A 72,089-nucleotide genomic window follows, 5' to 3' on the forward strand; every position below is an offset into this window, starting at 1 on the left:
GATCCACAAATGGCTGAGATGTAAGGAAAAAACCAGGACAACCTAGATTTCTGACCTATATCTGGTTTACTAAGTCATTAATATATACAATATGGATATCTAATGATAGATATTTCAAAGACCTTTGGAACGAGTATATAAGACCATAGTAAGTTGGACCTACAATGGGTCAAAATCGGAAAAAAATATTTTTTAACCGGAACTTTTTTCAACAAAAAATTTTTTGCACTAAATATAAAAAATAAAATTAAAAGTTAAAAAAAAATTTAAATATTAAAAAAAAAAAAATTAAAAATAAAAACTTTAAAAAACAACTGGAAAAACTTTAAATTTTGTTCACCTAAAAATATTTAAAATTTGTATATTAAAGTATAATTTATATACATGTTATATTAATGTTTTGTTTTTGTTTCGAAAACGACCGTAATTCAACCATTTTCCAAAAGATTTTCAAAAATTCTCTTCGGTTTGAAATGTATATGTTTTACAATTTTAAAATCAATTTCAAAACATTTTAGGTACTTATGATTTTTGAAGTTGTAACTTTAAGGGCCATTATTACAACTTGCCGTTATAGTTAAAGTTAACTTTAAGGGTACGTTTTTCTATTGCTTAAAGTTACCTGTAACTATAAATGCAAGTTGTAATAATGGCCCTTAAAGTTGCAACTTCAAAAATCATAAGTACTTAAAATGTTTTGAAATAGATTTTAAAATTGTAAAACACATACATTTCAAACCGAAGAGAATTTGAAAATCTGTTGGAAAATGGTTGAATTACGATCGTTTATGTTTCAATAAACGCACCTTTTCAACAAGTTTAAATTTTCTTCATGCTCTATTTTTTGTTGGGGAGCATCCTGTCTTAAACTACCGTAACTCCTCCATTTCAAAAATAAAAATTGGTAACACATAGATATACTTTTATTTAAAATTTGTTTTATTAATGCGTTGCATTTTATTACAAAGCTACAGCTAGAACTTGTATTTTAGTTTTTTGTAAAGCTAATTCTTATTATGAATAGCGCCTATAAAAGGGATATGAGTATGTAACTTAGAGAGCATGTGTCTGCTAAATAAGGCCGTTTAGAAGGGCCCTTTACTCCTTCTTTTTAACTATGGGTTAATTTAACTACAGTTTATTTTGTGTGTGAATGTGTATGTAAGTCATACACATGATATGTTTGTTTGTGTGTAATTATTCACATCTTTTGGCTGCTGTGGTTCCTCTTATCATACTCGTGCTCACAAAACGGTAATTATGCAGAAGATGGCGCATAATTTTGCAATATTCTAGGAATGTTGCATAAGCTGTCATAAATTTTGTAGTTCGTTTTTTTTGTTTTATAGAAGAAAATAAAACGAAACATTCGTTTCATCGTTACTTGCCATAAGAAAGAAATGAGAAAATATTTTCTTATAAAATTACTATAAGTACATACTTACATTATAACTGTATGTGTACTCTGTACATATACATATACAAAGTTACGTAGGTCTATATATAAATTAATTAATCAAGGAAACCATAGGATTTCACTAGGTTAGGTTACGTCATTTAGAGTGTTCACTCGGTGGCCTTGTTGCGAATTAGAAATTCGTCAGATACACAACTCTGAGAAAGTCCATATCATTAAAGATGTATGCGTATCATATAAGCATTTGTACCGATTTTTTCTTTTCCGCATCTAAAGAACTTCTACAGTAGTTATATTATAGTTTAGGTTAGCCAGATATTGACTTGGCAAAAAAGTACATCAATGAAATAAAAACAATACAATTAATAAAAAATGTACATTTGTGTTTTTATTGAAAACGACCTCAAATTCATTAAATACGTCATAAATATTCGTCAGTAAAGAACAAAAAAAAAAATGAGATCATGCGTTTTTTAAAGTTTACATCTGCATTTCATTTGAGGGGGGTTAAAGTTTCCCAACTCTTGCACATTCTTATTGTTAATCGTCATAAGAAACCATGTGATCTTTACATTTTAATGCACCTAAGGGTTAATTTCCATTTTTGTACTGTTATTGTAAATATTAGACTTCATGTTATATTTTTCTTAAGTTTCATCAAAATCGGACAATAATTATATAACATTTCGCTATCTTTCCATTAGAAATTCCAAATATTGAAAAATTTGACCTTTGACCTTCACGATTTTGAGGTTAACGTTTTCCGATTTTAGGAAAACTTCAGACTATATTGTATTATCTGGTGGAGTTGACCGACCATACTTTCTTACATGTTAGTTTTAAAGAAGTACATTTTAAAATAAAATTTCAATTAATTCTAAATAGCGACACGTATGCATTTGTATGTGTACGTACGATAACTTACGTACATATATAAAAGTGTTTATGTATAGTATATGTATATGACTGGTGGAATATGTGCGTGTTGGGCTTGAACTGTTGGTACCTTCTATAGTCGATTTTATAATGACTTAATTATGTATGTACATCACACCTTCTTGGATCGGTTGAGACACAAATAATGTACCTCTCACGTTGTTCCTAAGTATTTAATTGCTTTGCAAAGTCTTTTATAATACTTTCATTCCAAGCGTGTAATATGGTAGCAGATAGGCCAACGAGAAGATATTTTACTGAAAATATGCAATGAAGCGCTATTAAAGTTGAATTTAGTTGACACTTAAGAGAAAAATCAACAAAGTTTTTTCTTCAACTTATTTTACATTGGTCTGCCATAAAAATAAAGATTGGCTAGAATATGACATGTTTGTACGTCTTAACGTACTAAATGCGGCTGTAGTGGATATTTTATCGCAAGGGGAAAATGTTTTCATATTAGACTTAGGCAAAAAATGTATATAAGATATGCAATATTATCATATTATGTACATTAATATCTGATAGAGAAAACTTAAACAACTGGCTATATAGAATTGAGTAAATATTTCTATAAAAATAATTGTATTTTATCATGACAACTTTGTGTATCTGACAATGAAAATTTCATGTAAAATTGATATGTAATGATTGAAAATTTACATATTCATTATTCAGGTGATCAGGTGATCATACCATATTTGAGGAGCCGTAGAATAAAAGATACTTTTTCGCTCATTTAAAATTTTTGGGAAATTGAGTTTTATTTATTTCGCCCCTTTAAAAAACTGCATGAACCTGGAAATGGTAACAAGTTTCTTACGTATCAATAGATACAGCTAATAGGGGGGTCAGACGGCATGTATTGCTTGTGTATTGGGACATGTATTCGATACATATGGAATTCCATGTGTATGGCAAAATTCACGTTATACATACGATTCATAATTTCCACGTTCAAACGTACATATGTAATTGCATGTGACATAACCTCTATTAGTTTATATGTTTGTTGTTTTTAACAATATATTTATTTAAAACATTTTTAAATCACAATACATATATTTAATGCAATGAAATTTATTTTGTTATGATTTTTCTTTACTATTTTTTGTTTTGTTTTTTTATTTTGCAATCACACCGTGTTGTATTTCAAAATACAACACTGTTATACACACGAAAATAGAACATGCTCTAATTGCAAAAAATGTCACGAGTAATACACATGTATTTTACATACACAAAGTTTCATATGGATCACACGGTATGTACATGTTTACATATGGAAAAATGTCCCAATACATGGCACAAAACAGAAGCAATACATGCCGTCTGACCCCCCTTTAACTGTCATAATGAATACCAATGTAAAATTGATATTTAATGCTTGAAAATTTACATATTCATTATTCAGGTGATTTGGGACTTGGATTAATTACACAGTGCAATAGTGCAAAAAACACACGATCATGACGGTATACGTTCGACTCTACTACCAAAGGGTAGTAAAACCCCATTTTGGTAACAATTTTTTTATGGACCCCCAAAGATTCTGAAAATCAGTGGGCCCTCAAAAAATAGTGTCATCAATCTAGCCGGAAAAAAAGTATTTTGAAAAGCCGTATCAACATAAAACTTTGTACGTTTATATATTTCATCAGTATAAACAATCTGAGAAAAAAAATTAAAACATTTTTTTTTTTGGGCATGAATGTGTGTTTTTGTATGTACATTTTTTCTTTGTGGGTTTGTTTGAAGCCTATAAACGGCGAAACGGCTGGACCGATTTTACTGAAATTTTCACACCGTCTTCTGTATGTGTGGAAGGAATTAAAGGGTACCACTCATTAAAAAATTTGAAGTGGGCGAAATGCCACGCCAACCTTAAAAATAAAAATACAGCTCCTTCCTTGTAATGGACATGTTAAATTCTAAATGAAATAAAAATCGTTAAGGCAAAAAGTGGCAACTAATTTTTTACACATTAAAAAGCTACATATATATAGATGACGACAACATAAAAACTAAAGCTTAACTATGTTAAATTACCATTTGAAATTCTAAAAGAATTTGGACATTGGAAAAATTTCACATTTAAAATACACATGTACATAATTGCATTTTTTTTCTAAACAGAACATATTTTATGAAAAATTTAAACAGCGATTTTTACTCTTACCTTTATTATATTAATTACACCAACAAATTTTTTTTTAAATTTGCATTGTTAAATGTCGCTTGAGATATTAATTTTTTAACAAAGTAGCAATTACTTGTGTTTGCAGCAATGTACCAATGCTAGTGTAGCTATTTAAAGAAAAAAAAATATGCCATTATATACTATGGACACTTGTCAACATATTACCAAACAAAAAATTTGCTTTTGAAACATTTAAAAAAATTACTTTTTTCCGGCTAGATTGAGCATTTGGACCACTGTGCAACAGCTAATTTAGATTTGGTGATACCTCTTAACTTTATATTTCAATAATAAGTTAAAATTTTTCCCCAAAAATAGCTTTTTCGTGCACTTTTTTGAAAAAATATATACTTTTTTTACTTTTTTTAGAATAACTTCCAGGGATAGCTACGGTAAAGCTGAATAACTCTTGTGAACATATCAATGCATGATCGTGTGTTTTTTGCACTGTTGCACTGTGTATATTAATTATATAAAAATATATAAAAATGCACCCTTACTAAATGATTTATTATTCATAAAATTATACATATTTATTAAAACCATTTTAAGATTTAAAGATATTTACATTTTTCCCCTCCCTTCGGTGTCCAGCTATAATCCAGGAATGGAAATATGGAACTGGGAATAAACGATTGAAAAGTTGAAATAAAAATAATTAAGCCATTGTATGACTTACCTACACTTATGAAACAACTTATTAAACAACTTTAATCATTATTAAAGTTTAAAACATGTACATTAGGGATATAACTTTTGACATTTTTTGCATATATGCAAATTGGCATAGCATAGTCGAATATGGCATTAAAAAATATGAAAAACCACTGTATTTTTTTTCGCGGTTGTTAAAAAAGTTCACGCACCAAAAGCAATAAAGGTTTTCATTCAATATTTTCAATTATTTTGAAAAACAATATACATATACATATGTATATATTTTTTAATAATAACTGTGGAAAAAAAATTTGGTTTATTTTAGAAATTGGTGTTGGTGCGTGATGTTTTTGATTCCAAATGACCTAAAAAAATGATTTTCATTATTTATACAACATTGGCCATCACGTGGTGGTATGCCAAAAATTTCGCCAAAATTAGTTATATATGTACTAGGGTATTCAATTAATCGGGTTTCTGGTTTAATCGGTTAATCGAGCAAATAATTAATCGAGGTTTATATTTATTCGGTTAATAATCGGTTAATTTAAAATTATTCGATTAACCGAATAATTTCTATTTTCATTTTAAATTGAAAATACAACAACGAATTTTGTGTACAAAAACATAAAAAACAGCAAATAAGGTATTTGAGATAATTTTTGTAAACATATCTCCTATTTGCTGCAACAACGTCATAACTCAAAATCCGTGTTTTATGAACTGAGTAATACAAAATATAATCTTTCATATAGTTTCATCTGTTTTCAAAAAAGTCAATTATTTTTTTGTGTGAGAGTGTTTTTTTTTGTTGTAAACATCAAAATTAAAATTCATGTTTTCTCGTATATTTGATAAGTAAAAATTTGGGTTAAATACCGATTAGAAAGATATTAACATCTACTACATATTTATATTTCTGAAATCGCATGATTTATTGAAAATTTATTTAAGAAATAGTAAAATGTCATAAAATATTCAAAGACGTTTTCTCGAAACGACTTTTTTTTGAATTATGACGTTGTTGCAGCAAATGAGCGACGTGTGAGTTTTTTAAGGTTTTAGAGAGATCTTCTGAAACAATCTTTTATAAAAAGAATATAACTTAAACGATTTTTTCTTTAGATTTAATAAAACTTTTCTTGGAAAGAAACCTCTCTCGCTGATTGTATATGTTGGAGAAATCAAAAGCATGATAAAGAATATTCCTTTTTGGATTGTTTTAGATTTTGATTAATTTAATAATTTCGTTTAGTTATGACAAAAGACTCATTTCAAAAAAAAATTTCGTCTATACATGTAAATACAAAGTTTCAAATACATCTAAATTAAATATGTCAGTTGTTATACATACTCACTAATCATGTTTATTGTATGTTCAAAAATATCTAATTTTAATTTGAAATTTGTATTTGAATTGAAACGGAAAAATAAATACAATTGAAATGGTTTAAAGTGCAAAAAAAAAAGGAATTTCGGTTAATCGACACAAATTAATCGGTTTATTTGTTATTTGAAAATCGGCAATTTCAAATTATTCGAACAGTTAACCGACCAAAATTAATCGGTTAACCCATTAACGGTTAATCGATTGAATACCCCAATATGTACCTAATGTACATATTTCCTAAATGATTTATGTTGTGTTGACAAATTTAATTTTTCTATTAAACTATCAGAATTTGAAATTGTCTTTTTTTGATTTATTCAAAATATTCACTATCAATAAATAAAAATAATTGAATTAATCAAAAATTTGATTAACAGAAAATTTAAACTTAAATAAAGTTTTAATTGAAAAAAATGCGGGATTACAATATACGGCATATCTTTTGAATGTGGTTCTTGTTTTTAATAACTTATATGTCATTTTGTAGGGTCATTTATTCTCACTTAGTTATTGAATATTTTAAGTTTTTTTTTTTGCATCGACAATGTCGAATTTTGTACCAATAGCGTCACATGCTTTACTTCTTTAATTTGAAAAAAGTGCCGCTGAATCACACCGACTGCTCACCAAAGCTTATAGTGAAAGTGTTCCATTGGCGAGAGATGATTTGTACCTTTCAGAAGTTGTGATTTTGACACGGAAGACAAAGATCGTCCAGGCCATGCAAAAACAGTTTGAAGACATTACTCCATGAAAATTCAACAAGAGCTTGCAAAATCATTGAAAGATATTCAAACAACAATTTCAAAACGTTTGCGATCAGCAGGATTGGGTACCATATGAATTGAAGCTGAAACATCTTGAAATACGATTTTCCGAAATGATGCTTGAACGCTATAAATTACCGAAATATTACATGCGATGAAAAATCAATTGCAATAACCCGAAGAGTAAGAGATCGAATGTGAAGGTCACAGCTAACAATGGCCAATACTTTGAATAAATTTATATTCTACAAATGTTTCAAAATAAAAGTTAACAATTTTAAAAAATTCCGCATTTTTAAGTCATAAACCCAATAGTTGAAAATCTTTCAAGATGAATCAAATCTGAAACATAAAAAGTATATTTTTTTTATTTTTGTTTGACAAAACGGAGTGTCTCGTCTCTATGTATAAGTCTTCGGAAGCAGACGTTTTAAACTCTGGAGTATTTCGAACACCGGATTCGCACAGTTAAAACTTCTCTGGTTATCTTGACTAAATGCAACCCATATACATTTGACAATATGATCGTGGACATTATGACACTTTTTGTTGAAACGACAATTAACATTATCACAAGTTTGAGACAAAGTAAAGTCGTGTTAAATGTTCCAACCCTGCTTCACTCTCAGCACGAGTTCAATTTATGCCATAACATTAACTGTTGGTATAAAAAAAATCTTTACAAACAGATTTTAAAAACTGATAAAATGTCTTTTACACAAATTACAAAATTTTAATGCTTATGAAATTATCCTTAAATACATACTATTTGAAATTCTATTCTATAATTTTGTTACACAAAGTTTCATTATCAATTTACATTTTATTTGAAAATCGACAAACATTAAAATCCACTTTTGAAAATATTACAATATTAAATTAGTTATATGTACCCATTTGTACATAGTACTCGTAATATGTATTTATAATAATTCATTTCCATTATAAATATTGATGTACAAGTAACTATCAACTTCAAATTCGTATGAAAATAAATGCGATTGTTATCAGAAAACCTAAAGCTATTTTTGAGAAATAAACAAAAACAATACGTTTATTGTACAAGTACAATATACACACCCATACAATCATACAACATTCGTACAATGTAAATATACATATTTCCGAACTGAATTCCCCACGGAAACAACGACAATCAAATTGTAAGTGACGAGCTTTTATTTTATTTTTGTTTCTTTCTGGGCCAGAGAATAAAATATATATCCATTCAACAAACGGAACAACCGAAGAACAAACCAACATCTATCCTTGTATGTATTAAGGAATTATGATATAAAAGCATTATAACATTAAAAAGAAAACCCATTTGAATATCAGTTTACCCTTCACAACTGGTTTACTTTTTTACTTCGTTTGACGGCAGGGTGGGTGCTCGTGAAAACCTTTAAAGAATGTATTCCTAAATAAATGTTAAAAAAATTTCAAAATAATATGTAGTTTTCAATATTAAATAAGAAAGAAAATGTTCGTTAGCATTTCCTGAAACTAGCAATAACAAGTAAGAGAGCTATATTCGGCTGTACCCTTCACCAAATTATACTTCAAAATAAAAATTTTAAATATTTTTAGGTAATCAAAATTTTCCTTTTGCAGTTTTTTTTCATTTTTGGAAAAAAAAATTTCGAATTGTTTTTTTTTAAATTTAAAATTTTTTTTTAATATTTAGCGAAAAAAAACTTTTGGTGAAAAAAAAAATCGGGTTACAAAATATTTTTCCGATTGTAGGTCCAAGTTACGTCATTGCAAAGGTCTTTGACATATCTATCATTAGGTATCCATATTGTCTATATTAATGATATAGTAATCCAGATATACATAGGTCAAAAATCGAGGTTGTGCTGGTTTTTTCCTCTTATCTCAGCCATTTGTGGACAGATTTTGTTGATTTTAAATACCAAACTTCTCGAAAGCATGTCTGACAGAATTATTGAAGATTTGGATCCCGAAGATATCTGTACCACAATTCTGTAACTTTTTATACTTTCCTACCGATGTCGTTAAGTAACGAAAACTATCGGTTGATTTAACGAATTTAATATTCACTATTTAAAGTTAACGATATCTCTCGGTAATAAATTTTAACGACGAATATAGTTAAAAATATAAATGTCAATATTTTTAAATTTAAAAAATCATACAAATATTTACTATTTTTTCGTGTTTGCAGATAAATTCGTAATGTGGCATTTATATATAAAAATCAAGCATCAGCTCACCCAAATATGTTCGCGAAACCTACTGAAAACAAAAGAACAAGAGTTTTTTTTCTAAAAATAAAAGTAACCCAGTGTAATACATATGTCTATGCCACCACAAGTGATCATTAATTCAGAATTTAGATATGTGTTGTTATAAGGACAGTCGACAAATTCAGATGAATTTCCTTCTTAGAATACTGTCTTAAAAACGATTTTATAACTTTTATATAAGTTTATAGTCGTATCACATCGTCAAAAATGGAAATTGAATATAGGGATAAACATTATACACTCCAGAAATGTGTTAATTATGGATATTATGCCCCAAATAAAAGTTGCTCTTAAAATTCGAATATTATTTTCTAAAATTAATATAATTGGTCAATTCACAACGTATCTTATCATGTCATATTGTCCTCATATTATAATTGGTCAATTCACAAGGTCTCATAATGTCCTAATATTTCACAGTGGTTTTTATTGCTTTTCAAGCTAAAAAAGTCCTAAAATAATACTACTATGTATGCTATGTTTATTGTGTTATCGTAACCAGCCAGCAGAGACCTGCGCCGAATGGCTAAGAGTCGGTTAAGCCGAGCCGCCGAGACGAGATATGTTAGGATATAATTACAATATGACTGATAAGAGACCTTGTGAATTGACCAAATATATGTCCAAATTTATCTTAAAAAGATAATTAAAGCATGTTAATTTTTATATTAAAAACCCAAATCAGTCCGTATCTAACAAACACAAAAAAGTTGACCAACCGTACTTTCAAAAAACAATTTATTTCGAATATTTATGTTACAAAACTAACTCCTAAACAATTATCGTTATGGCTTAACTAGAACATTTTATTTGTCGTTAATCTACCGAAAAATTTCGTTATCTACCGACTATTTTTAACGAAAATAATCGGTAAAATTTAATTCGGAATATCTCTTAACGATAAATATTGTTAACTAACGAATTTTGATTACTTAACGACAAAATTTTGTTGTTAAAAAGTTACAGAATTGCGTTACTGGGTTCTTCAAAAAATTGATTTCAACATACAGACAGACGGACATGGCTTAATCGACTCCGCTATCTATAAGGATCCAGAATATATATACTTTATAGGGTCGGAAATAAAAAATGTAGAAATTACTAACGGAATGACAAACTTATATATACCCTTCTCACGAAGGTGAATGGTATAAAAACATACTTTAGATATACATTTGTCTATAACCGCTATAAACAACATATTTATAGATACTTAGTTTAAATATGCTTTTACCGATTTTTCAGATTTTTTTCAAAAAATCTTGTTAAGATATTTTTTTTAAATTAGATTCGATCCTCAGCTTTTGGTTATGATTTAATTACACCTTCCATGATTGGAAATCTACCAGATGTAGCAATTATTGTACTCACTGTTATATTCAATGCGATCTTTGTCTCTAGGAGTTTTTCCGGATGATTGGAAAATCGCTCAAATTATGATATAGAAGCCAGGATAGGATTTGACATTGGCATCATCCTACAGACCGATTATGTTATTGCCTTGTTTGTCTAAACTATTTGAGAAAATAATCTAAGGGAAAATTTTAACTTTTCCAGATCATCAAATTCGGATTCCGTAAGCATCACGGAACAATTGAGCAAGTTAACCGCCAAACTGGAGAGATACGAACATCTTTCGAAGAGAGGCTTTTTTACTTATTTATGTAATTAATAAATACTTTGTTAATAAGCTTAGAATATGTAGATATTAAAATATAAAAACAAGCTTAGACATATGTATGTGGGAACCAAAAACCTTATATAAATTAGCCTTGATAAGAACTGATAGATGTCGATTACCGGGAGGTAATTAAAAAATTGTTTCAATCCCGGGAATTCCCGTGAATTTTTTAACACTAAATTAAACCAAAAACCAAACAATTTTTTCCGAATAAATTGACTTATAATTGTACCATTGTTTTAAAAGAAGTATAACAGATAACAATATTTTGTTGTACAATGTTGGTCCAGCCTTTATAAGGGTTTCTAATTTAATAGTGGCATTTTATCGGTATTGCCATAGTCGTAATTTAATCAGTATAAAATCAATAAATTCTTTGTTTGATTAAAAAACTTAAGAATTTTGACTATGTTAAATCATATCTGATTGTAGATAAACAAATTTGAACCACTATTATTTTTATTATTTTCTCTAAATATGAATAAAATTCATTGAATACCCCTAAAAGTTGTAATGTTAGGCATCTTAATTCCTTTAAGAACATAAACTTTAAATTAGATTCATTCTTAATAATTCTGTCTGCTGTGGCTTGAGTTGAGTGAAAAAATTCGGTTATTTCAACCGTAATACTTCTTTGCCAACTGACTATCTGTTGCTAGAGCCGAAAAAATCTATGGATATAATAGAATGATTCAATTAGCAACAAATTTGGCCATCGAAACGTATCTGAATATAGTATATAGAAGAAAACTTATGCAGAAATTCCCGACAAACATTTCCCGAAAATTACCGAAAAAATATTCCCGGGAATACCCGTGAAATTTTTCCCGCGTAGGAACCCTAATGTCGATTCATAATAGATGGTACGTTGTCTGAGGCCTTGTACAGTGTACCATGTACAGTAAGACGCAAAAAAATCACCCAAGTGACAAGGAAAATCGTATTCTAGGGATCAGGAACTATACCTCTAAAATGAATTCTGGTGTTCCTTATTTTGATTCCAAAAATTTGGAGAATTCGACTAAGCATACTTTTCTAAATTTGTTTAGTATGACACGAACGCCACGTTGTGCTTTGTGCTAAAACTAATCGTGTTAATTATTTCGCTCATTGCGATCAAAAGTTATGTTGGTTTAAACTTAAAATTTTAAACTAAATCTTAAAAATAATGCTATGCTAATTATCATGGATGGATGATTAATATTATTTATTAACTACATCACATTTATATTTATCATACGCTCTATAAACAACACATACATCATGTAAAGTGCCAAAAATAGTTTTAGGGGATTCCAGGGGGTGTTCCACTAGCATTGGTGGGTCGGCCTTCCAAAGTTAGTGGGGATCGTCATACATTTAGACTCGATTCGGGTACTTTAAATGGGTCAAAGTGGGATTTATCAAAAGTTGGACTTTGGGTCAAAATAAGGAACATCATATTTCGTTTGGTGTAAGAAATTAAAAGAAAACTTAACGCCTCTCACGATTCGAAAATTTTCGTATATTTCTACATGTACCTCAAAATGACTTCCGTTTTATGTCACGTAAGATATACCCTTATTTCGCTCGATATTTTGGACAACAATGTTTCGTAAGAACTCTTTATTATTTTAAAATATAGTACCATCTGAATGGAACAAAAGACCAAATTATTTTTCAGATACTCTTATTTGTGAAAAATCTACAAATGTCACGTACGATGATATGGAATTGCCCATATAATAGTTTTCAATTTATTTTGTAAAGCTTTATTTTTGTAAAGAGGAAATTCTTTTAAAGTTCTTCTTTTTGATGTAGGTGGGGTTTTTGTGTAAATCTATTTACTTTGTTTAAAGCATATTACGAATTATGGTCTTGTTATTGTTTTCGTTTTTCTTTCTGTAAAATCATAATGGAGACTTAAAAAGTGTCAAAACCGTCAATGTTAGAACCATTAAAAGAAAAAGAGTACGAACAAGAGCAGGAATATAAAAAATAATCGCAATAAAGAACGAATGTACAAACTGTTTTTGACTGAAAAGCTTCAGTTTGTATGAATCAATAAGTAAGTGGTCCGTCCCTTGGTTCGATGGGGATGTAGTCTATGTTATGAACGAATGAATGGATGGATGGATGTATGTATGAATGAAAAGAATAAAGAACAGTAATTGAATTGTGTGATAGCTTTTTGATAAAGAAAAAAAGGTTATCATCATCAACATCATCGTTCTCGTCCTCGTCATCATCATCATCTTCATCACCATCATTGTAATGCAACTAACCCCAATGTTGGGTTAAATGTGCTTTGCGTACGAGTGTTTTCAAAAGGGTTTTTTAAATGTTTACATACATTTTTAAAAAGGGCTCTTTTATTTTATTTTATTTTGTTATTGTTATTGTTTTTATTTTTTGTTATTCTATTTAACATTTATTTTTATTTTTTTAAAGTTTGTGTGAGTGCAAAAGTTCTTTATTTTTCCCCTGGTTGTTTCAGAATGTTTCTTTTTTTCAATATACATAGTACATATGTATGTACATATATTTGCTCCTGATTGTTTGTAAGGACCTCATGTGTATAAGTGTGCAAGTTTGTGTGCTGGTACGTGCTAAAAGTTATCGCTTTTAAATCTTTATTCGAAATTTGTAATTTTAAAACAAACAAAAGTGTTGTTATTCTTAGTTTTGTTTCTTTTATTTATTCCTTGGAATGAAAGTATAAACACTTGTTGAAAAGTTAAAAGGGTTAGTAGAAGGATTTGTTATTGTTGTTGATGTTAATATTGTTGCTATTGTTTTAACCATAAGTTAACCTTCAACAAAATTGGCACTTTGAATCAATCATTAAGTGCACTTATAAATGTTATTTTATGCGATTGTATTAAATAAAGATAATCCGCTCTGTTTAACAAAATGAATGAAGAATGAATGACATTCTATTATATCCCAGTAAGCACCCAAAAAAGTTAAATTCAAGTATTTGACATTTTATTGGAATTCAACTTGAATTTCAGCCCCATTTTCAAGTATTTTTAAAGTTATAATATGTTCAAACATATTTTTAAATTTTTCTTTTCTTGTCAAACAAATACATAATAAAAACGAATAAAATGTGTAAAAACAGAACAACTAATAAGAAAATTTTCACAGTTATTAGCAAAATTAAAGTACATAAGCAAGTCCGTTAGCAAAACATAAGTAAATAAAATCAAAATATGTTATTAAAAGAAAAATATCCACATGATATTGTTTAATTTTTCCGACTTCCCACAGAATTTTTCATCATACATGAAACGCACCTATATTTGGCTTCCTAGAAGATATCGATAATGGTAAAAAATAAATAATGCTGTCTACAAGAATCTTACTTTTAAATGAAAATATATTCAAATTTCAGTATAAATACCTTTAATGTAAATATAGTTTTGCAAAATAAAAATAATCTACATAAATCAAATTTGTTGTTAAAAAATGCTTGAATTCTACTATTTTTCGACTTGTATTGAACTATAATTAAAGGGTTGAATTAAACTATATTTCAAAGCTTAAATTCAAGTATTTTTTCGATTTGTATTTCATTGTAATTCAAGGCTGGAATTCAACTGTATTAAGACTGTAATGTTCGACTTGAATTCAAGTATCCTTTTCACTGGAGAATGCTATTGAAATCAAGTGTAATACAACTGTATTTCAACCCTTGAAGTTTGAATGTATGACTGGAATTCAACTTGTTTTACACTTGAATTCCAGCAAAAATGCTTATTGGGATGTATGTATATATGGAGCATTTCATTTCAAGTGAACAAGCTCATAAACCGATGTCCGATCGGAATTGGATACCAGGGTAAGTCCTATTGGATAGTAATTCAGACACAACAACAGATCGGTCAAGAACTCTCTGAGTTAGAGGATGTCAAATTTTGACATTTTGGCCAACAGATGTTTTTTCTCATACATTACCTATTTTATCACCTATCCCTTTCCGTCCCAAGCAATTTCAAAATTTGCGGATTTCAGTGAACTTTTCGATCACATTTATTGCATTCGTACACAAAATACTAAAGTAAATCCCATAAAAATATATTACAAAATATGTAAGAAATAACACATAATATTGAGACATTTAAAACAGTAAGAAAAAACCGTACAAAATATATAAATGTCTCTACAAAATACTTTAAATTTACCTACACATTTGTGTAGGCGGGGACGGAAAAGGGCTATTTCTTAGCAAAATTTGTACCAAATAATTTGGATAGCTATTTCATAAAAAAGTACATAAACAATTTTTTGATTTTTTTCAAATGGGCCCTTTTTCGGAAAAGAAAGCTTAGGCTTTTCCTCTTTGGTTACTATCAAAATAAATGTTTTGTAACTCAAGACATAAAATGTTTGACTTTTATTACAAAATCAAAAACTTTCTTGACTTTTTTTCAAAATGCACCATTTTTTCTCAAAGAAAACATAAGTCTTTTTTGTCGGTGAGTGGGATGCGAGTGGGATATATATCAAAATAAATGTTTTAACTCAAAAATTGTAAACTTTATTTTGAAAAAAAGTTTTAGATTTTGCAAAAAAAAGTCAAAAATATTATGTCTAATGCATTGGTGCAAAAGTGAAGCAATGACCTTAATTTAAAATTATCTATATATTCTTGTGGGATACGGGTATTCCAAATTTGAATTCAAAAGTTGCATCTGCTACCGGTTGGATTTATAAATGTGAACACAAATTTAATGTAAAAATATAACTAATCATTAGAGGACAGATTTTCATTTTTAGCAAATATTCACCTAAATATGCTTCAAAAAATTCACAATATGTACTTAAAAATATGCATTACTAGCTGAACCCGGTCCACGTTGCTGGCCCTTAGAAAACATCTGTTTTATATTGCATCTCGATCTCGATTTTAATATACTTTGTCGGACATAGTCGGTGATGAACCTTCAATGTTAATACATGTGGTGACATTCCGGCTGGTTCCAATGAATTCAAAAATTCAGTAGGATAATTGACGGCTTGTTCTTCGTTCATTACTGTGTCAATCGATTTGTATTTTATTGTTTCGCCAGGCACTTTCAATTGTATTTGGTCATTGAGCTTGTTAATATCATTATTTTGTTTGGTGCCCGAATTGCACGTTCCCACGGCCATTCCGAATTTTTGTAATTGGTTGTAAGAATTGGGAATACCTTATCGACAACGGCTTGAATATTCATTTGGATTTGGCAGAAGCTCGGGAATTTCATCCAAATCGGTCCCACCATACGGAACATACATACACATATCCATTTTTATATAATACTAGCTGAAACCGGTCCGCGTTGATGGCTTTTAGAAAACATCTGTTTTATATTGCATCTCGATTTTAATATACAGCAGGGATGCCCGGTACTTTTTATCGCTGTCCCCAACCAAAATTACAAATATCCCCAAAAATCCCCAAATATTGTTTTTCTTGAAATTTTCACAAAAACAAAACTTCATATTAAATTATTTGGCCAATACCCGATCAAATTAATTAATAAAATATTAAAAAGGTTCCTTCAATTTTTTTCTATTGCATCTCGTAACAACGTTTCAAATCATGTATAAAATTAGTAGTGGTATATTTTTTAGCATTTAAATTAGTTTTGATCTGCGCACAAAATTATACAATTAGAAAACTTTTTGGAGATACTGATTTGGATTTAAAGATTGTATCATATTATATATTATGATATGTACATTTAATAGCACTAAACATCTCCATTTTAAACATGAAATAAAGTTCACATATTGGTAAATTATTGCTATTACCGATAGTAAAAACAAAGCTATGCTAAATAATTTATCCCCGAAATATTTTAATATATCCATAATAAAATCACCAGTCCCCAAACGAAATTTTCTGTCCCCAAAATCCTTACGAAATCCCCATAATTGGGGACAAATCCCCAATACTGGCAAGCCTGATATACAGTGTCGGACAAAGTCGGCGAACCAACCTTCAATGTTAATACATGCAGTGGCATTTCGGCTGGTTTCAATGAATTCAAAAATTCAGTATGGAAATGTCTTATTCATGCACCTCATATGCAAGAGTAAGCAAAATTGTTTATCACAGACCGAAAATCAAAAATCTGACTTTACAGTGTTACCCGCTATTCTGAATATTCCCTGAAAACTTCATCAAAATCGGCCCAGCCGTTTTTGAGTTCATTCGGAACTTACATACATACAAACATCCATTTTTATATATAAGGCATAACTATTTTTTTCCAAAAATATCAATGATAACTTCATTAAAATAAAAAAAAAAAATTGTGAAGCCTCTCCTTATTAAAAAAGCATTAAAACTTTTTTGTGTCTAAAATTTTATGGATTTTATTAAGTTTTTTCCTTTTCCTGTAAATAAACAAAAAATCGAGTTACGCCTTTAAGCCATCGATATACAGATATTGTTATAGAGAAATATAAAAGAAATAACTATGAATCAGTCAATGCCCAAAAATTACATAACAGAGTTCCCAACAATTAGTCTGTCGCAGATTAGACTCTCAAAATTACACAGAGGAACAAAATTGACATTTTGGTTTGGTGCTGCGGAAAATGTTTTTGATAAAACATGTATGGGACATTTCATAGTAAAAACTATATTTATTTTTTTTTGAGGAGCTCTTGTTTTTAAAATATCGCGGTTTTATAAATGGAGACCAAAATTAAAAACGCATTTTTGTACTGGTATTCTACACAAAATTATCTTTTCTTTGACATCAATTATGTTTATCTATGTGTCAGGATATATTGGTGATATAGCAAGGATGTTGAAAATTAACTTTTTTCAGTTTCATCCTTATAAGTTTGTCCTATGGCAAAAGGGTTCAAAATTTGTTCACTATATACAATAAAAACATATCAATAAACTAATTTATATAAAAATATTGAAAATTCTCTGAAAATATGCTAAACTATTTGGCAAATAACTCAAAGTTTTACAATATTTTTCATATGTATTTCGTATTAAAATAATTATACAAATGTTCGTAACTCGGATGTTTTACACCTGTTTTTTTTTTTTGATAATTATAATTTCTCTTGTTATATTATTTCATTATGGCTAGTAAGATGAGATGCTATGTTAAATATCCTAATATAATTTGTTACATTTGTGGCGATTATATGTTAAAAGATCAGCGAAAATCAATTACATGCACTGTTCTCCAATTGTATTTTGCGTACTTTAGTATTCAAATGCGCAATTTAGACAATTCCTGGATATATAATGTAGAAATCTATATAATTGTAAAAATTTATTTTTTTCTATAAAATACTAGTGTTTTTTTGAACAAAACATTTTAGATATTTTCACCAAAAACGCTGTAAATCACGTAAATACCAAATTCGCAATATTTTAAAAACATCAAATGAAGTATTTATAATGCTGTAGTTAGATTTAAATGTGTATTAAGAAATAAGACTAATGACTACCTAAACATTTATTTATAAAAAAATTGTTTTTTAGGATGTAAAATTTCGGGATATTATCTAAATATTTCATTAAATTTTTAACTAATTTTTCATTTTAATTAAAAACTATGTTCGCTATAATGCCTTGAATGTGCAGTGCTAAATTTTTATTTAAAATTTTCATAATGCACAATTTTATTAAGGATAAAGCTAAAAGAGTAAAATTTCAACTTTCCTGAAAGATCAGACAAATATGCCGAAACATTCATTAGAATTCTTATACTCAAAAGAAGTATATGTTTACGTAGACCAGTCTCATGCTAAAAAAATTTCACATTCTCAGCTGCATTACCAAAAATTTTGAAGAAAAACGCCAAAAAATAGGGTATTCAATGAAAATATAAAAAAACGCGATATTTCGAAAACGTGAGCTGACTGGAAAAAAACAAGTATAACATAGTAATGAGGGTTCATCAACTTGTACAAAACGTAGTTCAAATCTTGGGCACCAAAATCTCTGTTCCACAGTGTTATCAATTAAAAAGTTAATTTTTAAAATTAGAATTGCTCTTCTGAGAAAATGAATATATTAATTACATACATTATATTCTAATATATTAAAATATAAACCAAAAAAAGTTTTTTCACTGTTAATAAAAAAACTTTGGATCTAAACTAGTTTTGATGCAAAATGTGTTGAAATGGTACTTTTCAATTGCTGCACAGTGGTTTAGAAACTTTTTTTGGAAATAATTCGGTATCTTGGGAACTATTAAAGATATTGTTACAAAATTTCACATGGTTTGAGCTGAGGTGAATTCTAGTTGATTTGCATTTGCTCAGCTTCCTAGCTATAATGGGCGCCAGTGCGTAGCCCCTCAAATTTGGTCACCTCAAATTTTTTAAAAAAATTGCCAAAAATTCATTAATGATCCGAATTATATGAAAAAAGGTACAAATTTGTCAAAAGGGGCAAGGTTTGTGGAACTTGTGAGGAGTAAATAAAGGTTTTTTATATAACTATTTGATGCTGTTTCATACATTATGACTTCAGGATTTATATTTTAGTAAAATTAAATAATTTCATAAAATCTTTGGACTTCATTTACCTTAAAAACTAAAAAAATATAATATGGTGATTTTCCACGAATAAAAATATAAAATTTGACTTAATGTAAAATTTTAACAGTTAAAGATATCATAAAAAAATTAGGAACCAATATAGACTCAAATGTCCTTAAATCAATGGAATTCGAATTTTTGACATTTTTTACTTTCAAATACAGAAATTCCTAAAACGGGGAAAATGTTTTCCAAAAACTGAATTTTTTTTAGAAAAGTGTCTATTGTGACGTTATTTACACGCAGAGACATATATATGTTTACTGTAACCATATATATGGTTGAGACAATCATGTGAATCGTAAGTTAACCATATTATGGTTACCACAATCATGTAAATGGTTACTGTGACTATAATATATTGAAAAAACTTGTAACAATATTGAAATGGTTACAGTAACCATGCCCAACTATATTTTTTCTCTGCGTGTACCATGTGATAGTAAAAGCACTTAGTAAGTATTTAGGAAGCATATGGTGTTATGTAAATATGGAGCTTTTTTGTGATCGGTGCTTTATATAATTTTTACTCAAACCGAAATTTTTTTTTTAAATTGGACATGTTTTGATATGTTTGGAGGGTGATCTGTCCGCTTAAGTGAGCCAAGTTTTTCTTTACAGGCTTTTGCATTAAGTTATCTTTCCGGATCATATAAAAATTCTATATAGTCCCGAAGAAATTTTTTTTCTAAAAAGAAAAAATATATGGGCTTTTTTGGGAAAAAATTTTTAAAATACGGACCTTTTTACAAAGGAACAGATAACTGTTAGCAAGTTGTTTTATTTTATTTATCGCCAATATAGCTGATATTTTAAAAATAAATTTCGACCCTCAGTAGGCCCGCCATATCTAAAAAACCATAAAAAGTTCGAGCAAAATTAAAAAAAATAAATCAAATAAATAGAATATCTCTTTAACTAATAGAGATAATCTACACTTGCAAGCGTATTTTTTGTAGACATTCTCAAGGACTATTTATATTTAGCTCATTCGGATCATTTTAAAAAAAAATTTGAGACCAGTATTTGAGACAAACTTAAATCAACTCGAAAACACCTCCAAAACACCTCAACTCGTCCAACACCCACATGAATGTATTTTTGTATATTATCAACTGATTTTGTTTCTATAATATCTTAATATTTAATAAATTAGCCAAAACCTATTGGTTTCGGTTTTTATATTATAAAAACAAATTAAGACACTATTGAAACAAAGTCAGTTGATAATATATAAAAATACCTTGCATATTATTGATAACATATTTGAATTTGGGATAATTATCAGTTTATGCATATTTAATTTCAAAAACAATTTTTTTGTTAAAACCGAACAATTTTCTAAGACCCGTATAAACATTGCCTCACTTTTGCATAGGCTTGCCAGATTTTAAATTGTCAAAAAACGTACATCGAAGTTAAAAAAGCAGTACAATTGAGTAAAAAGAAGTACAATTGTTTATTTTCAAAATTTATTTAATTCAATAAAAAAAAACTAACAAAAAATAGTTCACAACAGTAACAATGAAGAACATAAAAAAAGAGATCATAACTATATATTTCTATTTAATATAAAAAAATTAACTTAAAATTTAATTTAAATCAGTTTTTTTTATTTCAGACTAGACTAAAAACAATATATATTATGATAGTATTATTGGTTTCTTAATTTAACTGAAGAAAAACTCAAAAACAAATTTTCATTGTTTAATACTTCAAAATTAATTTAAAAAGTATAATTTTAATGGTATACTTTGATATAAGTACATACATATATACATTTTCGAAAATTATTGACTTTAAAATTTACTGATACATTTAAATAAATTGTAAATTTTTTTTATTTGATTTACAATTACATTTTTACCTTTTTCGGTTTTTTAAAAAATTGAAAACTCAGTACAACTGTATTCAAAATTTGTTTTTATTATTAACTCGCTTTCCAAATTTTCTATTAAAAGTTTATTTCGTTCCTTCCTCCAAAAATTATACATTAAACTAAAAATTCGTTCATTGGCTGCATTAGAATGAGGAATTGAAAAGACGAAGCAACAAATCTTTTCAAAATTAGGAAATGATCCACTATTTTAGAATTCTTTCCATTTTTCATTTTCAATGTTTTCAGCAAATGTTTTTAATGATATATGTAAATTCGTCAAAAAGTTGATCTAAATCAATATTTTTGATTGAAAATAATGTAATTATTTCCACAAATTCATGAAAAGAAATGTTTGAATTAAGATGGAAAATTTTAAGTTTTTCAAACTTATTATATAAGTACTTATGTATATTCGATAAAAACTCTGCTGAGCGTTTTTTAAAAAGATAAATCTCTTGCTGATTATTGAAATAGAAATTTTCATCCTGCTGTTGTTCAAATTTGTCGTTTAAGTGACATGTTTACCTCTATAAAATTATGGTGAAAGTACAAAAAAGGTAGAAAAACAGTACAAAAAGAAGTACAGATACTAAAAAGAAGTACATTTGCGTACTTCTTTAGGGGTTATGCAGTTAAAAGTACAAAAACTAAAAAAAAGTACGCGTACTGCTGAAAACAGTACGTCTGGCAAGCCTACTTTTGCACCACAGTGTATGTTGTTTATAAACAAAAAATTAATAAATTAAAACATTAAACTAATTAAATTTATTACAAAAACTAATCTAAAATTTAAAAAAGATCTTAGTGATGCATTGAAGAAATATAACAGCGTTTTAGTGATATAGATGTTGTTCTACTAGAAATCTCATTCGAACGAGCTTTCCAGTTAGGTGTAGATGAAATAATAGAATATTAATTTTGAAAAATATATACAGCTAACTCTTCGCGGTTGGGTGGTTACTTTACTAACCACCTTTTCTATGGTCTTTAAAACATAGTTTATTGGCATCTATTGCCATTTTGCTAAACAATTATATTTTTTGAAGTCATCGTTTATGATTTTTTGCAAAACTTTGCCGTCATGGTGCTCTGGTTAGATAAATATATTAATTTGAAAATATTGTAAAAATCATTTTTAGAGAGACTTTCACGCATTCAATAAAAAAGCACAGAGTGTTTATTGTTCATCGAATTCAGTGTTACCGTGCTATTTCGGTTGTTTGGTCAGAAAATTTAGTCAAAAATTTTCGATTTCAAAAAAATGTATACAAAACCAAAATTTTTATGATAGTTATTTTTAATGATGGTTAGTAAACTAACCACTTCAATCCACAAAAAATCATGGAATGGGGTGGTTTTTTTATGTTTTGATTTATTGCTTCTTACTTTTTTATATTAAACTAACCTTGATTAAAGTAAAAATTCAATTGTTTTGATTTTAAACTTTGATTTTAAAGTTAACCACTTAAGTCTTTGGGAGTTTTGGATATCGAGAACAAAAATAATGAGTATGTTGGCCAAATCAATAGTTACTACTTAGCTACAATGTTCCGCCTACTATGTATGTAAAGTTTTAATTGAGAACACAACACATTTCAATAAAAATACGAATATCACACATTTTGCATCCTATTCAATCGTTTCTAATTATTTTAAGTATTTAGTCATTAATTATGAACTCTTTTTCAAATATGCAAATGTACCGTGATGAATGCCTAAATCTCTGGTATTTAAGTTAATATGCAAATCCATTAATAAACAATATGGCATTTTTGTTGTAGGAGGTTTAAAAATTTAATGTAACAAAAGAATGGAATTACACAGATATTTTAAAATATTTATGTGTTGTGTACAGTTTAGTTCTTGTTTATTGTTCGTATTATAAATGTTTAATGGCTTTTGTACATTACAATTAAAAATATATATGTATGTACGATGTCTTTAAATAGCAATGCTTTCATTACACCCTACATTCGTTGTATTGCATGTATTTGATGGCTATGAGTAATTCTAAGCTTCCCAGCAAAAACTTGCTAATGTCTTGCAATCACTCAATAACTTACTTTTCAATGGCTACTACATTCTATATGCATTATTTAGAAGTAGTCATATAATGATTAATTTATTTTTTGTTAACTTTCCAAAACGGGACACCACTAAAAGATCAGAGAAAAATTTAAACAAATTCGTTTATAATTATTATCCTATTTTATTTATTAAAACAAAACATTAATTTAAATAGTGTAAAATCTAGAGTCTAGACTCAGGAATAGTTAATATTAATAGGAACATAAAATCTATAATATATATGGGGGATTTCATGTCAAGTGAACAAACTTTTGAAATCTATGTTTTCCGATCGGCATGAAATTTGCACAAAGCTAGTCCTATTGAATAGTAATTCCGACACAATCAACAAAATTGGTCAAGAACTGTCTGAGTTAGAGGTGGTAAAAATTTGACATTTTGGCCAAACATGTGTTTTTTCTCATTCATGTAACTTATTAATATGGTTAGTTAGCTATTCCTTCAATCTGTCGAAAAAAAAAAATAAAATAAAAAATTTTTACATTTTTTTTTCCAAAATCAAAAACGTTGTTGACTTTTTTCAAAATGGGCCTTTTTTTCTCAAAAGAAAGCTTAGGTCTTTTCCTTGAAGTTCTTTTTGGTCGCTTAGTGGGATGCGAGTGGGGTATATATCAAAATACGTGTTTTGTAACTCAAGATATACAATTTTTGACTTTTTTTGCAAAACCAAAGCTTTGTTGACTTTTTTTTTTTAAATGGGTCAGATATGTCGTTTTTTTCAAAACGGGACAAATGGCGTTCCGTTCAGGGTATCGCCGTTACATGGGACATTCTACTCTAAAACTGGTCTGTCCCGACGACAACTGGAGGTTGGTAAGTCTACTCTCTTATCATATACATACCTGAGCACATTCTGTTTTTTCTGATAACAGCGCACAGTACTCTGTTTCATAGACAAAAGTCAGAAATATGTTTATACCCACCATCAAAAGGTTTCTTTGATATTGAAAATGGTAAATATCGGTCCATGATTTCACCTAGCCCATATACAAATGTCTTCCCGGAATACTATCATAGATATGTAGATTTTGTGGCAATTCTCGTGACCCCTTATAAACCCTATATCGGGCAAATATTTTATTGTCAAAAATAATTTATATATATTTTAACACAAATTTCTACATAAGTCATTTAATTTTTTAACAAATTATTCACTTTATCAAATTCTGTACAGTTCGGACCATTACAGACTATTGATTTTGAGTATACAAAATTCGACACAGCCGAATACGGCACTCTTACTTGTTTTTAGTGTATGTTTTAAACCCTATTAAGGATACATGAATGTACTCATAGTAGCCAATTAGAGTGTCCAAAAAACCGGCAAATTTAAAAAACCGGTTTCCGGTTTAACCGAAAAAGTGTTTTTTTGAAAAAACCGGTTTCGATTATTGTCTTTGAAAAAACCGGTTAAGCGGTTTCGGTTTTTGTCTTCAAAAAAACCGGTTAACCGGTTTATATTAAATTTTTATTTAATATAAGTTTATCATTTTTGAATTCTTTATGCAATTATTTTATATCTTTTACGAAATGTTGTAAAATGCTACAATTTTCTATAAAATAAATCATTATTTTTAAAAGTTTTTCATAAATAAGTTTGAATGAGTTTTAGAAAATATATTGCATTAAAACTGGCAAAACGGTCTTACAAAAACCGGTTTGTCGAAAATCCGAAAAGTTAAAAAAACCGAATCTGATGAAGTTTACAAAGATGAAAAATCCGGTTGACCGGTTTTCGGTTTCGGTTTTGGATACTCTATAGCCAATGTATAACCAATTCGCTGATAGCTGATGCTATAATAATATAGCTGTTTATGAACCAATATTATTTATAAATTCTACGCTTATCCAACAATTTGTAAAGTTAATATAGAACTCCTATCTATACCTCATCAGTTCATAGCGATGATTATGATTTTACCGAGTCACAAATAGAGCACAATTTTAAAAAAAAAGTTAAAACATGCTATTAATATTGCAAAGAAAAAAACTCAAACATCTAATATCAACAGCTGAAAATCTTTTCAAACGAGAACTTTGAAGCATGTATAAATCGGACAAAAAATCAAGATTGTCTTTATAATGTGATTATAAACTTAACCACAAAAATAAAAAATCGAATGCGAGATAACGTATTATCTCAAAAACTAATTTTTCACAATTTCAATTAATTTATCAAAACAATTATTGTCCCTTATTATTGATATTTTAAAACCAACCAATATATGTATTTTTAAATCACAACAATTAAAAAAGGTTAACAAAAAATACTTATACCAAAATATTTTCTGGAATTTTAGAAAAACAATTAATCACATCTGTCTCCAAATATATGTAAAATGAACATGCCAAACTTTGTGGGATGACACATTAACGATAAACGAAAACAAAAGTTTACAATGTGACAATATCTGAATCTCATATACGACACCTCCGATTGCAAACTAATGTATGGAAGAATCGTGGATGAGGATATAAGATTTAAGAAAACTCAGAAAATAGTTAGGAAAACTTTTTACAGCTTGTAACTTGTACAAATATGGACAGTGGGTTGATTTGCAAGCCCAAAATTTGTTTTTATTGTGCTATCGATTTTTCGATAGCTTTTGGCATGAGGAAAAAAAATCTCCATGCCCAAATTTCAGAAAAAGTAAACAATTTTTTTTTTAATATTTTAAATTATCCTGGAATTCCTTCAAAAAACAATAAATTCCTGTTGGCTATTATCGATTTTTAGAAAATTTACATGTGATAATATATTTTGTAGGGCACACTCAATATAAGTGCGTACCGATAAAACAACAATATGACGCGTTTTATAATGAGCAATTTATTTTTACTCCCGCTATCTCACACTGCTGATTATGGTGAGGCAGTCAGTCAGTGTTGGTGTGGTTGGCGTGTAGATGGAATTAATAAAAAAAATTACTTGAAATAAATTATATAGAACTCGTTATAAAATGTTCATAATTATTATACTTTTTTGATTTGTTTGGTAAAAAGAGTTTTACCAGAAATTAGCTTGTATTTTTAAATGCAGAATGTATTTGTTTTTATTCCTGTAACCACAAACTGCGTTTATGATTTGTTATTCTGGCGCCGCGCTTCTATTTTTATCCCTTTTTACTTACTACACTTTATTTCATTTTCATCTGTGTGTGTGTCTGTGTATGTTTGTGAGTGTGTGTGTATGTATGTATCTGTGTATTTATATTTTATTTTTATTATTTGGGGGAGTCAGTCCCCCCCTTTAGTTTGTTGTTGCTTATTTTAAGTTTGTAACTGTGTGTATTTGTTGTAGCTGTTATTGTTGTTGTTTTCTATCATGTTGTACGATATTTTAATGGAATAATGAATTAATTAAAAGAGATTTGTTTGTGGCTTTTGAAGGATTGCAGACGCTATAGAACGGAACCTCACAAATTAATTAATTTCAAGAGGAAACTTCTTACTTATTTACTTATGTATTTCATATACATACATACATAGTATTATAACTGTTCCAGCTGCTGCTGCTGCTGCCGATGTTATTGTTGTTATTGCTGTTCCTGCTGCTTGCTACTGCTTTCATAATGCTTGTTACTACCACAGACACTAACTAATACAAACACACTCCCACAATAACAATATGACTGACTAACTGACTGACTACTCCACTCGACTCAAATCTACTTACTCCACTCAAAATGTGTCTGCAATTTGTGGTTATGGAGAAATCCATGAAAGAAATGTACTTAAGAAGTATTTGTACTTGGACTGTATTTTAGTGTTTTGTATAGTCGTTATGACGATTGTAAAGAATGTAGACATTTTAGACGGGACTAGATAATGTAATCCGGTATTTAAGAGAAATCAGACGATTTTTATTTCCTGAATGTTTACGAATCTAAAAATAAGTGACTTTAAAGTTGAATATTGCTGAAATTTTGAATTTCGTAGATTTTTATACAAATGAATTGCAATTCATTTGAATTGAATTGATTTTGAATTAATTCAAATGTATTAAAAAAAAATAATTAGCAATTAATTTCCAACTCATTTGAATTGACGAAAAAAAAATTAACAAATTCTATAACTTAGATGCAAATGTCAAAACAGCAATTGTGGCATCTCTTCTTTGTCCACCAATTAAGTGGTTAAAAGCTTTGAACCCAAATTTTGGTATTGGTACTGAAGCAGACATTATTCAAATGGCAAAGGATGCTGTTCATCAAATGTCTGATAAGGACACCACACCAATTGACAGATTAACGTGTTAAATTCTAATTTAATCGCTTTGCAGAATAATTTTAAAAAACATGAACCATAATATTTTAACATTTATTACAGAAACTCCAGAAAATACATTGTTCCTCAATCGTAAGCTGCTATTGAAAGATTATTTTTGTACGCGTCTATTCTAAACATCCCTAAACGTGGATCTCTTTCAGATGATAATTTTGAAAAGTTATTGTTGTTGAAGGTGAATGATGCATTCTAATTAAATCTAATTAGCATTATTTTGTAACTAAAATAACAGCATAATTAGTTGATGCAATTAATTCCTATTATACGTGGCTCATTTATTATATACAGTGCACACGCGATAATATGAACTAATTAAAACCAGGCCAGTTCACTTTTGCAAGATTGTTCATATTTGCGAATGGCATCTAATTCCCATCTACAGCTAGGGAAGTCCAAAAATTTTACAAAGGATAACAGAATTAACTGTTCGAACACCAAGAAAATTTTAAGAATTTGAATTTATTTCTTTACCAATTTAAAGTCTTGCGGATATTCTCTATCAAAAGGAAATCAAATAATTGTGGTAGTGTGCCTAAAACTGAGTGCATAAGAGCTCAAGATCAAAAGGATATGACTAGTTAATGTTAGAAGGGTGCTGAAATGTAATGCTTAAATAATATTTTCACAATCAAATGACATCATGTGGTCTTTAAAAATTACAAATAATGAAATCATATTCAAATATCCATTTATTTTGGTAAGTAAACAAATTCCAACACAGAGGGAATTTGACACTGTTCCTATTTCATAGAATCCTAAATTTAGCTTACATAATTACTAGGCTATCGCAATTTTTTACTATTTTAATTTAATATTTAAGGGAATATCTGTGACCAGACGGCCTGAGTAACAGATCTAAACTATCAGACTCGAATAAATTAAAATTACGTTAATTGACCTTCCATATCATACGACTGTACTATATTAAGCCTAAAGGACCTGCCTCGAAAAGCAAAGGCGCTTAATTTATTTTTGTAAATAATATATGGTTTATTGAATTGATCTCTTCTTATTATATTTGCATCATTAAATTATATTTAGGAGGTTACAGTAGTCATAAATGTCCACATGTGTTTGTTTGGGTAGCATCAAATATATGATGTCACCTTCCATGGATCAGTAAAACAGCCTTGATTACTTCAATGTCTAACATTTTAGTTTTATTTCAATAAAATCCAATTCAAAACTAGCCACCAAAATTATTTCGGCACTCTAATCATAACACAATTCATAATTATATCTAAATTTGTATAACTTAATAGGAGTACGGCGTTTTTTGGATAAAATGTTTATCCTTTTGAATTTTAATGTCCTTAAATTTGTTTGTATTAAAAGTAAATGATGGTAATGCAACATTGTTATAGTTTTTAGCAACTTTTTATAATTATTTTTCTCAAAATTTTAAAAATTAAGTAAACTTCCGTCGAGTTGCATTTTTTTTTTGCTGGACAAAATGTCATACACTAATTTCCTATGATCAATAAGAATATAAAACAAGTAAGAAAGTATGGTCGGTCAAGCCGGACCATATAATACCCTACACCAAGTAAATGAGCAAAAACATTTTTCTTTTAAAATATCAATAATTTATATTCGTGAGTGATTTCCGGAAGTGGGCCTTATACGGGAGCTATGACCAATTATGTCTTAATGAATTTATGTCTTAATGAAAGTTATTTATGTTGAATTTTGTGTATATACCAACATTTTTAGGAGATTTATGCACGTTTAAATGATTTTCGGAAGCGGGTCTATATGGGAGCTATGACTAATTATGAACCGATCGTAACAAAATTTGGTGACATGAATTTTGTATATATGAAACTTATTTGGAGCGAAATTTGTGTAGATACATATATAAATTAAGCATTTATAATCGATAAAGTCCAATTTCGAGAGGACATTTGTATGGGGGCTAGGTGAAATAATGGACCGATTTCATCCAGTTTCAATAGGCTTCGTCCTTGGGCCGAAAAAGTTTTATGTATCGAATTTAATCGACTCAGAAAGTGATTCTAAGTCGATCGGTATACTTTAAGGTAGTTGTTAGACCAATATTTGTGGGCGTTACAAACATCTGCACAAACGCATTATACCCTCCCCACTATGGTGGTGTAGGGTATAAACAGCAGATGTGGACAATTGGATATCTTTTTGAGCAAAATCAGTGCATTTTTTATGCTCGCTATTGTTTATTATTGATCTTTATGAAGTCGGTTGAGCCATGTCTGTCTGTCTGTCTGTCTGTCTGTCTGTCTGTCTGTCTGTCTGTCTGTCTGTCTGTCTGTCTGTCTGTCTGTCTGTCTGTCTGTCTGTCTGTCTGTCTGTCTGTCTGTCTGTCTGTCTGTCTGTCTGTCTGTCTGTCTGTCTGTCTGTCTGTCTGTCTGTCTGTCTGTCTGTCTGTCTGTCTGTCTGTCTGTCTGTCTGTCTGTCTGTCTGTCTGTCTGTCTGTCTGTCTGTCTGTCTGTCTGTCTGTCTGTCTGTCTGTCTGTCTGTCTGTCTGTCTGTCTGTCTGTCTGTCTGTCTGTCTGTCTGTCTGTCTGTCTGTCTGTCTGTCTGTCTGTCTGTCTGTCTGTCTGTCTGTCTGTCTGTCTGTCTGTCTGTCTGTCTGTCTGTCTGTCTGTCTGTCTGTCTGTCTGTCTGTCTGTCTGTCTGTCTGTCTGTCTGTCTGTCTGTCTGTCTGTCTGTCTGTCTGTCTGTCTGTCTGTCTGTCTGTCTGTCTGTCTGTCTGTCTGTCTTTTTTTTTTTTTTTTTTCTGCGCTGGAGGTGTGGAATCTTCATAGATGCATTCAATCCGTATTGAAAAACATGCACGATTCGCAAAATGCTCCTACGTACTAAACCACACCCCCCTAACTTTCCCGATCCCCGCGGGACTTCCAATTAGTATTACTTCGCGGGGGAGGTATGCCATTTTTAGGCTATTCTCCGAATTATTGACATATTATACTTGTCTCGCCATCACGGACTTTCGTCCAATTTCTGCTTCTCTCAGTGTTGAGTTTACATGAGTAATAAATGCGTTAACTGCATCCCATTTCTCCTTGGATCTTAGCATTATGCTGATTATGTTGTCAACTGTCAATCGTTCGCCTAAATAAGATTCCAGTGACGTTCGATTTCTGGAAAATCGTGGGCATCTAAATGTAACGTGTTCTGCCGTTTCATCTTCATCGATGCATTGTGGACATCTGGGACTACTGTCATGTCCAAAGCGGTGCAGATATCTCCTATAGCCACCATGTCCCGTAAGGAATTGGGTTAAGTTGTAATTCACCTCTCCGTGACGACGATTTAACCACGTAGTTATGGAGGGGATAAGTCTGAAGGTCCATCGACCTTTGGGAGAGTTCTCCCATCTCCTTTGCCAGCTTTGAACACTCTTTTCTCTTTCGATTTGTCGAATTTGGTTTCTGGAAGCCTCCGGATTTTCAATTACAGTTTTGTAAACGTTCGATATTTCCTTTGCTGTTATATCTATGGGGCCGATTCCCGCCACTACATTTGCTGCATCCGCTGATATTGTCCTAAAACCGCTACTGACCCTTAAGCAGCTTCTCCTAGATAATGATATCATGTCTTTTTTGGACGTTTTGTTGATAGCTTTCGCCCAGACTGGCGCTCCATATAGGAGTATTGAATTGGTGACCCGTGAAATTAGTAATCTGCGGCTTTGTCGTGGCCCACCGATGTTCGGCATCATTCTGGCTAATGCATTTGTTACACCTGCTGCCTTCTTGCATGCATATTCCATATGTCTTTTAAAATTTAGACGGTCATCTATCATGACGCCCAAGTACTTTATTGCCTCCAATGAAGCTATTGTGGTCGCGCCTACTTGTATTGACAGGGTCTCCCTTTTTCTTTTTCCACTTATAAGAACAAGCTCTGTTTTGTGTTCGGCTAGATGCAGGTTTACTGATGTCAGCCAATTTTTAATCATACTTATTGTTTCGTTCGCGTATAGTTGGACTTCGTCAATGTGTCTTGCCTGAACCAGGATTGCGATGTCGTCCGCGAAGCCTACAATGCTTGCTTCATCAGGTACTTTTAGATCGAAGATTCCATTGTACATAATATTCCACAACAGGGGTCCTAAAACAGAACCTTGGGGGACACCTGACGTGACCTTATAGGTATTTGTGCGCCTGTCAGTCTCAGCCCACAAGGATCTATTAGAAAAATAGTCCTTGATAATTTTTATTAGATACTCTGGAGCATTAATATTTCTCAATGACGACACGATATGCTTCCATCCAGCAGAGTTAAAAGCATTTTTAATGTCGAGTGTTATGACAGCTCAGTACTTTCTTTCCTTCCCTTTGCCTCTAATTGCCTTCTTGGCTGTATCAATAACCTGGTTGATAGCGTCGATAGTTGATTTCGCCTTTCGAAATCCATATTGTCTATCAGATAGGCCGTGCACATTCTCTACGGCATCCAGAAGCCTCTTATGTATTATTCGCTCAAGACATTTACCTATAGTATCAAGCAAGCATATTGGTCTATATGACTGTGGTTCTCCGAGGACTTTGCCCGGTTTAGGTATTAATATAAGTTTCTGCTTCTTCCAATTATCTGGGAATCTGCCATCTTTTAGGCATGCTTCAAATAACTAACAGAACAAATATTAGTGAATTCGTTCATACATTGTGCCCGATATTATGAAAAAATTGGGCTAGCGTATGGAATGGGTATGGTGAAATTTGAAGTTTCAAATGTGAATAACTCAATATCTATTAAAGATAAATGGGATCTGATGTGAATATCTCCATCAAGGATGTACTTGCAATTCCGCTATTATTAAAAGTAGTAACTTCAGACACATTCTTTAATAGGCTGAAAATAAATGGAATAATTTAGATACATGTAGGGTGGCCAAGTTAATGTGGCCTTCTATTGATGAAACATTCAAAGCACGAAATGCACTATGAGTAAAAAGTTCTGCATACAACTTTTTACATATATTTAATCAAAAATATTAGCGAACATTTGATGTAATATTCGTTGTCCTCTATAATTATGATTGGAACCAGAGTGGTATTGTATTGGTATTCCATGGAAGTAATACTTTAACTTTATGTAAGAAAACTTAATTTTCTTCAATAAAAATGGAAATTTATAAAATACAAATGGAAACTTCTGAAATATAATTGGAATATACTGAAATATAATTAAAAAGTTCTGAAATATAATTGCAAATTTCTTAAATTCAGTTGGAAATTTCGGAAATACAATTAGAAACATCTGATTGGAATACAATTGGAAATGGGTTAGTTGAAATTGAGTAAATACACATTAATATTGGGAAAATACAAATTGAAATGAAAGAATTCAAATTAATATTAAGAAATAACAAATTTAAATTTATAAAAGCAAACTAATATTTAGAAAAAACAAATTGGAAATGAGAAATCCAAATTAATATTGAGAAAACACACAATCACGTTTATGAAAAAGTTTACTACATTATACTTAGATGGAACACACCGTTCATAATTTTATTTTTCTGCGCCGTGTGTACTTTGTACACATTTCAGCTATTTTTATTTGACCAGGCGCTGTATTTAAGTATAAATATTACAAAAATAGGATCCTTTGCCTGCCTGCCAGTTTGTTTGGTTCTCTGTCAGTCTGCTGGTTTTGTTTGGTTTGTAAGTGAATGAATGGCTGAATAAGTGAATGAGAACATCGATGCGAATGTGAGTTAGTGGAGAAGTGAAATTATAGAACATGACCCAATGTTACATCTGAACGGTTGAATGATTATGTGGGCTATTTTGAAACATTAAAAAGGAGTGTAATTTTTATTTCGTTATATAAAGACTGTTAATGCATACATATTTATTTTTAAATCTCTAGCATAAGGGGTACATACATATTTTTAATGCTCAATTCGTTTGAGGTATATATTTTCTTTATACATGTATTTATATTTCTATAAATACAATATTTGTATCAGCAGTACATATTTTTAATCAATTCGTTTGAGGTACATATAGATGTGTGTATGATGGGGTGGCATCACTTAAGACTTATATGATTAAAATATATTCATTACGATTCTTTACTTAGTTCGAAAGTTTCTAATAAAAATCGACTAATGAATAAGAAATCCTGTATGAAATTTAAATAAACAATTTTTATTTGATTTTTTTTATTGATAAAGTAAAATTTTTATAAATTTTGATAGCGAACACTGGCAACAAAATCATTAATATAAATTCTGAAGACTCTTACTATTAAAGTTCTATAGATATATGACCATAATAATGACACACCCACTATTATGATCCTGTCCATTTTTAACTCAACTACGTTTGAAGATGCAGGCTGTTATAGTTATATTCGTTATATTCGTTATAGCCTCCTAAAAGTTACAAACAAATACAGATAATTTGTATACATACATAAATTGGTATGTATAAGTAGTAAAAACACTTTTATTTCTTTTCATTTCAGTTGCATAAAAGAAAAATGACGAAACGTGAGAAATATAATCGGAAATTTGAAATCCCTGAGTGGACTTTCAAATACACAATAGAGTTTAGTTTCACAGGTCGACATACAAACACTATCCAGCAGTTCTGGGTGACTGTCCTGAACTACTGATTTTACCTATCAATTAAGGTCACCATTCGTTACATAATTAGATACGTGACTAGTTATTTTAATATGTGTGGGGGAAAAAGGAAATTTTCCCCCAAGACCGAAATGTTTTAATATAAAAACGATAAATAAATTTTATTTTATTGATCCGTGCCTGGTCAGTTACCATACTATAGTATATATTAGAGTATTCGAATTATTCGATTTTTCTCTTGTTCGAATAAAACGAATAATTCGAATAAGAGATTTTAACTTGTTCGAATAATTCGATCACACGTTTAAAATTAATCGAATTATTCGAATAATTTAAATTTTTTTAAAAAAGTAAAGAATGAAGTTTCGATGTTGGTTTTTTAATATTTTATTGTTAAAGTACAAACAAAAAATACACAGAAAAAACAGATTCGTGATAGCAACCGAATTTGTTGCCAATCGAATGATTCTATCTTAGTGACCGAATTTTACAGTGACTACAATATTTTGTAAGGGGTAACTAAGGTTTGGGTGCCTCAACTGAAATTCTTCTTTATCAACTGACTTTCTGTTGTTAGAACTGAAAAATTCTATGTGTGCAACCGAATCATTCGATTGGCAACAAATTCGGTTGCTATCACGAATCTGTTTTCTCTGTGTAACGTTAATGTTAACAATTCAAGTATTGATAATGTTGAAAAACATTCGAAAACAAAGTCCATCATTAAATTTTCAACAGAAATATTCTGATCAGATTAACTCCCGAGCAATCTACAAAACAATTGACTATCAAAACCTTTAGTTTCCGTGTTGGAGCTATGCTTTAAAAAATTTGAGCTAGTTGGACATGATCCTGAATTCAAATACAATATTAACGTATCAACAACTTTTTTAGGTCGTTCATTAATTCGGGTTTTAAATTGAGTAACTAATTCCTTAGTAAATTAATTATTCACTATTTATAAATTATTTATAACGAATTGTATTATATGTACATCAAGCTCTATCAACGTTGCCGAATCTTTGCTTAATAAAGTGGCATTGGGGAATTACATAATAAAGGGAATCTGTCCAAAGTTTGATATCATTGTCAGTGAACGTGGCTAATTTTAAGTCAGGAGTGCATGATTGACGCATTTACAAATACGCAAAAAGTTTATTACCATGTTAGACAAAGATGTTCAACGATGTTCAAAATCATATATAAGACGAACTCCATGCTTTTCTTGCAACAAAACGTTAGTTTGCAATATTTGTGTTTATCATTCGATTTATTAAATATTTTGCAACACTTACGTACGCGGTTAATAACATCACTTATATACATATATTTTAAGATCATGGCCTTCATCTATTTCAATGTAATCATTATAAATGTCATCCTCAATATGACTTTCGACGAACGTTTCAAAATCACATTCTCGATCACATTCAACTACACTTTAATCTAAGTTAATATTTTGATTATTAATTGCGATTCTTCTAATATTTCGCCAGCTAAATAACAAATATTTTATTCCGCACCTTTTATTTTCATTGGTTCAAGTCCTAAGTTAAAATTTTTTAAAGATTTGTTTTTAGAATTGTAACTTCTTGCAGTAATATTTATATATTTATAGAAGGAGCTATCGGAACAATCATCTGCAGTGATCGAAAGTCCCTTTGTCTTTAGTTATTTTTCGAATTTCAGAAACAATACAATTTTTGTGAGTCATTATTACTTCTTTAAATTTTAAATTATGAAAATTTTTTAAAAATTTAATAAATTTAAATATATATGAACATTTATTCAATTATTCTATATAAAATTGTTTGAATTATTCGTTATTCGAAAATGGCCATTTTTAAATTGTTCGAATAATTATTCGTAAGAAATTATTCGATTAATCGAACGATCATTAGTCGAATGAATACCCTAGTATATATTTAACATCCCAACAATTTTACAAAAAAAAACGCTTATAGACAGTAATTTTAATTCTAATATCTGATGACTTGGCTGACTCCAATTTACATATTTTTGGACCATTTGACACTTATTTGATTTTTTAGTAATAAGGAATCTAATTGGTTACTTTATACATACCAGGTGATATAGTTTGAAGTCAATATTTTCACTTAAGTGTTTCTAAATAATCTAGGGTGAATGCTAGGGTGATCGATTCTTCGACATTTTTTAGAAACCGGTTTTCGGTTTCTTCGAAAAATTGCTTCGGCTTCGGTCTTTTAATAATAACCGGTTACCCGGTTTTTTGTCAAAATATTAAAATGCCTAGAAATAAGAAGAATAAAAGTTTTATTTATTAAAATAATATGTAGTTACTAAAACAAAAACAGTTCATGGAAAAACATAACAAAACAAAAATCTGATCATATAATTATGATAAAGAATATACATGTATTCTAACAACAAAAAATAAGCCTTTTTTAAACGCTTGAATACTTTTTAATTCTAATTTTGATTACTTCTTTTAACCTTCACAAGATCTTCGGGTCAAATATGACCCATTTTGAAATTAAAATTGAATTTTTTTAAAATGTGTCGTTGATATTTTTTTAGGTTTTTCTAAAAAAAAAATTTATAAAAAAATATATTTTTTACTTGGATTAAAAAATCGTTAACGTCAATCGTAACTTATTATGGTTAAAATAATCTCTTTGGAATAAAACACTTTTTAAATGCTTTGGAGTTTATTGATTTTTTTCTTTTGTGTTTATAAAGATAAACATTGAAAATGATCTTTCAATCAGTGTACTTGCAGGACAAATTATTGAGTAGGGTTTCAAGCTTTTCAGATCGCTTATGACATTTGTCTAAATATAAAAAGTCTTCTAAAATAGTTAGAGTATATGTTTTAAAAAAGTTTTTTGGATTTTTAATATTTTTTTTTTATGTTTTTAATATGTACACTAAAACTCACAAAAACACACGTTGAGAAAAAGCCGGCTATTCGAAAAGATATTCTGCGATATTCAAAATATTTATATTACGGATATTCACCACCCTAACCGTAATTACCGGTATCGCCGATATAATCGTAATTACAGTTACCAATATTTTATCCCTTTCTGGTCCAAGAATTGAAAAATCATATAGCCTATTGACGCTTTCAAGTAAGGATCTATTCTACAACGTTTAAAATTGAATTGAATGTCCTATTCTAGCTGGTATATGGAAGAATGATTTAATTGTAGTAAGCAAAAATGTTTTGGACTGTGTCTTTTAGACCGACTATGTTTAAACTAGTTATTTAGCTAGTCAGCTTACCAGGTATGTAACCGGTATGTGAATCACATTCGTTGACTACTTTGGATCAAAGCGTCGATAGTCTCTTTTTAAACTATGTAAAGCTTAGTCTATACGATATGTTGAATCAGCAAATGTATGCTTAAACGCATATGCTTTAAAATAACAACAAATGCCTCTATCAGCATATTCAATGTGTGAGGTGTCTACACGATATGCTGAAAGTAGTAAATTTTTTTAATTTAACATATGCCAGCAAATGATAATTCAACATATGAGTTAGCATACAATTGTTGTGTCTACACGATATGTTGAATTTCATATGATAATATGTATGTTGAGTCGTATCAACATTTGTTTCAAAGTGTCAAAGTAATTATTTAATAAATTATCGAAGTAAAAATGAAACAAATTGAGTTAAAAAATATCATTGTTGTTTGCTTTTGCTTTAGTTTGTTTTAAATTTAGCTTTGCATTCGTCTGCAGTTCGTTCTCCTATAAAATCAGCAATTTCTTGCTGATGATTGATGTCCCAAAGCGTTGGACATTCTTGAGCTGCAGTAATTAGTTTATGCCCGCAACTACACATGATACATCAAAAGATATGTATGTTGCGATATCCGCTGCATACGCGTAGACAACTTCTACCGAAAATGGACATCATGTCCTTCCTGGAGGTGCATCTTAGTGAACTATTCCAGATAGGTGACCCATTAGCAGTATAGATTTTGCCACTCTCGATAGAAGTATTCTGCGGCTTTGCCTTGGGCCTCCTATATTTCTGGCCAACGAATTCACGACATTAGTAGCCTTTTGGCATGAGTACTCAGTATGCCGTTTAAAATTTAGTCGGTTATCAATGATCACGCCCAGATATTTTATTGCTTCCGTGGAAACAATTTCGCTTCTTCCAACTTGGATTCTTAGGACTTAATTTGCTCTCCTGCTGCTTCTCTTCTGCGGCCTCTGTTTTGTGTTCTGCAAGTTTGAGGTTCGATTTCACCAGCCATTTCTTGATGGTTCTAATGGCCTCGTTTGCGTATATCTGCACATCTTCTAGATTCCGAGCTTGGACTTTTACTGCCACATCATCCGCGAATTCAAAAATTTTCACCTCATCCTATACTTGGAGCCTGAACACACCATCGTATATTATGTTCCATAGTAATGGGCCTAGGATCGATTCTTGCGGAACACCCGCCGAAATGTTTTGGGACTCAATATCATTGTCCGTCACATAACACCGGGTTCTATCGGAAAAGTAATCTTTTACTATTCTTATAAGGTACTCTGGAACGTTGACCAATTTTCTGAAAATCAGTGGGCCCTCAAAAAAACGCGCCATCTGTTTTTGACCAACAGTGAATTCAAACTTGGTGATACCGCTTTACTATATATGGCAATAATATAGCTAAGACTCCACAAAACATATTTTGTTTACATTTTTTGCCAACAAAATAACTTTTTCGTGGCCTTTTTTGAAAAAAATATAGGAAACAAATTTTTTGTTTCACTTTTTTTAGAATAACTTACAGGGATTCCTAATTTTTCACTAACAGTATTTGCCAAAGTTGTAGCTACGGTAAAGCTGAACAACTCTTGTGAACATATCAATGCAATCTGATCGTACCTAGGCACTTTCAATAGCTCATAAAGATCACTTTGTACCTTAATTTTTTTTGTTTTTTTTTACTATTTTCATGCTAAAACAAAGATTATTTTGAAACATATTATAGGAGCATAAATATCTTCCAATAAATATATATTTTCAATATATTTACATTTTAAATGAGTAGTATATGTGTACTTTCCAGTAAATTGATAAATCAGGCAAGACTACTTGTTAAAATATATATTCTCTATGCTAACAAATGTTCCGTATGCTGAAAAGTTTATATACACTTTTTAACAAATAAAATATTTGTCAGCAAACGATGGAAATTTGTTAAAAAGTAAAAATATGTTGTCTACACGATATGCTAAATTTGTGAACATACGTTTGTTGGAATTTTTAACAAATGCCCATCATATGTGCATACGTATGTTGAAAAAAGTTTGTGTCTACACGATATGTTGGTACTTGTTTTTCAGCATAAATATGCTGATTCAACACATCGTGTAGACTTAGCTTAAGGTAAATTGACTTTCGCCTAGGAAATGCACATGTTAAAAGAACTAGTCACACAGCTAATTGTGAAATCAGTTTACCAGATTGGTAAAATCACTTCGGGACAGATACCCAGAACTGCTGGGAGGATTGAATGGACATGCACAAAACCATGCATACATACATACTTATATACGTAAATACAAGTTTAGTCGATGTTGTTGTATGCTACTACACTAACACAGATATGAAAGTCTTTAAACCACTAACAAATTCATATAAGTACGTGTCCTTGCCAATCTTACCAAGATTCCCCAGAGTATTTCATACGAATGAGAACTGTATGACATAACAATATTAGTTAGTGTTTGTGTCTGCATATGTGTGTCATTATTATACCTACCATCAAAAAAAAGTGGTGGGTGAATTGATTTTATCATTGCATTTGTAACACATCTCAGGCCAACATTAATATACAGATTATGGGTCCTCATTCTATTCTAGACCATCTAGCTTGTATGTCCGTCCGTCTGTTGAAATTACGATAATGCCCAAACGAATTATTTTATTGTCACATATTGATGGTGGGTATACAATATTCGGTACAGCCAGCACTCTTACTGGTTTTTTATTTATATTTTTTTTGAAGATTCATAATACACTACCACAGAAAAAATTGGCTATACTAGACATCACCTTATAGGATATGGTGGTGAAAAACATTGGGGAACAGAGCTAACACATGCAATGCATATTCGTGAAACACTGAACAGAGATCCAGTCATGTAACCAACCAACTCTCCAGTGAGCCATATAAAATCCTCGCACAGAAAAGTCATCTCCTAAATTGCTGCTATCAGCTGAAAAGAAAAATGAAAATAAATGAATGCAGGTCCAAATGAACATTTTCTAAAGCCATACAATTCTTCGTCTCTTTTTTTTATCTATTTTGTTACATTTTTTACTCGCAGTAATGCATCGTGGTTTTTATATGAATGTGGAAATTGTAGGAAATTGGTAAAGTTAAAATTGTCTACATGCATTACAAGCTGAAGGAAAAACTGTTTAAATTTTCATTCATACCAGGAACAGTACACGAAAATTACAAGCATTTATTATAGACAATATAATACCATACAAATAAAAATGTATTTTTCATGTAGTCTTATATGTTCAATTAGTTGTTAATAATGTGAATTACATATATTTAATTCTTCTGTTAACGAATGCCAAAAGTTTTAAGAGATTTATGCATTCTAAAGTTATTTTATATAGTATGCCGTTTATTTGAGCTATGACCAATTATGGGTCGATCGTCATAGAGTTTGGTAGAGTTTTATTTTTTAAATAAAATATATAAGTTTAATTTAAACTAATTTGTGGGCATTAGAGATATTTTCGGAACTGCCAGCTATGGTTTCCGATTCTCACAATACTGGGTTGTGTGATTTTTATTTTGTTATATTTTATATGGATACCGATACAAAGCATTGTTCACTTAAAATCCGGTCGCACTTAAGCTTTAATATCTACATAAAGAAAAATGCCATTTATGAATGTTCCACCATAAATATAATCTTATATATTAGCAATTATGAAAATGCAAAAAAACTAGTTAAATATCTTTATTTCTAATAAAAATTCTAGTTTTTGACTTGATGGTACCCATTAACTTTTGCACAACTTTTCGGTCCACCTGTGCTGCATATTTATTCCAAGCAGATAAAATTTTTTTATTGTCGATAATAGCACTTCCATTTTTCTTTAATTTAGCTTTGACAATAGCCCAATATTTTTCAATTGGCCGAAGCTGGGGACAATTGGGTGGGTTCATATGTGTTGGTATTACATCGATACCAATCAATGGCAGCTTTGGAATTGTGGCAGGAGACCAAATCAGGCCAAAACATTACTGAAGAATGGCGTTGTCTAATAAAGGGTAGCAAACGTTTTTGAAGATATTCGTTGATGTAAATATTCGAAGTCATAATTGTAGAGGTTACAAACGGTGCACTCTTAAGACCGCAACTGCAAATAGCTTGCCACAACTCATACAAGGTGGTGTCAGTTCTACAAAAACAACGATTGGTCTTAACAAATTTCAAAAAACCAAAATGAAAAATTAAAGAAATTTCAAAAAACCAAAATGAAAAATTAAAGAAATAAGTATTTAAAATTAATATAGTGTAGATAATTGAATAGTGAGGGCTTTACTTATTTATGTAAACAATAAATATTTTGTTAATAAACTCCATGTATAAATAAAAAATAATCAAACATCAGACTATGTTAAACGTATAAAAATATAAATCGCATAAAATTGCAAAAATCGCAACATAGACTTCATGTCTTCAATTAGTTTTTCTCCCAGTATGTCATCCTAGGCTGAATGACTTTTATGTGAAGAAGAAGACTTCATTTATTGGTGCAATTATTTAGTGAAAATAATTTAAATAACAAATATTCAAGAAATATTGAATATGTATTTATGTTAAAAAAAAAAAATAGTGAATTTGTGTCTCTAATTTAGTACGAAAAATATTTAAATAATCTCCTCTTATTTTTCCGCCATGCTGAGCAAATAATTTTCTGTTTTTTTCTATTTGATCAAACAATTATTTTATGAAAGTGTTTGATATAGTGTGACCACATGGCAAATATATTTACTGATTCTTTTTCGCAGCAGTTTGGTCAAACAAAAAGTGAAAAATTAAATTCAATATATGATAACAAAATTCAATAAATCTCTAATAAAATGATTACTTTACAATTCGAAATAAGTGCTTTAACCTTAAAAATATTTGCAAGATCAAATTATATATTTTTTAGGTATTTATGTAGCTAGTGGTCACACTTTGTTCACATTAAGAAAATATTTTGTTTGCCGACAAATAATTTTGTTTGACTAAAATCATCTTCAGGCAATGAAATATTTGACGATAAACGTCAAATATTAGCTGTGTGTGACCGTACCTTTAGAATATGTAGATATTTAAATATAAAAACAAGTTTTGACAGTTGCTAGAACCAAAAAGCGAAAAAAAATTATCAGCTGTTTGACTGACTCCACCTTGTATAAATTCGCCTTGATTACCTTCTTAACAAATTTATCCATTTTTTTATATTTATATTTTTGATTGACATTCCCGCGACTGTCTGCAACATAAAATTTACGTCCTGATAGCTGTTGAAGGCCCATTTTCACATACGTTTCATCATCCATGAAATTTTGTCAAAACTTGTTCGTAAAGTAAATGAGACCGTTTTACAGCAGTCATATTTTGCTTCTCAGTACGATATGGATATTTAATACTACGATATGACCATAATCCAGCATCCAGGCGTATTCTTCTTGCTGTACTATGCGATAGTTATCAGATAAATCAGGATTTTGTTTAATATAACGCACTATTTTCGTTGAAAGGTCTTGGTCTCGTTTGCTATATTTTTTGGTTTCTTTTTTCTTACGATCCGTGTTTGAGGTTCCTCTGTAACGTTTTATAACATCATTCACAGTACTTTTTGGAAGCTTCAGGTTTTTTGCTATCATGTTGGATTTTTTAGAAAATTGTGCACAATTTTTTTTCTATTTTGATTTTCCACTGCTCGCCACGTGTACAAAAATTATTATACTAATTTGAAATCTTGACAGAATAACGGTTGTTTTGTTTAGAAAGTCATGCCAAAAGAAAACAAAAATGTGGCCACAAGTTGTAAAAAGCTTCTACAGTATGACCGAATTTTATGTGAACAATGCTTTATTTAAGATATTGTCGAGATCAAAAACCCTATTCAGGGAACACATTAGTGTGGGAGTTAATCAAGGCACCGTATAGCCCGATTTTAATAAAATTTCCCTTGGCTATAGAGTAGGTGTTGATAAGTTTTAGTTTTGAATTTGGGCTTCTAACACCAAGCCACAATTCCCCAAAGTGGAGCACCTCTGATATATCAAAAATTAAAAATGTTGCCAAATTTTTGTTTGCGATCCGATTTGTAAGATTTATATATATATGGGATCTACTAGACATCTACATTGCTTTAGCCATATATTATACCTTATAGTTTACGAGTTATTCGCATTTGAAAAGTAAAATTTTATTTTATTTACCCACCTTGGTCTGGTTTTTAGCTAATAACGCATCCAATTCTTTCCCGATTTTCTTGAAATATAATTTTTTGAATTAACATGACATGTATTAATAATAGTAAGAAAGACTTGTTTAAAAACCTCTACAATTCCCAAAAAACTTTCCAAAATTGGGATTTTTTAGATTTTCTGATTTATTGGGACTATGAAAACCCTTTGCACAATATTGAAGAACATATTGGGACATACAAAACAGGTCTTAATATTTTGAAAGCAGCTATGCGATTTCAGAAAAAGTTGAAATTTTTATAAAAAATAGGTCTACTTCGGAAGGCTCTGGACCACGCAATAATACGAAAATATAAATATAAATACACTATTTATCTTTTTCTTATTTTCTGTATAATTTAAAATTAATGTAAGTACCTTTTTCGAAAAAAATGGCGAAAAAATGTCTTTTTATTTTTTAAACAATTCTTTCTTACTATTATTAATACATGTCTTTGTAATTCAAAAAATTTGAAGAAAATCGGAAAAGAATTGGATCCGTTTAATTGATAATGCTTTGAAATCTTTCATATATTAGACAAGAGCTTTCCAAAAATATAAAAATCATTAAAAGCGGATGGGAAACAAAAAAATGGCACATGATTAAAAATATTACATATCGAAGGTACTCTATTTTGAGCCCCCATAGCGCCGCACAGTGGTATTTTTTTTTGGAAAAAAGTTATTTTTAAGATATCTAATGATGCAATTCAGTAGAGAAATGTTTCATTTGTAGAAAACCATGATTTGTTTTCGAAAAAAATAAAATTTTGTATAAAAAAGAGTGTAGTAATGTTATCTAAATATTATACAACGAAAACTGATGAAAATTTTACTGCATTTCAGATGTTTATACATTAAATATGGTTCAACTACCAATAGTTTTAGAGCATTTTTATTAATATACTAGCTATCCCGGCAAACTTTGTTCTGCCATAGCTCACACAAAGTTTGAAGCCTCCCGCTATAATAGTACTCCAGATATAGAATAATAAATGTTTACTTTATATGGGAGGTGCCATGTCCAGTGTAATTATATATGTCAATTGTGAATCTAAACCAGGGAAGCGCAAAAAGAGAAATTGTAGTTTGTGTGCATGTATGGGTTAAAAATAAAAAATTCGCAACAACATCAAGCAACAGAATGAAATATTTGTATTTTTACGCTCTATTGTTTGCAACTAAATGAGTTATTTGTATTTTTTACGCTCTTGCTGTGTGTTTTGTTTACTTTCGGGTTGTGTACGTGTAAATTCACGAAAATGTTCGTAATCTCAACAATATGAATACCTACCAATGATCTAAACCATCCAGGGACCCACTGAAACACACACAAAAAAATTCATCGAAATCGGCCCAGCCGTTAAGGAGGAGTTCAGTTCAGAGTTCACACGTACATAAGAATTATATATAAAGATAGCTGTCCCGGCAAACGTTGTTCTGCCATAGCTCACACAAAATTTGAAGACTCCCTCTCTTCAAATTTCAAAAATTCTTTTCAAAAATTCTAATTTGTCATAGCTGTAAATTGTGAATATTTTTATTCAAAATATTTCCAAAAACTTAATTATTTTTGCATTTTAGTTATATTTAAAAAGATAAATTTATATTGAAATCATTCTATATTATTCAAAATAGGATACTAATTAATATATATCTATTTAGAATATAAAGCATTAAATATTATTTGATTTTAATAGAATACGATATTAAATAAATTATACTTAAAAGTTTTCAATAAACATTTATAAAATTACACTAATAGTATTTGTATTTTAGTAACAATAAGTTGAATTTTATTTATTATATAATGAATAGATTTAAAAATATTCTAATCAATATGAAAACATGTAATTATTTTCAAATTATATTTTTATAGTCAAAATGAAATATTAATTTAGTTTATTCTACTAGTTATGAATAAAATATTATTTTACTTATTCGAAAATTTGTTGATAGATTTTATTCAAAGCAATTTTCTTTGAATAATTTTATTTCTCCAAAAAAAAGAAAAATATTTAAATATTCAACAAAAAATTTTAGAATACTTTTTTATTCATAGAAATTTTCTTTGAATAATTTTATTTGTGAAAATAAAGTCAAATATTTTAACAAAAAATTTTTGAAAAATTTTATAAAAAAATATTTTTGTTTGTGAAAATGAGCTCGGACGATAAAGACTTTTATTCCGAGGATTATGAAAAAGATCCTTCGTTTGCTATAAATAAACAAAAACAATGCTCAAAAATAATTCAGCGATATTTTGAACGTCTAATTTCACTTGCAGGGTTATGAAATAGCCCTAGGAGGAATGCCATGTAAGACGATAATTTGGAACAACTAGTTACTTTAAAAACAGTTTTTAAAAATAATTCATGAATTTTGTTCTTCACAATTTAAATTAATAATAAACCTCAAATTGAAACCATTAATCTGTGTCCATATTCTAGTGATAATCAATGATTAAGTAGTAGTTTCTAAAAATAGAATATTAGATATCAGAGAACTAGGGTTCCAATTTCCCGAAATTTTTCCATTCCCAAACTAAGAAAAAACAATTTAAATCCGAAACAAATTTGTAATTCGTTTCGAAAATAACTTTTTCAACTCAGAATGCAATCAGAAGACATTTTACATCAGTATTATTGTGAAATAAAAATATTCTTTAACATTTATTAGAATTATTTCTATTCAGTAATTTTTGGAAAAATAAATTTATTTGTTTCAAATTTGTGAGAAATAAAAATATTTCTAAAGTTTTATTAGAATTATTTCTATTCAATAATTTTTTGTTTGAATAATTTTAGTTTTTTGTGTTTTGTTTGAATAAATATTCCAAAGAAATTAGTTGATTTTATTTGTATCTAAATGAAATAAATTTAAATTTTATTCATCTTTGTTTTATTTGAATATATAAAATTTTACTAAAAAAAAATATCAATATAATTTAATTAAACTAATATAAAATGATTTTATTTATAATTTATTTGGTTTTAAAAGATATAAATATGCATAATTTTAACTGTAAATATTATTAATAAATTAGACAAATATTTTATTTAACTAATAAATAATATGGAAAGTAAATATTTATAATTGGAAACAAAAACTAAAATAATATAAAAAATATTTATATTTTGTATTTTATTCACAAGTTACAGCTATGTAATTTGTATAGTAGTGATATATTTTATTAAAAAATGTGATGAAGTGTTAGCTTTTTCAAGTAATTTTTTAAGGACATTTAGATTTTTCTGGAATGTTTTAAGAGCTAATTCGAATTTTTGATATTTTGCTTAAGAAAATCGCATAATTCTTTCTCGAATTAGAATAAAATTGGTCTGTTCAATAACAAAAAACTATTTCGAAACATCTTCAAAAATCGAAAATTTCACTTAAAATAAAATTTAAAATATTTTAACTCTTTTTGTTAAGAAAATTTATAGAGGTTGTTGTATTACAAAATGTTTATTTTTTGCTTATCGTAATGGATGGCGAAACATAGACAGTTTATGTATGTATATCGTTATTTTTTTTAGATTTTTCCAATTCTCAGGTGAGTTCACATCAAAGGCCTTTATAGAAGAATATATGTGAGTATTTATTGTATTAGACAGAATAGGATTATGTGTGTGTATGGATGTGTGGCTGCACAAGGAATGTGTGTTGGTTCGCTGGCGTCTAGTGTTTTATTTATTTATGGTTGAGCATAAAATTGATAAAGTAAGTGGGCATCAGTTGCAAATGGAATAAAAACAGTTTTAAACAAAAGGCATTATTTACAGGTGCTGCCCAGTGAAAGTGACAATCGAACAGGTTTACTTTGATTAATGAATTAATGAGGTAAACTTTACACCTGAACGACGCTCTGTCGAATTCATTCAACACACACACAATGAATTAATATGCAACGAATGGAAAAATGGAGAATAAAATAAGCCGATCCACATTCGTTCGTTTACATTGTGTGTCGTTGGTGGCAACCTTTTCGGTAAGGGTCTCCATTTACACATTTTCTATTTTTATGCCATGGTTCAAAGGTTGCCACCAACAGACATATAACATTCATATTCAAAGGCATGAACAAGAAAAACAACCCAGCAGTTAAGCAAGTAGTCAATGTATCCCTTATAGTCAGTAGTTGTCACTATTGTCTGATTCAAGGTTGGCAAACATGGTACATTTTAGACTACTGTGGTACCGTGATACTATTATAAAATAGTCCATTTTTCTTTGATATAGCATTAGCAACATCGTTAATGTTCTCTCTTAGTAAACTTCCTACTTATATAATCTAGTAAATTTGGAAATGTCATCGGATAAATTATCCGGGATAATGCATGAATACATATATTTTCACAATGGTTAACTTTTTTTATTTCGGCAAATAGCACAACACTTCATAAATAAAATTTTTGAGATGATTTAATTTAAAAATATTTAAATCTAACATGAACAAGATATAAAATAATTATCTTACCTCTTTAAATTGAAAACAACTCTTTTTAAAATACTTAGTCATAAATAACACAGTGCAACAGTGCAAAAAACACATGATCATGGCAGTATACGTTCGACTCTACTACCAAAGGGTAGTAAAATCCTATACTCAGTTTGTCCATTTTGGTGACCAATTTTTTTTTATGGCCCCCAAAGATTCTGAAAATCAGTGGGCCCTTAAAAAAATGGTGTCATCAATTTTTGACCAAAAGCTAATTCAGACTTGGTGATACCGCTTAACTTTATATGGCAATAATATAGCTAAGAGTCCGTCAAACAAATTTTGTTAACATTTTTTCCCAACAAATAGCTTTTTCGTGCACTTTTTTTCAAAAAAATATAGGAAGAAAATTTTTTTTTTACTTTTTTAGAATAACTTCCGGGACTCCTAATTTGCACAATATTTAGCAAAGTTGTAGCTACGGTAAATCTTACTCTTCAGAAGCTCCACAAACCTTGCCCTAATAGTAAAAAACTAAAATTTTTAAGGTACAAAGTGATCTTTGTGAGCTATTTAGAGTGCCTATATGTGTTCAGATTACATTGATATGTTCACAAGAGTTATTCGGATTTACCATAGTTACAAGTTTACTAAATAATGTTAGCGAAATATTAGGAGTCCCTGGAAGTTATTCTAAAAAAAGTAAAAAAAAAAATTTATTCCTATATTTTTTTCAAAAAAGTGCACGAAAAAGCTAATTTTTGGTAAAAAAATGTTAACCAAATTAGTTTGGCAGACTCTGAGCTATATTATTGCCATATAAAGTTAAGAGGTATCACCAAAGCTAAATTAGCTGTTGGCCAAAAACTGATGACATCATTTTTTCAGGGCCCACTGATTTTCAGAATCTTTGGCTTTTACTTTTTTTTTCTTTGTTTTTCCAAAAGTCTTCATTTGTTGCATAGTGCAATTCGAAAAAATAGTTTGAAAAAAGTTCAAAATCATTATAACACTGTGCACGAAATTGACACTTTTTCTGGGCAGGGCGGGTTAACCTAATTCGATCACGCTGAATCCAGTGGTGCTAACCGTTTTTTAGGTTAGCTCTTGTTTTTGAGGAATACGGTTATTTCGAAAATGGAGGAGGTTCCACAACTTATATTCGCGTTAGTCAAAAACGGTTTAGCTTATTGAATAAGCTAAACAATCAAAATTCCGAAATAAAATTAACCAGTTTTAATATAAAAAAGGAAAAAAAATAAAATGTGAATTTTACATTATTTCCCTCCACCCCCTAATGCTTGACCTGGATCCGTGCCTGATCAAGTATCAGTTAGGTAGATAGTAGAGTATTATAATGACTATATGTACTCGGTAAATGAATCCAATGCGTTGACTTCTTTGGACCAGCTATCAGACAGTCTCATTGTAGTCAAAAAGGGTCAACTGATACCATAGGACATTCTCGTGTTAAAATAACTACTTATGTATGTAACTAGTTGTCATCCTAAGTGATAGGTAAAATCACTAGTTCGGGACAGTCGCCAAAAACTGCTGGAAACTCTAACAACGAACGTGCAGCATAAATCTAACTTAAATATTCCCATACATTTACACAATAAAACAGACATACATACATATGTACGTCGTTTATTCAACCCAGCGGCAAAAACAGGAAGTAATGAGGCCTTCCAAAAGGCCTTCTTTAACAGACTAAACACACATTGTAATTGCGATCATTTAAAGTTTTTTTTTATAAAAAAAAAATTACGAAAAATAAAACGATTTTTACCAAATATTCAAAGTTGGCGTTAAATTATTGGGTGTATAACTAATTTTTTAGCTTTTATATGGATTCCGAGCTAAAAAATCTACTCATCTTTTGAGGCCAAGAACGAATAAAGCCAATATTGGATACTCTGTTCCAAAGTGAAGCGTATCCCAGAGAGTGCGTTCTGCATCGATTGAAACAAATAATAGTCGGACGGGGCACGGTCTGAACTATAAAGCGGGTGAGGTAAAACTTCGCAACCACTTCATTCAAAATACATTTTAATAGATAATGCAACATGTGGTCGAGCGTTGTTATGATGGAATATTACGGTTTCAAGTCTGGTCGCATATTCTGGGCATTTTTCGACCGGTACAGGAGCCATGTGATGGTCTGGCCAGATTTCAGCACTTCATAATAGATAGAACCCTTTTGCTCCAACCAAATAAACAGCATTACGTTAGCGCCATGGACATTTGGCTTTGATGTCGATTCGGCTGTTTGGCCGGGCTACACATACGATCTCTTATGCTTCGGGTTATCGTAATGGATCCATTTATCGATGCAAAAATAATTTTCGTTTATAGCGTTTAAGCAGCATTTCGAGGTCTCTAGGCTTCAATTCGTATGGTACCCAATTTCCCTGCTTGAGTAGCTCCCACTGATTTTGCAAGCTCTTGTTGAGTATGACAACAATCTCAAATTCTTGGTCATCAACCTTTTTTGGCTGGCCTGGACGATCTTTGTCTTCATTGTTAAAATCTTCACTTCTGAACCTCACAAACCATCTCTCGCACGTTGAAACCGATGGAACACATTCACCGTAGACTTTGGTGAGCAATCGGTGTGCCTTGCTTTGCGTCCCGCATATGACGATTTGTTGGTACAAAATTAGACATTTCCGAAGCAAAAAAAAAAGATGTTTACAATATAATATTCAATAACTAAGTTAGAATAAATGACAGAAATCTACCCTTCAAAATAACATATAGGTTATTTAAAACAAATACCGCGTTCAAAAGATACACCATCTATTGTAAATCCCACATTTTTAAGTCATACAAATAAATGAAATTTTCAATAATTTACAAAATTTTTTATACCGTTAGCGCTAAAATATCTATACCGAAATATACCAAAATAACGTTAAATGTGAAATCCAAACTATCGTTACCGTTACCTTTTTACCCTTTCGAAAATTTAAAACAAGTAAGAAAATATGGTCGGTCAAGCCCGACCATATAAGTAAATGACAAAAAACATTTTTCTTTTAAAATATCAATATTATATATTCGTGAGCGATTTTCGGAAGTGGGCCTTATATGGGAGCTATGACCGATTATGGGCCGATCACCATTAAATTAGGTCGTGTGATTTATGTCTATATGAAAGTTATTTATGTTGAATTTTGTGAGTATATCAAAATTTTTAAGAGATTTATGCTCGTTAAAGTAATTTTTGGTCTATATGGGAGCTATGACTAATTATGGACCGGTCGTAACAAAATTTGGTGACATGAATTCTGTACACCCAGAGAAAAAATGAACACATCCGTGTACGATTTGACACCATTCGGTGTCAATAGTGTATCAACCCCGTATGTGCACAAATTGTACACGAACGGTGTCAATTTGACAACGAAAATATGACACCATTCCGTTGCCGAATTGACACCATTTGTTGTCGATTTGACACCGTTCGTGTACGATTTTATAACAGACCGTTGACAATTTGTCACCGTTCGAGTACGATTTGACACCAGACCGTTGTCAATTTGACACCATAAGTTGTCGACTTGATACCGTTCGTGTACGATTTGACACCTGAAAATGTTTCCTTTCTATTTTTTTGGTAATTAATATAAATAACAATTTCTTTATTTTTTACATTTTTTTAATACAATACTTATAAATACTTAAATATAAAAACTATAAGTTTCCATTTGGCGTTGTATGTCGTCACTGGATTCGGTGGTCTTCTCTGCCTGGATCTTAACTGACTGCACTGCCTGGATCTTCATCTGCATCAACACAAATTCACAATCAAACATAATTACACTTTCTTTTATATTTTGTTTTTTTAACCATTTATTTGCATCACTATTACCCTTTATTATTTATTAAAATATTTTAAATTGTTTAACGTAAATAAAATTAAAACACACTTATAAAAAGCAACTCACGTTGAAATACGTCGCAAATAATTTAACAACATTGCGTTGTCGATTCGTACCCGTTTGTTAACAAATTGTAAACGTACGGTGTCGAAAAAAAGTGACACTGTATGGTGTCAAAATGACACCAACCGTTGTCGATTTTGCAACGTCGTTTTTCCCTCAGTGTATATATAAAACTTATTTGGAGCTAAATTTGTGCAGATACATATATAAATTAAACATTTATGACCAATAAAGTCCAATTTCGGGAGGACATTTGTATGGGGGCTAGGTGAAATAGTGGACCGATTTCAGCAAGTTTCAATAGGCTTGGTTCTTGGGCCGAAAAAATTTTATGTACCAAATTTTATCGAAATACCTTCAAAATTGCGACCTGTACTCTGCGCACAAGGTTTACATGGTCAGCCAGCCAACCAGCCAGACGGACGGACATCGTTTAATCGACTCAGAAAGTGATTCTAAGTCGATCGATATACTTTAAGGTGTGTGAGACCAATACTTTTGGGCGTTACAAACATCTGCACAAACGCATTATACCCTCCCCACTATGGTGGTGTAGGGTATAAAAATGTCTCAGTAGGCCTACAAAGTGAAGCCCTTTCGTTTCTGTCAGCTAGGAATTGTTATAAAAACATACAAAAAGTTTATTTTTCAAATGTATTGATGTTATTTCCACATACATATCGTTAGTTTCAATGAATGTTTCAAATTACACGTGCTGCAGTAGTAAAATGTTTTTCACTTTCGATATATTTTGGTTTAAATTTCAATCTCAGCATTCTATTGACAATAAACTGAAAACACGATTATAATTTTTTTGTTACGTGGTTTTGCATTTCAGATAACCATATACCGAACTTTGCTAAATCAGTTCATAGAATAAGTAAATACATACAGAGTTTAAATGTTTTTTTTAAAAAATACTTCCAAAATGTTTAAAATATGTTCAAAGCCCTTAAAATTAATACTGTCATCAGGTTTATTTTTATGAAAAATGTTCCCACTTCTATTATATGTTAATCCAAAAAAAAATAGTTTGATCTGTTATAGATTTCGTAATACTGAACCGGTATTGGAAAATCGATATTACGATTTTAGAGACATTTCAAATGCCGAAACTTCAGTATTCACAGTATTTCAGTATTTTCCCGATTACATTTAAATGCACGAATCTAGTAAAGTCAAATTTAACACTGACTTTTTCTAGCTAATATACCATATATAGCTGAACACAAATTATAAAAATTTGAGTCTTTAGAAAATAGCAAAATATAGTGTACATAATAGCTAACAACTTTCTTAGTTTTTTAATTGGTCCTTTGGTTTTCTTAAGAGAAAAACGAGAAGTTCATAAAATGTATGCATAAATAAATAACTTATAGTTCATTTGTTTTAATAAGTACTTCGAAGCTTAATAAAAAAAATTGAGGTTGAAAATAATCTCTTTACTTTTTATTTCATAAACATAAAAACAATATTAAATTTAAACTATTTATTTAATAAATTAATACAAATAAAAATGTAGTAAAAATATGCTTGAATTAAATTTTTTGAAATGTTTAAGCGGTACCCCCTGAAAACATTCGTAATGATCTAAAATACCACCAACCCGTGCCGACTTTCGATTTAGTTTTGTGGTGCATTTACAAGGGGAAAAATGCATTTTTTCAGTTTTTTTTTTTTAAATTTTGCTATTAAGTAATCACTTTTGCAATTTAATTTAAAAATATCGAAATGTGTACGTAATTGTCGTTCTAATGAGATATAAATGACAAAAATTGGTTAAAAAATGTTAAAGTTATTAAAAAATCGCCAGGCCATTAACGTGTCTCAGGCCACTAGAACAAGAAATGTAGGAACAAAATTAATATATTTTGAGAAATATTAAAACAAAAGTATATTCTTAATTAAAATATATCCATATTTACTTGTATATGAGTTTTTATCTTCATAGGATACAGTTAACCTATTTTTTATATTTCAGAATTTGTTGATCATCACATGTTGATCATCATCATTGACAAAATAATAGGGAATAAAAATGTGAAAAAAGTATATCAATACCTTTTATAGTTTTTCCGTACCGTTTTTTGGCTATATTTTGGAGAATGAGCGGAATTTCCTTACTGTTATGATCTTTAAGTAAAACCATTTCAGAATATTACAGTCCAGGTCAATTTAAATATAGTCTGAATGTTTAACTAAACTCGGAATACGCTATGCCTTAAATCTTGAGGGTCAAAAGTAAAATTTTTCAATATTTGGAATTTTTCATGGAGAGATAGCGAAATATTATATATTTTTGGGACGATTTTTATGAAACTTAAGAAAAATATAACATGAAGTCTAGTATTTACAACAGCACAATAATGGAAATTAACCCTTAAGAGCACTTGGGGTCGAAATGACCCTGATCTTTTAAAATCACGAAAAACACAGTAATTTTTACCCCAAGTGCTCTTAATGGTTAATTTCCATTTTTGTACTGTTATTGTAAATACTAAACTTCATGTTATATTTTTCTTAAGTTTCATAAAAATCGGCCAAAAAATATATAATATTTCGCTATCTTTCCATTAGAAATTCCAAATATTGAAAAATTTGTGATTTGACCTTAACGATTTAAGGGTTAACGTTTTCCGATTTTAGGAAAACTTTCAGACCATATTTAAAATTACCTGGACTATAATATTCTGAACAGATTTTATTTAAAATGAATAACTGTAAGGAAATTGGTCTCATTCGCCAAAAAAAATAGTTTTTCTCGAAAATCACAAAATTTATATCGCAGGTACGGAAAAAATATAGGAGGTATTGACATATTATTTTCACCCTTTTATTTCCTATTATCTTGTAAATAAATCCCCATGTGATGATCCAAAAATTTTAAAAACTTGAAATTGGAGTTTTGAAACTGCCGTTAAAAAAAATATTTTTTTTTGGTTATACCTACGAATAGGTTAACTGTATCCTATGAAGACAAAAACTCATATACAAGTAAATATGGATATATTTTAAGTAAAAATGAGCCATTATTTTAATATTTATCAAAATATGTTAATTTTGTTCCTACATTTCTTGTTCTAGTAGCCTGAGACACGTTAATGGCCTGGCGATTTTTTAATAACTTTAACCATTTTTTAATAACTTTAACCAATTTTTGCCATTTATATCACATTAGAACGACAATTACATACACATTTCGATTCTTTTAAATTAAATTGCAAAAGTAATTATTTAATGGCAAAAATTAAAAAAAATTAAAAAATTGCATTTTGGCCCCTTAGAAATGCACCTCAAAACTAAATCGAAAGTCGGCACGGGTTGCCCTTCTTAGAACAAACTAAAAATTTTTTGGTGGTATTTTAGGTCATTACGAAAGATTTCAGGGGTACCGTTTCAAAAAATTTAATTCTAAGGGACACTCTAATGCTTGTATAAAAAAATACTTGTAGCTTCAAATACCAGATCAAAAAGTTAAAGTGTTGGCTTATGTCAAATATTGGTTGCGATTAAAGCTAAGTACTCTGTTCAAAATTTCGTGCGAAATGCTGTCGAACTACATATAAAATATTTGGAATTAAAAAAACATATGAAATACATCTGGCAACCTTATTTTTCAACACGAAATAACATAACCCTACCAGAAATGACTGATGGAAACTAACACAAAAAAGCGTTACCACTTTTTATACCCTACACCACCATAGTGGGGAGGGTATTATGCGTTTGTCAAGATGTTTGTAACGCCCAAAAATATTAGTCTAACACCCACCTTAAAGTATACCGATCGACTTAGAATCACTTTCTGAGTCGATTAAACGATGTCCGTCCGTCCGTCTGGTTGGCTGGCTGTCCATATAAATCTTGTGCGCAGAGTACAGGTCGCAATTTTGAAGATATTTCGATCAAATTTGGAACATATTATTTTTTCGGCCCAAGTCTATTGAAACTGGCTGAAATCGGTCCATTATTTCACCTAGTCCCCCTACAAATGTCCTTCCGAAATTGGACTTTATCGGTCATAAATGTTTAATTTATAAATGTATCTCCACAAATTCCGCTCCAAATAAGTTTTATATATACAAAATCCATGTCACCAAATTTTGTTACGATCGGTCCATAATTAGTCATAGCTCCCATATAGACCCGCTTCCGAAAATCACTTTAACGTGCATAAATCGCTTACAAATGTTGGTATACTCACAAAATTCAACATAGTAAACTTTCATATAGACACAAATCACACGACCTAATTCCATGGTGATCGGTCCATAATTGGTCATAGCCCCAAAGCTAGTAAGGTAACTGACGCTATGTAACCAGTATGTGAATCCAATGCGTTGCCTACTTTGGACCTGCTATTAGACGGTCTCATTTTAATCAAAAAGAGACAATTGACCCCTTAGGACATGCCCGTGTTAAAATGACTAGTCACGTGGCTATTGAAGTAACTAGCTCCCACCCTAAATGATGGGTAAAATCACTAGTTCGGTACTGTCTCTATTATCTCTCATTTTTAAATTTAATATCTTTTCAACTTATTTTTATAAAAATTCTTTAAAAATTACCTTAGCTTAGCGCCTAAACAGTAAAAATGCATTGCACCGGTAATTCATTATCAGAGAAAGTATAAAATACACTGCATCATTTAAGCTGTGAGCTAATTTTAAGATTAAAATTCTTTTTATACCCTACACCACCTGAGTGGGGAGGGTATTATGCGTTTGTGCAGATGTTTGTAACGTCCAAAAATATTAGTCTTACAACCACCTTAAAGTAGACCGATCGACTCAGAGTTGATTAAACGATGTCCGTCCGTTTTGGCCGGCTGTCCATGTAAACCTTGTGCGCAGAGTACAGGTCGCAATTTTGAAGATATTTCGATAAAATTTGGTACATATAATGTTTTCGTCCCAGGGACGGAGCCTATTGGAAATGGCATAAATCGGTCCATTATTTCACCTAGCCACCATACAAATGTCCTCCCGAAATTGGACTTTATCCGTCATAAATGGTTAAACCATATAGGTATCTACACATGTCACCTAATTTTATGATGATCGGTCCATAATTAGTCGTAGCTCCCATATAAGGCCCGCTGCCGAAAATCACTTTAATAACCATAAATCTCTTAAAAATTTTGGTAACTACATAAAATTCAATAACTTTCATATAAACATAAATCATAGCTTCCATACACGGCCCATTTCGGAAATCACTCACGAATATAAATTATTGAAATTTTAAAAGAAAAATGTTTTTGCTCATTTACTTAGTATAGGGTCAAGAATGGTGGTCATGCCCGACCATACTTTCTTACTTGTGTTCATTAATATTTCTTCAATTAGTTTGATATTTGTTATTTTTTCTTCCTCAGGACATACATATATCATTACATTGTATATAAAATTTGTTTGATAAATTGAATGAACATTGACTAATTTTCGATTTTTAAAATAATTTTACCTGCATCAAATAAGCTGAGAGTCACTGTAAGTAATTAACAATTATATTGTAATTCGAAATTTAAAAGTATCAATTATAGATTTTATTCTGTTTTTTTTTTTTGTTATGCAATAGTCGCAGGGACATAAAATAATAGCCTATGAGTCAGTATATAAATCAAATATTTCACCGTCTTTTATTTGCAAATAAATTTGGTTACATTTTACTATTATTTTGCAAATATCACACATTTATTTTTTCCCCTGCACAATCAGCACTAGGGATGCCAGTTTTATTATTACAAAAAGCGTGAACATTTTCAAATCAGGTGAAAAATTACGGGATTTTCAAAACTAACGCGGGACAAAAAATAAAAAAATTCACTGCATTACCATAATATTTTCATTTCTCTTGAATTGTATATTTAAATTAAAAATATTTGAAATTTTATAAAATACTAGCTGAACTCGGTCGCGTTGCTGGCCCTTAGAAAACATCTGTTTTTATTGCATCTCGATTTTAATATACTTTGTCGGACAAAGTCGGTGATGAAACCTTCAATTTTAATACATGTGGTGACATTCCGGCTGGTTCGAATGAATTCAAAAATTCAATAGGATAATTGACGGCTTGTTCTTCGTTCATTACTGTGTCAATCGATTTGTATTTTTTTATTGTTTCGCCAGGCACTTTCAATTCATTTGGTCATTGAGCTTATTAACATCATTATTTAGTTTGGTGCCAAATTTGCACGTCCCCCAACCAATCCTAATTTTTGTAATTGGTTGTAAGACTTGGGTCTTGCAGCAAATGCACACGTTCGTCGATATCATTCGGCTTCTGTAGCTTCATTTCCAGTGAAGTAAATTTAAACTTCGCATAATCATTGGGTACCGGGAGCAATGATCCAATTCTGTGGTAAATTCGGTCTTGAACTTTAAAAGTGGGCATGAAGCCCACGTCATTTGAAAGCATCAGTTGAAATTCTTGATATTTTGAAGGAAGTGCTTGGCAATAAGATTGGCTCCGAAAATGTAACTTAGAAGCAGCTTTGGCGGCAGAATAACTTTACCGTTCGAATAGCACATTCCCGTGTATTCCTTAGGGAACTTCAAAACGCTGCAATGTAAGCAATGTTTGTTCATTGCGCCAATCGGTACGTCCTTGTAATTCCTGTAGTCATCATACTTATTGTAATAAAATGCCGCCAAACTTAAAATCGATTCTTTCTCTTGATCGAGCCATTGACTTCTAGTCTTTCGATATGCTGTTAAGGTGTCTATGCATCACTCGATGAAGATGCACTGCGACGCATTTGCTGAAGCCGTGATTCTCCTTCTCTTCCCGTTTCTGCGGCTCTAGACGTAGATGCCCTTTCGAAAACAAATTTTATTTGAATAAAACCGTTATTTTTTATTAAAAGTGGAATACGGAGAGTTATGCAAAATAATCAGGCATGTGATAAAAACGATCGTTTTCAAGACTGAAATCAATTAGAAAAACGATTTAGGGGTGATGAATTTCGAATGATTTCATATTAAATTTTTGGTTCATTCCATACTATGACAAAACGATTCAAACAAACACATCTTTTATCGTTTTGAAATCATTTTTGCATCTAAATCGTTTTTACCTGATTATTTTTTTTAATAGAAAATATATGCAAGAGTAAACAAAATTGTTTATCACAGACCGAAAATCAAAAATCTGACTTTACAGAGTTACCCAAAAGGCTTTTCTGAAGATTGCGTGAAAATTTCATCATCAAAATCGGTACAGCCATTTTTGAGTCCATACGGAACATACATACACACATCCATTTTTATGAAATATAGCGGTATAATGTACAAATTTGATTTTTACACGCCCCTCCGCTCACAGACCGAATATCAAAAATCTGACTTTACAGTGATTCCCTTAAAATTTCATCAAAATCGGTCCAGCCGCATTAGTAGTATAATGTAAAAATTTGATTTGGCCACGCCCACAGACCGAAAATCAAAAATCTGACTTTACAGTATTACCCGCTAGGCTATTCTGAAGATTCCCTGAAAATTGAGCAATACAAAAATCAGCAGAAACTTTTTGTTATTAAATGAAATTAGTTCAAAATTAACAGTTCTTTAAAAAAATTGTCAAATAAGTATCCCGCGAGGTACTCAGCATTCAATATCTAAAGGCGGGACAATACCGTGAAAATCGGGACAATTGGCAACACTATTGCGCACACAGGTAAGGAAGTTCAGTCAAGGCTACCACCCCATCCATATACAATATATTTTCAGGCAAAACACGTTACAAGACATGCACATACTTAAAAATATATATATGAATGTATGTATAATGTAGCTTAGGGTGGCCCTTATTTTTCTTATGTTTTGGATTTCCTATGCTCCTAAGACCTACATACATAAATATTTTTTAATTTTATTGCTTTTAACAATCAACAATGTTAGCAGATGTCAAGTAAAACCGTATGGAAATTCCGTCGGCTAAACCAGCAAAGAACAAATTATTGCTTAACTTTTTTCAATTCATTTATTTTTATACCCTACACCACCATAGTGGGGAGGGTATAATGCGTTTGTGCAGATGTTTGTAACGCCCAAAAATATTAGTCATACACCCACCTTAAAGTATATCGATCGACTTAGAATCACTTTCTGAGTCGATGTCCATGTAAACCTTGTGCGCAGAGTACAGGTCGCAATTTTGAAGATATTTTGATAAAATTTGGTACATATATATAATTTTTTCGGCCCAAGGACGAAGCCTATTGAAACTGGCTAAAAACGGTCCATTATTTCACCTAGCCCCCATACAAATGTCCTTCCGAAATTGGACTTTATTGGTCATAAATGTTTAATTTATATATGCATCTCCACAAATTCCGCTCCAAATAAGTTTTATATATACAAAATTCATGTCACCAAATTTTGTTACGATCGGTCCATAATTAGTCATAGCTAGGCCCGCTTCCGAAAATCACTTTAACTTGCATAAATCGCTTAAAAATGTTGGTATGCTCACCAAATTCAACATATTAAACTTTCATATAGACATAATTTCATGGTGATCGGTCCATAATTGGTCATAGCCCCCATATATGGCCCACTTCCGAAAATCACTCAAAAATATAAATTATGGTCAAGCCCGACCATACTTTCTTACTTGTTTAGTGTTATTTTAAACATTACTAATTTTTTTTAAGTAATTTAATTATTTTTTAATTGGCTGTAGGATCTTTTGGTAAACTATCGTGAATAAATTGGACATAAGCAAGTTTAATATGAATCTAAACCTATGTACAAAATTGTGTGAGAATCTGTTCATATCAGAAAAATATTTTATTGTCACTTTTACATGTTATTTTTAATATTTATGTACATATTTTAAAAATCATTTTCTGATTTTTGTGTTTGAGTTTCATTTGAAGAAATCCGATCGAACGAAACAAGGTGTATTAATACGCCTTGGAACGACATAAAAAAACTGAAATAAATGCTAAGCAATATAATAAGAATTAATTCATATATAATTCTTAAAATTATCTGGCTGAATTTCCGGCATTTAGTTTTTAGATGACGGAGAAAAATGTTAGACCTTAGGAGCACCGATAATGTGAAAACTAAGGGCCACCTTATTGTACATTCCCACACAATGTCTGTATGTATATTGTATGAAAATTGTATGAATAAAATTCAGTGTTGGTTGGATTTTCTGCTGCTGACGGGACTTCCAGATGAGAGCTGTGATTGTAAATGTAACGCCATTATCGTTTCATTGTGTATTTTTGGCCTTTGGGAATAAATTAAATTCGACAGCATACAGAAAGAGAATGTTTACTTGTGTGAGTTTTAACTACAAAAGGGTGTTTTTTATAGAGGGGTAGAACTTTGAATTGAAATAAAATAGAGACAAACGTTTTTAATATCCATCCAATTGGCTTTATTAATTAGACAATTTGATGGCATTAATGTTTATGCAGCTAGCGCGTAACCTGGAGGTCCAATTTGCACATACACTTAATGTGAAAATTTTGTTCAGTAATGAAGCATACTTTTTGTTAATTGGCTATGTCACATAATTGTCGCATTTGAAGCGATGATAATCCTCAAGTCATTGTTGAAACACCATTACATCCAGTCAGATCGTTAGACAACGGTGAGCGGTATGGAGACTGCTTACTAACTTGTTCGTTCTTCAATTGGAAGGCATTAGTATAGCAGACATGTGGTTTCAGCAGGATTGTGCCACATGTCACACAATCAGTTTACTGATAGAGACATTTGGCGGGCGAATAATTTCAAGAAATTAACCTAGCCACCGCCGCGTTCATGTGATTTGACGCCATTTTATTATTTTCTCTGGGGATATGTAAAGTCCCAGATCAATGCAGATAAACCAGAAACAATCGAGCCGCCTGATTTACTGTGAAGTATGTCTGAAAATTGAACCTTCCGGTTATACCATGTACGCGCTAGCCGGGGCGGCCAATTGCCTGAAATCATATTAATGCCATAAAATTATCTAATTAATAAAGCCAATTTGATGGATATTAATAACGTTTTTCTCTGTTGAATTTCAATTTAAATTTCTTCACCTCTGTAAAAAAAACACCCTTTATAACCAAACATACATATGTACATTAGGGTAGTTTTTTATGCATTTTCCGAGTGAAGCTAAATTTTTGGCAATAATGTTGCCAAATGTTGTTCATTTTAAAAAAACCAATTCAAAATATTATAAATCTGTCCATAGGAATAGATACTGAAGATTTTACTGAATTACAAAAACGTTAACCTTTTCTCGAACGGGTGCATTTATTTGTCATTTGAAAACGGTAAAAAATCCATATATAGCATTTATGTTTAGTTGGCAAACATTTATTCTGTTTTAATCATTATTTGTTTGCGTTTTCCTATGCAATTTTACTTATGGATTTTTGACTCTGCTTTTTAGATAAAAAAAGGTTCGCAAATATTAAAAAAAATATGCATGTTTCCCAGGTTAACAACATTTTCCGATTTAAACCAAATGTTCAATATTTAATAATTTAAATAATACTTCTCCTAAAATACATTTGACAAATTCAACATATTTTAAGGTATTCGATCTCGAAAAATGTATGTTTATAAAATCCCGAATTCTAAGATTTGTAAAATCCATTAACGTTTGGCATCCCTAGTATGTATGCATCAGCAATATCTAGGTATGCATCAATATATTTTTATTTCAATGTACGAATGTGAGTCGTTTCCTTTTTTTAGCATATTGAAAATAGAAAGCGATGAGTGAGAAATAACAAAATAAATTATGCAGTCGAACACTGTTTCAACGAACACAAATGTAAAATATTTTTCCAACAACCACGATAAAATTCAGCAATTATTACTTATTTAAATTGTTTAAACTCATGTACTGGGAAACCGGAATCATGCAAATCCATGGATTTCCTGTAAGTCATATGGTGCCGTGCATATGGTATTTATCCGTTTCAAGAATATTGACATATCTGTTTTTACAGCATATTTTGACTTTTTAGAGCACATTTGGACTTTTTACAGAATAGTTTCCCTTTTTTATACACCTACATATTGTCACCTTAAATGCAAACGGACGTAACTACCCCAAAATTCAACATTCCCACGCACCGGAATGACCCGAGTTCACTCGGCCAAGGGCTGTCAACTTATCAATCACTGCTGCTACAACAACAACATTGAATATTGTTCTTTTTATCCAACTAAGTACATGCTCACGTAAATTTTTCCATCAAAAATGGCAACTTTACTAAAGAAATTCAAACGGACGTTTGACTTTATTATTTTTTGCATTTAAGGTGACGATGTACATACATATATTATTTTATTAAAAAAAATAGTATAAAAAAATCTTTTTAGCTAGAACTGTTTTTTATAGTAAAATATACCTACATATCGTTACCTTAATATAGAAACGCCCTAACTCGTTTTTCCAAAATTTTGTTTTTTGCATACTTCGATAGATAATCCCGTAATACACCATTAATAAAATAAAATTAAATGTCACAACATTAAATTGGTATGTTCATCACGTGAGAACGGCTGGAGCGATTTTGCTGATTTATTAGATTCGAAATTTTCAGGAGCTGGTTTGTAAAGAAAAAAAATTAAGGGTAAAACTCGGAAATTCTTTTTTTTTGTGAGTCCAGTCAACTGTAATAAAAAAGCTCCCTAAAGTATGCTGTACAAATTTAGATATTTTATTTGCAAATAAATAAGAACAGGCTGGTGTGAGTGGGTTGGAGAAACATGAAGAACTAACATTACCCAGTGGCGAAAAGAGGTAGTAAGCAGGCCTTCTGGAAGGCCTTATTTAGCAGACACAAGGACTTATTGCGCCATTCCATACTGATACATTTTTTTCACACGATGTCCTAGCCAAGGCCTTCTGCTTTACCTTCTTTAACAGGCCTGATAGTAGGCCTTCTTCAACTGGCCTGGTAGCAGGCCTTCTTCACGGACTTGTTTTGAGGCCTTTTGTAAATAAATTGTATCTTTGATTAAGCCTAAACTATGACTAAAATTTAATAACTTACCCGGCCTAATTATTTATTTTAATTTTTTATAATAAAAACCAATAATGACCAAGTAAAAAATGCGAACAACCGCCTTGTCCAAGAATTTAAGCAAAACTATTTTAAGTTTACTTCTTTTTTTTCTCTTCACTTTTGCATTTTTTTATATTTGTAGTTTTGTCTTTGGAATGTGAGTTTTTAACGGTATTTTCTGCATGTACTACGTTTGTAGCAACAAAATGATGGGAGCAGGTAGGCTTTCCATAAGGTCTTCCTGAGAAGGCAAGCGAACATGAGTACTGGATCTAAAAAAGGTCTAGGAAGGTCTTACAGAAGGCCTTATAGCTGAAGGGTAGTAAATGCTACCGGACGAAGCCGGGGCGATCAACTAGTTTTTTAATAAAAGTCTGTGTTAAAAAAATTGCAGAACTATAAGTTTTATTAAGTTGTTTCCTTCTCCTCTAAAGTAATGAAAATGTTAGTTAGGGCCTTCCTATATTAAAGTAGCGATATATAAGATTTGATATAGACGAATATAACTTTTTTTATTAAATCTCCCTAAACATTGTTTTTCATAATGTTATAATATTTAAAAATTTCATCCTAAATTAAATTAAAATTAAAAATAAGTTGACAAAAATTTTGTAGATTTCAATAAACTCTATTATTGAAATCAAAAATACCGGTAACTGTAATTGCGTATTTTCGGTAACGGTATCTTAGCGGTAACGATAGTTGAGCTGAAAGTGTAATTTAGGGGAATACTACAGATATACTGTTTATTATATTGTAATTTGTTTCACCCTAAATTAGCAGCAAAGCAATTTACATGAAGTTTAAAGTCTCTCACAATAATAGTCCTTAAAATGTTCGATTATAAATATTAGATTTCAATGATAGTGAACAATGTTCCAATCCCTCCCATTTTTAGCCCAATTACTAAGGACTCGAACAATAATAAATCTTTCACATATTAGAAAATAAATATTTACTTTGTGTTGAAGCTTCCAACCACACGGTTCTGATCGCACACGCTAATGCAAAGTATTGAGCATCAAACTATTATAGTTCTGCATATATTCAATAATATATATTTACTGTTCCGATTTTTAGAATTAAACAATGTTTGAAAACTCTGACTAAAATAGTTTCCACAATATTAGATAATGCATATTATTTTGATCCCAACTACGTACAATAATACACAGGAAGAAGATATTATTTGTTTGGCTAATGTAATTTGTTTCATATCTGTAATAATCTCTAGCACAGATTAAGAAATTTAATGTAAAAATTTTAAAATTTTGCGAAAAATTACAAAATTTATTGCGGATTATAATCAAAAAAACAATTATTTTTTTAAATTATTAAACAATTTATAATTTCGTGTTTTGGTTTATAAAAACAATAATTTTAGATTAGCTGAAATACTTTCAACATTTCTCTCAAAATCTTTAATTTTTACTTTACACTAACAAAATATACAGAAATACACATAAATTTGCAATACAAATACACTATATTGTGAATTGGGCTATTATTTATTTGTCCTGATTGCTTTGTGATTAACATTTTTAATGTTATTTGTTTAAAAATTTTGATATACACACAAAATTCAACATAGTTAACTTTCATATAGACATAAATCACACGACCTAATTTCATGGTGATCGGTCCATAATTGGTCATAGCTCCCATATAAGGCCCACTTCCGAAAATCAATCAAAAATATAAATTGAAATTTTAAAAGAAAAATATTTTTGCTCTTTTACTTAGTGTAGGGTATTATATGGTCGAGCTTATTACACATTTTTAATGTTCTATAATCACACTAAAGTGTTACGTTAAGTCAGCATTACGGTTACATTCCATCAAGGCACAATGTGTTCTCGTCTCCAAGACCTATTTTTTTGGCCAAAACTCAAAACTTTTTTATTCCTATATTTGTTGTTGAATATTGCAATATTAAAATTTAAATACTTACCATCGTTATTTATATCCATAACTAATAGATTTAAAGTCACATATGTGACTCAAATAAAACAAAAAATTACACCACGTGTTTCAGTTTACCACTGACCTTTAAATATTGAACTTTCTCACTTCATAGAATAGCGGTTAATTGAAGTTTTTTGTAAAAAATATTTTTTGAAGTGTTTGCTACAATATTCAAACAACAAATTTAGGGAAACAAGTTTTGATTTATGCGACAAAAATGGATCTTGGAGACAATTGTGCAATGTGCAACGGTCGGCTAACACACCCTTTAGTTTGAAAATTTTAAAACTTAAGTATGTTTACTTATTTATTGCAATAATAAAATGAATTGAAAATAGTTTAATTTTCATGTAGTACCGAAATTTAATTTAATAGCTCCATATTTTATTTACATTTTACTAATATTTTTAATAACACTTTGAAATCAAACCAAACGCAACTATTCTTAAGTGCATATTTTTTATATTTTAAGAGGATATTTTATTTTTTTTGTCCAAATTATTGGATGCCCTGCTTATAACATTGAATAATTAATTTACAAATTTAAAAAATTTGTACATAAGGACTGAGATCGTAAAATTCTTAACACACGTTTCTCATTAAAGCTTTTAACCCAAGTATTATTTGATTTTTTTGAGATCAAGTTACCTTTGTAAAGCATGTCAGTTATTATGTTTAATGCCACTTGTATTCATTTGTTATTAATCTGATTAAAATGAGTGACCAGAAAAAAGTGCGTACTAAAATTATTAAATATTTTCAACAAAACCCAATTTGGTCCTACAAAAAGTTGGCCATACAATCAAAGGTATGCTATCAAACTGTTTCCAATGTTATTAAACTCTACAGGGAGAACTTGTCCGTTGATATAAAACTTGGTTCAGGTAAAAGGAATGGTCCACATGATGTTTCTAAAGCCAAAAAAATAGAAAGCATTTTCAAAAGAGCACCCAACACATCCGGTAGGAAAGCAGTCCGGTTAGGTCAGTACTCGGACTACTTGGTATGAAAAGTTAAAGCCAATGCACGTTTAAAAGTATACAAGGCTCAGAAAGTTCCTGACAGGAACTCTGCTAAAAATTTAGAGGCCAAAGACAGAGCACGGAAATTGAAGTCAAATTTTATACAAAAAATATATCTTCTGCATAATGGATGACGAAATGTACGTATGGAAAATTTTTCGCAGCTTCTGGGATAATTTGTATACCCTTCACCATGAGTGGCAAGGGTATATATAAGTTTGTTATTCCGTTTGTAATTTCCACATTTTTCATTTGCGACCCCATAAAGTATACAGTGGACGAAATTTTAATAGTCGCAATAACAGATTTAAGAATATTTTTAAGTAGTTGGTTTCACTTGTTTCCAATTTACTAATATTTCCCAATACTTAGTAGTTAGTAACCAGGAAATTTTTTATATACATTGTTGTTGTAATTTTCCCTCAATAAAATAATAATGGGACTTTTACTCAAAAAAATAAAAAATAAAGAGCGAAATTTAAATAGGCACAATTACTTTTACTTAATATTTACCGTTACAAAATTCAGATATTTAGTAAAAACATATGTGCTTTTTCGTGTTTGCATCATTGAGTATCAGTATCAGTCCATATCGAGAATTCTTAGACGCAATGGGTAGAGGAAAACACGTTACACAAGAGCAGCGATCTTTAATAAGAGTTTTAAATGAAGAAGGCTATTCGAAAAGAGAAATAGGTAGAAGAATTGGAAGATCGGAGCATCTAGTTCGTACGTGTTTGCAAAAAAATACAAAAAATAAAACTTTAGCTAAAAGAAATAAGAGAAACACAAAGCTAACCAAACGCCAAATAGGTCAACTTAAACAGGAGGCCACTAAAAATAAGCTTTATGAATTGAGTAGACAGAGGCAGAAGAAAATTATATTTTATATAAAAGTTTATTTAAAATAATTATGACAACAATTTGATGTGTTTATTGTATGGCTACTTGATAACGAGTGAACAAATTTAGAAAAATGTATTATAAAATTATTTTCATTCAAAACATAAAATTCAAAGGTAAATAGTAAATTATTTAATTGTAATACTAAAGTATATTTAACATTATGCCTCCCAAATTGTAGTGAAATTGGGCTTACCTGTAGGAAAACGTCGAGTTCAACAAATTTTATCAACTGATTCTAACATTAAATGGACAAAATCAGCCAAAATCCCATCGTTATCATGTTCTCATAAATCTCGAAGATTGGAATTTGCCAAATATACCATGTCATCGACAGAGGAATGGAAAAATATTATTTTTTCCGACGAAAAAAATTCAATTTGGATGGCCCGGATGGACACAGTCATTATTGGCATGATTTGCAAAAACCGAACGCACCCAGAATGAGCAGAAACTTTGGCGGAGGTACCGTAATGGTATGGGGCGGTTTCAGTTACTACGGGAAGCTTCAGCTTTGTTTCATTTCTACTAAAATGAATTCCGAAACCTATGTGGAAATGTTGGAAGATGTTTTAGTAAATTATCTAGAAGATAATTTGGATAAAACATGACATTTCAGCAAGATAACGCTAGCATCCACGTCTCAAAAATCTCAAAAGCGTTCTTTTCATCGGCTTCAATCCCAATTCTAGACTGGCCAGCTAGAAGCCCGGACTTGAATCCGATAGAAAATCTTTGGGGAATCATGTCGAGAGAAGTTTACTGCAACGGGAAGCAATACCACACAGTGAGTGAGCTTAAAACGGCAATTCTCCAGACCTGGCTAAATATTGAGCTCAGAATATTAAAAAATCTAGTGGAATCAATGCCCAGTCGTATATTTAGTGTTATACAAAGTAGAGGAGGAATTAATAAATATTAATCAATTATTAATTTATTTTTTAGTCTAAATGAAATTAATATTTTTTATATTTTTTTAATTGCGTCTATTTTAAATTTCGCATACATTTTATTTTGTTTTCCTATAATATTTTAATTTATCGTTATTTTTAAAATTTAAGCATATATATTAATTTAAGATTGAATAATGTTATTCATCTGGCAAACCAATTAAATAAAGTTCTTTCGTATTTAATAATACATCGAAATATTAAATGCGACTATTTTAATTTCTCACACTGTATATATTCTGAATCGTTATAGATAGCGGAGTCGATATAGCCATGTCCGTCTGTCCGTCTGTGTGTTGAAATCAACTTTCCGAAGCCCCCAAATAACTTACATACACGATTCATACATCAATATCTTCCGGCTCGGTCGCTATTTAAAATCGAGAAAATCGGTCCACAAATGGCTGAGCTATAAGGAAAAAACTAGGACAACCTCGATTTTTGACCTATATCTGGATTACTAAGTCATTAATATAGACAATATATATATAAGACCATAGTAAGTTGGACATACAATGGGTCAAAATCGGAAACAAATATTTTTTAACCCGAATTTTTTTTTCATCAAAAATTTTTTTTTGCCATAAATTCTTTTTCAAAAAAAATTAATTAAAGAAATTTAAAAAAAAAAATTTTAAAAACTTTTTTTAAAAAACAATTTGGAAAAAAAAATTTTTTAAAAAAATTTTAAAACATTAAAAAAAAAATTTTGATTTTGTTTAAATAAAAATATTTAAAAAAAAATATATTTTTAAGTATAATTTGGTGAAGGGTATATAAGATTCGGCACAGCCGAATATAGCTCTCTTACTTGTTTTATGTTGCAGATGCTAACGGAATGTTGAAGAAAATTTTAGGACCCAAAAGCAGACAAAATTTCCTAAAATATGCAGTTGCTGCAAAATAGCCAAACATTTATTACAAAGGGCTCTATAAATACCGAAATTTACATCAAGGAATGTTTACAAAAAAGGATTCTTAAGACTTCTTAATGTGTTCACTGATTTGGTATCCTCTCACTATGGTAAGCAAGGTCTTGAGTGGTACAAGAACAATAATGTGGCCAGTGGAGAGATATTGGGGTCTTGTTAAAAGAGAATTGAAGAGCACAAAAAGGTGTCCAAAAGTGTGGTAGATTTTAAACGGAGATGAACAACCTGTTCAAACAAAGTGACATAAACCACTATAAAAACCATAATAGAAGGGTTTTCGAAAAGGGTTCAAAATTTCATCATTAGTGATTAGAACTATAAAAATATTTTTTTTTTAAATTGTAACAATAATTTCAATCAAATAAAAAAAATTCAAAACTGAAAGTTTAGTGGTTTCATTTTTATTAACATAGTATATGTATGTTAAAAATTGTTCGATCTCAGTCCTTATAATTAGAATATTTTTGGAATTACACATAATTGGAAGAGTCTTTCAAAGACCGTTCGCACGATACTAATATTTCATAAAAAACTTAAAAAGTACCTATTTATCCTTTGATACAGCTCACCAAATACTGAACCCAGGACAAACATTTTGAGAATTAAGCTTACAAATTTAGTTGGGAACATTCACGACATAGGGAATTATTTTGAACTGTTTTACAAAGATATGTTCGTTATAACCGGTTTCACTGTAGATACAAAGAAAAAGGAAACACAGAAAACAACAGACGAACTCAAAGTAAAACAACAACATCTAACACACAAATTTATGTATTTTTATGATGGTTGGTATTGCATAAATACGCCTTTGTTGTGTTGTATAGAACTTTTTGTACGACTGACAACTACTTAGTTGTTGTTGGTGTTTATGTGATTTCTTGCTATTCTTATTCTAATGTCTTTGTTGCTGAATATTTTTTATTAAACTTATTTTTTTATATTCATATATTGTTGTTCTTCTTGTTGTTATTGCTGGTGTTATTTGTATAGATGAATTTTATCAATAGGAAAGTTTGCACAACATTTTTTTCTCGTCTTCAATGCCAGTTATTGCATTTTTTTAACACACAAATATAGTATACGTATCCAAATAAATATGTTTCTGTAGTAATGCATAGTATGTGTATTAGACCGACTCACAGAAAAAAGGGATTTTGTTTCAAATGATTCTTCCCCTTTCAAATGATGCTCCCGAAATATTTTGTGGCTAGTTTTTTTAAAAAAACAATTCCTGAAAAATCATACCAATTGTGGAATATGTCAATAATCAGAGCCAGATTGGACATGACGTTTATGCCTTTAGATGTGGCTTGAAAAGCCTTGGAAGAAAATGAAAATATTTACAAACAAGTAAGAAAGTATGGTCGGTCAAGCCCGACCATATAATACCCTACACTAAGGCCCTAATTTTGTAAATCACGTCACCAAAGTGATATTTATATGGAAAACAAAAAAACAAAATTTCAAAAATTTTAAAAATTTGTTTTTGTTTTATATACAAAATTTTCAAATTATGAAAGGCAAACCAACGCTTGAATTTTGGTGCGTTTGTTCTGTTAAGAATTTGTATATAAAACAAAAACAAATTTTTAAAATTTTTGAAATTTTGTTTTTGCTTTCCATATAAATATCACTTTGTGACGTGATTTACAAAATTAGGGCCTAAGTAAAAGAGCAAAATCATTTT

This window comes from Calliphora vicina, chromosome 3 (genome assembly GCF_958450345.1).
Source record: "Calliphora vicina chromosome 3, idCalVici1.1, whole genome shotgun sequence".
In the NCBI taxonomy this organism is placed as follows: domain Eukaryota; kingdom Metazoa; phylum Arthropoda; class Insecta; order Diptera; family Calliphoridae; genus Calliphora; species Calliphora vicina.